General features: G+C 44.3%; 1 long non-coding RNA gene and 2 pseudogenes across 2 annotated transcripts; 1 reads left to right on the top strand and 2 right to left on the bottom strand.

Moving 5' to 3' along the window:
* Positions 1-38,702: 38,702 nt before the first annotated feature.
* On the bottom strand, positions 38,703-39,265 carry LOC136538984 (glycine-rich cell wall structural protein 2-like; annotated as a pseudogene).
* Positions 39,266-46,919: 7,654 nt separating this feature from the next.
* Positions 46,920-51,659, bottom strand: LOC136525467 (uncharacterized). Of its 2 annotated transcripts, XR_010776512.1 has the most exons (6): positions 51,177-51,659; positions 50,653-50,784; positions 49,303-49,388; positions 49,132-49,228; positions 47,466-47,573; positions 46,920-47,273 (listed from the first exon to the last, which is right to left on the bottom strand). It is a non-coding gene; the product is annotated as an uncharacterized lncRNA (long non-coding RNA). The 2 variants fall into 2 exon arrangements; XR_010776511.1 differs by having other exon boundaries at positions 49,132-49,388.
* A 14,656-nt stretch (positions 51,660-66,315) lies between these two features.
* LOC136538983 (NADPH-dependent aldehyde reductase-like protein, chloroplastic) lies at positions 66,316-67,102 on the top strand (annotated as a pseudogene).
* Positions 67,103-72,089: the final 4,987 nt, after the last annotated feature.

The raw sequence follows: 72,089 nt of genomic DNA, 5'->3' as shown, positions 1-72,089 counted from the left end.
ACAACAATAGATTCGATGACCCTAACTTGTTACTAATATCAGTGGGGCATGAGGCAGAATCATGCAGGTCGTAATACAATAATAAGATCATGGGGCTAACACATCTTTTAACCTATCTTTATTTTAACGGTCTCATGATGTGAATTGTTCCTGAAAGCACTTGATATCAGCTAAAACAGCTGATTCAGGCATAGCACACAGTTAAGGTTATGCCCTATCGGGAACAAATCTACCAAGTAACGATCCCCACTCCATGGTGCTAATAGTGGGGTGTGAGGCAGAATCACATAGGCTATGGTAACGGGCCATGAAATGGTTTTTGTTAGCCAATAGATCTATTCAAGACAAAACATGCCTTAACTGCACACTATGCACGATCAAGATTGACATAAAACAGCCGATAAAACATAACTCATTGTTTAAAGTGCAGATTAGATCAAATTTAGATTAACAAACGATGGGTTAAAAAGGATATAAGGCCGATCTAGGTCAATCCCAATCGGGCGAAGTGATATTGCTATAATCAAATAAATAATGGAAGCAATAAGCAATATCGGTAACTTAATGAATCTATCCGAAGGAATGCCACCCTTAGATGGAGCTGATAACTTGACCTTAATCTAGTTCTAGCAGTGGAGGTCGATCGGATCGATGTAGCCTTACTTGAACAAGACAAGAGTTGATAACTAGTTTATACCAGAGTCGTAGTGAAGGTTGACCGAATTGATGCAGCCGTACGAACAGAAGTATAAGCCATGATGGTACTTATAGGCAAGCAGTGGAGGTCAACCAAATTGATGTAGCCATACTTGCTGAAGAACTCACCGAGATCTACTCTACTCCTACTCCTAAGGGGTGGCTAGAGCCGAAAAAGTAAGTAACTTGTATTTGATTGATTGTGTGTCCTTTACAATAGCCGGGGTCCAATATTTATACCTAGAACCTACGCATGATTCCTACCTAAGCACGACTCATCACAATTTTTGGCCCTAGAGAAAACATTCCAAATTTAAGAAAACTTGGACTCTAATCTTTCCCTTTTTGTAGAGTCCAACATGCCTTGTCCTAGCGCCGATCATAGCCTTTGTCGTTATTTGCTGGCGCTATCTGAAGAAAGCCGATTCTAGTGTTGCATTCGAATCAGCTGATACTGACCTACACGTAGTTGATTCCTTAATGACATGATCTTGGAAGCTTTCGAGTCCTTACGATTCTTCTTCCAAATTTTGGTGTAAACACAAGCCCCCCAATTTTGGGATAAAAGTAATTTTATTCTAAAATTATCACGTCTGTATCCCTAATAGGTCCGTAGTCATGGGTAGAGAATCTTGATCTAGGGTCTACTATTTGTTGTCGTCTATGTCAGCTCATGAGCCCATGCTTCAAAACTTTTACGAGAGCATCATTGCTTTATAGGCACTTGGATTCATCTTTCCAAGCCGGTTATAAAATGTCTATCCGACCTTGGCAAGAGCAACTCAACAATTCAGCTATGTTTCTCTTCCATCTACCCCCTCAAGTGCTTCTAACTCCACCGGACCCTCCATGGTCTATCCTTTTGCTATGAAGATCTTGAGCGGTTAGAAGAATTCTTGTGCATAGGGTGATTGTGTTGCTCATTCTAGCGCCTTGTCGAGCCAGAGGAACAACTACCACGGTTAGAAGAATCCTTGTGATATCACTTGAGTCTTCTCTCCATGTTCGTAGAGCTGTTCTAGTGTTTGCAAGGGCTAAAATGTGTGGACACCTTCCCCTTTTTTGTTCCACCAAACACCCACTGGGAAAGCCACAGGCTTCTTTCTCATAGTTTCCTAGTCATCGAGAAATCAGTTAGGCATCTGTTAGGTGGGCGACCTTTCCCCTTCTCCTGGCATAATTTTATCAATGGGCCAATGTGACTCGGTTCACAATGACCATCGACCTTGTGGGGACCTAGACTCCCTTCAATTCAAAGAAGCCTTGGTGGGTTGAACTCTAGTCAATGTAAATTCTTCGTATCCATCCCATGATATTTTGTAATTTGGGGAAGCAATAAGTCTGAATCTGTTATCTCTTTATTTTCTGTCCCTTGAATTTCTAGAGTGTCAATCCATTTCCGTATCTGATTTCAATTTCATACCCCTAGCGAAATCTATCTTCTCGCCTTCTCGGGCTATATATATGGGCCATAGCTGTGGATCGAAAAACAACCCGCTTCATCTCAAACCTTCTGCGTCCTTAGTATAGTTCCTACATTTCTGTAGGTTTGAGATCATGGAGAATAGCAAGAGGTCTGCTAAGGAGGCCCTCAACAGATCTGCATCATCGCACCAACGCCTTCATCGCCAAGAGGGTGCAACTTGGGATGCTCCCATCGTTCTGGAGCAGAGGGCCAACTCTACTCAGCCTATGGGGTCATCTTCAGCACCAATTCACCCTAGCTCCCCCACTATCTGAGGAGGTAGATCGACAATGACGATCTGCTGGCCTCCATCAATCAGACTGACCATAATCTAGCTAGCTACCTGTAACACCCCAGGTGTTTGCCACCAGTTAAGCAATGGATTTGAGCTAAAACATGGTATATTAAGTGATGATGAAGATGTCAAGGTCGAACCTATAGAAACGAGCCCCAACCTAAACTTGGAGATTGCACCTTTGCTCGCCTATAGACCCCTTTTCAAGATATATGTTTGGGTGGTGTTATTGGAATATCTTCATGTGTCTCACATCAATAACCATCTATATTGATCCATGGAAAAGTTTCGTGAAGTTTGGAATCAAGAAGTCACATGAAATGACAAGTTATGTCCTTGTTTGGATCGTTTTATAAAGTGAATGGAATTCTAGATTGTTCACCAAACCTTGCAACCTTGCCCAAATGACTCTAGATGAACTCTACAACAAAAGTCATGAAGGGTTCATGTTGAGCAAATACCAAGAAAATGCTCCAATGGATCAAAAAGGATAATTTAAGTATCATCGTGATCCTACTTTGGTCAAAGTAGAACAGTAGGTTCTATACCATTTTTGAGGTTGGACCTTAAATAAAAGTTGTAGTACATATCATGTAGAACAAACTTTGTTTTTGGACCAAGAGCTAGATCAACTTGGAAATAAGTCAAACAGAGGCTCGAAGTTGGAACCTGCTGCTGATTTCAACACTTAGAATTATTCTAAGTCAGTTTCGCTAAGCAACGACGTTGGCATTCCGCGTTCTCCGAAATTCATTAAGCAACTTGAGTTGGTCCAAAAAGAGAAGTTGAAGGTTATACTATGGAGAAGAGCATGCAAAAAGTTGCACTGAGTTTGACCGAGTTTTGACCTCCGAAAGTGAATTTCCGTGACCGTTATCAATGCGCTGACACTAGCAGTTTGTGGCTTAATTACCCGCTGTTGAAGAGCTCTAATGACCTTGGTCTCTAAATGAAAAATGTAGAGCAGTTCGCGGGCTTCAAACTTCGTTTTGGGCCCAAGGTCTTAATCAGCCCAGAGATGGCCCAATAACAGCGCCCACCGTGCCCACGTTGCTGCCCGCCACCTGTTCGGGAATATGCCTCTGTGAACAACGCGTGGCCGTGCGTGGCAGCCATGCCCGAGCTGCGCCCCTGCTCTCCGCCGCGTGCCACGCGCCTCCTTGTGCTCTGCTCCTCCATAACGCGCGCCAGACGCTCCCCACTCCTCCCTGCTCTCACTTGCTCGCCCTCCCACTCGCCCTCACTTCCTCTGCTCTCGCCATGGCTGCGGTTGCCATGGACGCCGCCGCCGAGCTCCGCGGTCACTGCGTTCCCGCTACTCCGCGCCTCTCCACTCCTCCTGAGGACTACCAGCAGCTTCGCCTTCACCTCCTGCATCTCGTGCTCGTGCTCGCCGTCCAAAACCACGTTGGGAGCACCGCAGTTGCCGACCGCCGTCGCCTCCGATCGCCAGTGCACATGGCCGGTCCACCTCGGGCCACCTCTCGGCCATCCGTGACCACCAGCGGGCGTGCGCGGGACCCCTGGTGCTCCCCCGCCCCTCAGCCGCCGACGGCATGGCCTCCTACGGCCGGAGCAGCGAGCTCCGACGGCCTCCCCTGCTCAAAATCCCGTCAGGGACCTCCTACTAGAATTCGACGAAGTTCAGGGTCCTAACTGCGAAGTCAGTGACTCATGTGAATAGTACCGTAAGGACTGGTTTGTAATTATTTTGCAAGAACTTTGGAAATTCATAGTAATTCATAGGAAATTCGTAAAATAGTAAATGAGGACTTTTTGGAATCCTTGTGAAATTGTCTATGCAGTGGATCTATAATATGGCATGTTTTAGTTTAAATATTTTGCGGTAAAAATAGATTTGTGCAGTAAGGTTGTAATGCTAGTTGAATTTGTTATTTTTCATAACTGTAGATCTAGGGCTCCAAATGAAGTGAAATTTTTGTGGCATGCTACTCATGTGATAGTTGATGTGTGGTAAAAATTTCATGAGTATTGGATGAAGTATGAGTGAGTTATTGGTTTATCTTGCTCTCACATGAATTCTTGCTTTAGCAACTTGTCTTTTTCATAGAGGTTGCTGTACATATCCAAATGAAGTGAAATTTGTACAGTAGACTATTGAGAGGATATGTGAGCCACTGTAATTTTTGTAGAAGTTATTGTGCACTTTTGTTATATGTTCATTAAGTCACCTTGTTATCTAAAATAAATTAAGAAATGCATTAAAAGAATTTATTTGGTCATGGACACTAGGTTTCCTGGTGTTCTTTAGTCATGTGTGAAATGTTGGTAAAGTTGGTCTTGCCCAATTATGTGTTTGCAACGTGAGTTAATAATTATTTTCTTGCCGATGTGGTTTATGGACAGATCTGGGAACTTAGCAAAGTTCTTCATGATAATGTGCTTTGTTGTGAAACTTGTTTATACAAAAGTTGTAGATAATTCATGTATCTAGCTTCTATTAAAATTTGGTGTCATTTGGCCAAGTAGTTTAAGAGTTATAGCTGTTTAAAGTTGGGTTTCAGAAATGGCTGCTTTCTGTCAATTGTAGACCAGTTTCTGTAAATGAATATATTTGGCTTAGTTAAGTTGAGAATCATGCTAAGATGATTAAAGATGAATTGTAGAAAATTTCATAAGCTTTCCATAATGTCTTCTTGCAAGTCATTTGGATTTGTGTAACTCCAGTTATAGCTAAATCTTGTAGCTGCTGTTTGCATGTCCAGAAATTGGCAGATTCCAATTATAGTGTTTGCTTGTATATTGTTAAGTGTGACTTATGCCTTGAGTGATGACTGAGTTAGAGCACATGAGATCTTGAGAAAACTTGTGTCATGCTTGGTGTTGTCGTCTTCTTTGCCATCTTAGCATGATAGATTGTGTGATGGTTAAGTTAAGCATCGCAAAGTACTTAAGTGTGAGTGTAAACTATGCTTGTCCTTGCTTGCTATTTTGTGATGCATCTCATGGTACTATTCTTCATATTCATACACTTGCATATTGCATCTCATCTAGGTGCGCTAGATGAACCACGTGAAGAATATGATGTTGGAGCCAAACCCGAAGACGGTGTATGGAGGATCTATCCCGAAGATGGAAGGACTAAGCAAGTGTTAGGACCTGTGATGTCACTAGGACGGTGCAAGCTAACTGAACTGACTTGTGGCGGATCCCAGGCAAGCTCCGGAGCATTCTAAGTCTCCTACTTTATAAAAGCAATTCTTTCTATATACGAGTTATATATTGTTGCATTAAGTTGTAGGAGTTGATTGAAACCGTTGATGCATTTATTACCATCCTTGCCTACCTTATTACCTTTTTACCCTGTTAGGTCAGGATCGAATAACTGCTTAGCCTTGCTTAGACCGGTAGCGATCGGAGATATCCGGTCACCTACATTATAGGTGGTTACTGGAAGAATTTAGCTATGGAAAGAATGATATCCTGGAATTAACCATGTGTGATGGATAATTGGAGACCGGACGGAAAAAGTTGGAGGCAACCAGACAGGGTTCTGGGGTGCTGTTAGTTTCCGTCTGTGTCGATTAAGGACCGACCGTTGTTGGGCCTCGAGTCATGTTGAACGCATGCCTTACATTTAGCTGGCCGGATAAAGTACCTTCCGACCGCGAAGCTGGGAGATTTTTCGGGCCGAGTAGATTGCCCGCAACGCACTGTGCCGGAGCAGGTGTGGTAGGACACGGGGGCGGGATGATAAGGCCAAAGTGCAGTCGGTTGGCCCCCGGGTACATGTGGTTCCTGGCAAACTCGAGATTCCTGGAAAGTTGACTCGGTGATCAATATCTCACTTTAGCGGGTGAGTGAGGTTTGTGTAAGGAATAAATCACCAGCTGGTTAGGAATCGATTCGAATCGCCATCGCTCCTGGATAGTGAGCACTTGACTCGAGTTACTGCATCGTAGTAATTATTATGGAACAATGGTGGTTATCTGGATGGTACGGGATATGCTAAATATAAATTGGTAACTGGATGTTATTGGTTAATCAAGTGATTGCTATAGTACAGGTGCTTACCTAGATGGATAGGTCATAATAAAGATGATGCAAAGTACTTAAAATGGTTTCTTCATGATAGCTTATGCTTTTCGCAAACAAGTCAGCTAGCCCACTAAAGAAAGCCTTGCATAATCCTTGTTGTCGCTTTACTTTGGTTTAAGACGGGTAAGTCTGGCTGAGTACATTCGAGTACTCAGGGTTTATCCCACCTTGTTGCAGGTGATGTTCTCGACCTGTTGATGATGGTGGCTAACCACCGGTGGGCTCGGTGATTCTATACTTACTTCTCATCTATATACTTTTGTCGAATGATGTCACTATGCTAGCAATATATTTGGAACTTATATTAATGTAATCATTTGAAAGCTATGTTGTTTTCACTAATCGGTTTTGAAACCCCAAACTTGTACTACTATTTGTTAACTCCTTTGTAATATTATTTCCACTGCAACCCGATGTATGTGATGTGTATTTGCTTAATCACGTGATCTTGGTTGTGATGTTGATTTACCGAGGTCTTTCGGGACACTCGGCGGACTACCGGGTTTATATGAGTGAAAGTATGGGTGTGTCAACGTGTTAGCGGGGACAACCGTACTTGATCTTGTATAAATTGGGCGGTTCTGTCACACTACCTCTCCATTGCAGAATCGGCTTTGGCCATGATTCAAAGGCCGATCACCCCCCTGAGGCTAGCCCAGTGGGGGAAAGGTTGGCCAGGGCTGAAGCCAGAATCATAGGTGAGACGTCTACCACAATTTCTCTGTCTTCTTCTTAATTTTGCCTTTATGATTTTTGATCATCCTTTCCTTAAATCTTTTAGATCTAACTACTCATTTGGAAAGCCTTCAATCAGCTACGGATCACGCGGCGGGATTTGTCAATGCCAGGGGTGCCATTCTAGTAGTTCGCTTGCATGACATCCCGAACCGCGTCAGGGAGGTCGCTCTTCATGGCGTTCATCATGGTGCTGCCATAGCATTGGCTGCTGCACAAGCCCGCTCTGGCCATAATCTTTGGCTTCTTCCCCATGGTTTTCTGGATGTGGTGCACCCTAGGGATCATGAGCACTTGGTTGAGGATTTCTCTAGCGCCACCAACTCTATAGCCTTCAACACCCTGGCCAATGATATAGTAAGCAAAGTGTTTTCTGGCCCATAGCTTGTAATAGGTGATATTTAGCAAACAATTTCCTCATCTTGAGTGATTTTTCCTTTGTTTCGTACTTCATATTATACGCAGCACTTCGTTCATGTTTGCTTTGCTCCTATAGGCGATACACATCATACCGGCTTTTACCCCTTCGAGTTTATTTTTGCACTAGAGGTGACACCTTTCTGATATCGGCTATTAGAGCTGACGACCGAACAAATCGGTTATTAAGTATTAATCCAAATGCTAGGGTAATATTTCTTTAGATATTTCCCATTGATTGCTCGACCAAATTCTTCCTCTCCTCTTAGTATTTCCAAAATATAAGCATTACCAGACGCACAACATTTGATCCGATAAGCTCCTTCCCAGTTAGGCGACCATTTACTGAATTTACTGTCCTTTGACCCGATCGGCAATTTCACTTTCCAGACCAAGTCTCCTTCAGAAAATTGCTTAATCTTGACCTTTTTATTGTAATATTTTGCAATCCTTAGTTTATTGGCTTCAATATTTTCAAGAGCATGTAGCCGAAGGCAACTCAAGTCCTCTAAGTTATCTATCATAAGATTCTTGTAGACTTCGGCTGACAAATCATTTTGCAATGTAACACGCCTCGATCCAATCTGAACTTCCCAAGGAAGAACTGCATTATGGCCATACACAAGTTCATAAGGTGACATTTTAATTGATCCATGACAAGCCATCCTATATGCCCATAGTGCCTCATTAAGTGTTGAATGTCATTTCCTTGGCTATTCTTCAATCTTTTTCTTGATCAGCTTAATCATAATCTGATTGGACACCTCTGCCTGGCCATTAGCCTGAGCATAGTAAGGAGAAGAATTCAGTAGCTTGATTCCCATACTGGCAGCAAAATCTCTGAACTCCTCTGATGTGAACATTGTCCCCTGATCGGTAGTTATAGTTCAAGGAATCCCAAAACGATACACAATGTGCTCCTTGACAAAATCAACCATGTTCTTTGAGGTTACCATCTTCAAAGGAATTGAATCAACCCATTTAGTGAAGTAATCTATTGCTACCAATATGAACTTATGTCCTTTGCTTGAGGGCAAAAAAATCTAGCCAGTTAAATCAATTCCCCAACCTCAAAACGGCCATGGCTTGATTATTGGATTCATGGCCGACGCAGGCGATTTCTGGATATTACCAAAATGTTGACAATCCTAGCACCCCTTGTAATATTCAAAATAGTCTTCCAATATTGTTGGCCAGAAATATCTAGTTCTACGAATAATCCACTTCATCGTATAAGCCGATTGATGAGCTCCACATATCCCTTCATGCACCTCACCCATCAACACCTTAGCTTCTTCTCAATTTAGGCATTTGAGTAATACTCCACCGACTATTTTCTAATACAGCTGATCATTCAGTAAAACATATTTAGTCAATTTATACCTTAGCTTTCTGGTAACTTTCTATGTTGGATTTCTAAGGTACTCGGCTATTTCGACTCTCCAATCATCATTCGAGGCTTCACCACTCAAGACTTCTTGAAACACTTGATATCCTGATGCACTTTGAGCTAGATGATTAGCCTCTTGGTTTTGTGCTCTCGAAATATGTTGGAAAGAGACATGAAGAAATTCTTTGAGCAACTTTTGGCACTCATCACAGTATCTTTTCAAAGTATCTTCTTTGCACTCATATAGGCCGATCAACTAATTAATAATTAACTGTGAATCTCCAAATACTTGAATTGCTTCGGCCTTTACTTCATGAAGAAGTTAAAGTCCCTTAAGAATAGCTTCATACTCCGCTTGGTTGTTGGTAATCATTGGTTCGGTTGGAAGAGAAAACTCAAAACTTGACCCCTGAGGCAAAATAATAACAATACCAATGCCACCACCTTGCTTGCATGATGATCCATCAAAGAATAACATCCAAGGCATCGGCTCTACATAACCAATGCTTGGCTTATGATGCTGGGTGACAAAATCGGCCATTATTTGTCCTTTGACTGCTTTAGCCGATTCATACTTCAAGTCAAATTCCGATAATGCAAGAATCCACTTTCCCACTCTCCCATTCAGTATTGGCATTGATAACATGTGCTTGATCACATCAGCCTTGGAAACAACCATACATTCGACTAATAATAAGTAGTGTCCTAACTTAGTGCAAGAAAAATATAAGCACAAGCATAACTTTTTGGTGGGAGAATATCTTGTTTCTGGATCTAGGAGCCTTCTACTCAGATAGAAAACAACTCGCTCTTTTCCTTCAAATTCTTGCATCAAGGTCAATCCAATTGTCTTATCATCAACCGATATGTACAACTTAAAAGGCTTACCTTGCTAAGGAGGGACCAGCGCAGGTGGACACTTCATGTATTCTTTTATTTCTTCAAACGCCTTTTGTTGTATGTCACCCCACTTGAATTCTTGATTATTTTTTAACTTCAACAAGGGAGAAAATGGCAGGATCCTTTTCGACAAATTTGAAATGAATCTTCTAATGAAATTAATCTTACCAAGTAGAGATTGCAACTCTGTCTTAGTAGTCAGGGGAACTGCCTCATCAATTGCTTTTACACTTTTCTAACCAACTTTGATTCCTCTCTTGTGGACCATAAATCCCAAGAATTGTCCAGCTAACACTCCAAAAGCGCACTTATTAGGATTCATCTTTAGACCATGTTTTCTTGTGCATTCCAGAGTCTCTCGCAAATCAGCTAGGTGTTCTTTGTACCCTTTGGATTTTATCATCACATCATCGATGTAGATTTCAACAATCCTGTCGATCAACTTATGAAAAATATAATTCATCACCCTTTGATAAGTTGCATCGACATTCTTTAGACCAAAGGTCATCACAACCCACTCGAATAAACCGACTGTGCTGGGGTACCTAAAAGCGGTCTTTGCTATGTCTTCCTCAGCCATAAAAATTTGGTTGTACCCTACATTACCGTCCATGAAGCTAATAATCTTGTGCCCAGCTGCTGCATCTACTAACATATCAGTTATCCGCATCGAATAACCATCCATGGGTGTGGCTTTGTTCAGATCCCTAAAATCGATGCAAACTCTTAATTTTCCATTCTTCTTATACACAGGGACAACATTCGATATCCACTCTGCATATCAGCACGGTCGAATAAACTTTGACTCCAGTAACCTTTTAGTCTCCTTTTTGATATCATCAAGCATGTTAGGGTTGAATCTCCTTGGAGCTTGTTTAAATGGCCGATATCCAGGTTTGATTGGCAACCGATGTTTGACAATTGACCGGTTTAGACCAGGCATCTCATAGTACTCCCAAGCAAAATAGTCTTTAAATTCCTTTAACAAATCAACTAACTCTCATTTATACTCAGGGTCCAACTTGGCACTTACATCCATCGGCCTAGGTCTATCTCTAGAACCAATATCTACTTCTAATTCATCGGCCGACGTGAAACCATATCCTAGTTTGCTATCTGTACCATCTATTGGATTATCCATTAAGACAAATTTTCAAAGCTGACTGCTTGGATCGGCTGTTGGCTATCATCGTTGATTCTAATGAAGCCTCCTTCCCATAACTTGCTAGAAAAGCATTCGAAGTCTCCTAGTTCCCAAAAGACTGGATCGGCTGTTGCAATACTCAAAGACTCATCAGCGCGAACCAGCTCAACATCATCTCCATGCCACTAAATCAAACACTAATGCATGGTCGATGGTACACAATAGTTTGCATGAATCCAATCATGACCAAGGAGTAAACTGTATGACCCTTTTCCATCGATGATGAAGAACGTGGTGAGCAGAGTCTTACTCCCGATTGTCAGTTCGACGTTTATTGCCCCCGGGTCTTGGACGTATTACCCCCAAAGTCCTTAAGCATCATGTCAGTCTCAATCAGATCTCCTAGTACCTTGCCAAGTTTACAAAAAGTGGTGTAAGGCATGAGATTAATAGAAGCACCTCCGTCCACCAACATCTTATTCATCGGCTTCCCATCAACCAAACCTTTTACATATAAAGCCTTTAGGTGCCAATGCTTGACTGGTTTATCAAATATTGCTTGTTGTATAACCGTTAACTTGGCTACTATCTCCTCATACTCTGATTCATCAAAATCCGAATAAACTTCTTGATCTGCCAGAGCTCTAAACTCTGATGGCAACAGAAAAGCCATTTGAATATTAGCCAATGGTTGCTTTCTATCGGCAGTTTGCTTAGCACGCCATACTTGAGGTTTACCGGATGCCTAAGCCTGTTCCAACTCTTTATTTCTTAGGCATTGCACCATTCTCTTCTGGCTTCTTGTCAAACCTTCTGGACACCATTGGCCTTCCTGCCAAACATGTTCTCTCTCGTTACCTCCTTCTTCATAATCAGCCTAGTCTTGATCAACAACTCTTTTTCCCAACCGATTATGAACACTTCCATTTTTTAAGTGCTGATCCATGCTATTATGGTGATATCCATCTTGAGCATGGATAGACCGATGGTTGGCTTGAGATTGCCTAAACTCCCAATACTGATCGCTGCACTCTAGATAGTTACTCCTAGTAGGCAACTTCAAACCTTTGTTCCAGCAATGTCTGAAGAAAGGACAATTCCAATGCAATTTAGTTTGCTTTCTTTCATACCTCTCTTTTTCCTGTTGATGCTAGTATTCTTGCTTTTCCAACCAACGCAGATAATCCTTTTCCTTCTGCCACTACCATTTATTCAACAAAATTCAAGATGTAACTCGTGGCTCTTTTGCTTGTCCTGACGTCTTTTGATTCCCCTATATTCGTCGGCCGATATTTGCCTCTCGGGATCGACTGTTCCAACTTCTCTTGATTTGGTTGATGTTAGGACCTTAGTCTTTCCTTTGAGCAGCCTAGCATCGACCATGTTTTGATCTCCTGGGAAAGGATTATCATCAACTTTCATTTTCCGAGGCATATCAAATTTAAGCCTTCCTTGCTAAATAGCCCTCTGTATATGCTGCCGGAAAATTCTGCATTCATTAGTGGAATGAGAAGTAGCGTTATGGAACTTGCAGAATTTCTTATTCTCCAACTGATCAGGGGGCAACATAACATGATTATCGGGCAACTTGATCTGTCCCTTCTCAACCAAGAAATCGAAGAGCTTGTCTGATTTTATAACATCAAAGTTATAGCTCTCCTCAACTCCTCTTCCCCAAGGATTTAACACCATTACTATCTTTTTGCCCCAGTTCCATTCAGCTACAGCAACCTCTTCTTCATCTTCATAGCCATCATCGACTAAGTATGGATTATAAGCTTCGGCCACTGTGGTATTATTCTAGAATTGGGTATCTCTACGCATACTCTAGAATTGGCTATTGAGCGCTGCCACTCGTTGAGTCAATTGACCCAAATTGTCAAATTCTTGTCCCAGTAGTTTTTCTTTCCATATTGGCAGCATTCCTTGAATGGCTAAAGCAGCTAGCTGATCATTAGCCAAGTTTAATGAGAAGCATAAGTTCCTAGTCTCTCAGAACTTCTGAAGAAACTCAGTGCCTGATTCATTAGTCTTCTGCCTTATAGTTGTTAGATCGGTAATCTTCTTTTCTCTAGTCCCAGTATAAAAATATGTATGAAATTTCTTTTCTAGGCCAGCCCAGTTGGCGATGGAGTTGACTAGCAATGATGAAAACCAAGTGAAGGCTGGCCCTGACAGTGACAGGGAGAAGAAACAAACTCGATGGGCCTCCTCAACTGATGCCTTGCCCAATTGTGTAAGATACTGACCGACATGTTCTATCATGCTTGTACTGTCTTGGCCAGTGAACTTAGCAAACTCTGGAAGCTTGTAATTTACAAGAAGAGCGACCAAATCATACCATTCTGCATATGGGCATTTGTGTGAAAAGGTCAACCCTTTTGGCTTTAGATCGACCTAATTCTGCATCATCTCGGTCACCTTTAGCAACAACTCATCAGCATGTGAATTTGGATTTCTCTGCCCCTACTGACCCATCTGTGGATTGAAATCCCGTGTGCCATGATACCCTGGATTTAGAATCATGTGCAAGGTGTTATAATCTATGCCATAATGATACCCTTATGGAATCTCTATCTGTTAGGTCCTTTGCTAGTTTGCTACTTGAAGTCTCTGATTATAGACATGAGGATCTATATCTCTATGGATCCTTTGAACTGATGGTGCTATTTGTTGAGCCGATGGTGGTATGTGGCCCAATGTGCCAAAATTAATCACCTGGTTCTAACCTTGCTCCGTTGGCTGTTGCACATGCTACACTGACGATCTAGGATTATACTATATCTGATTCATAGTAATACCTTGAGCTTGTTTAGATGAACTCTAAACTGCCTAGACATCATCATTACTAGATGGTGCTACTTCTTGATGGCTGGTACCGACTTGATTAGTCCCTTAGGTCGACGGATATGGAATGTTGTAATAAGTAGGCCCAACCTGACCAACTAGAAACCCATGAAACACTCCTTTCATGGCATTGTGGAATGTGTCCAAGAAAGCTTTATTATGGCTTGATATGGCATCACGAACAGATTTGTTTATAGTTTCTGTAAAGAAATGCTTGTCTTCAGCTTCAACTGTATCTGTCTGTCTGTGCAATAGAACTCTTGGTAGTGGATATTTCTGAACAATTGTGTTGTCACGTGTTTTGGTGTAGGACAACAAACACTTGTTTTGAAATTCGTCTGTAGCTTTGCCGATGACATCATTATCTCCATCAGGTAGTTCTTCATAATGCACCATAAGGATGTCGTTGTTGTTGTGAACTGCCATAACGATTGTGGGGTCCCATCGGGCGTGCCAAGAACATGTGTCGGCACAAAATTTTGTCCCGTGCTGAGGGCACATGAGCAAGCCAGAAGGGTCCGCCTAATAGAGCTGGAGATCCACCTAGCTTCAGCGCAAGGATGGTCAATCCTGTGCACTCCCCCTGAGACGTGCCAGTCAATTTGACCCTGTAATTGACAAGGAGAGAAAGCTAATCAGTAATTTAAGGTGGAACATGTCGGTGTTGCTTGACAGTCCCGAATGTGCGGCTCTGAGAGCCAATATGGAAGGAAATCGACTAAATAGTCGATTCTAGCATATTCATAAGAATAAATCAATTAAAGCTCATGGAATTATAGAAGGTAAACTGGTTATCATTTAGGATAGATCTCATTATTTAGACAAACATTAGTCAATGGCAAAAGGATGTCAACAATGATTAATTTATGCTAAGCTAATGACTACAAGTAACCGAATCCCTTTTCATATAAAAGAAATAGCTCATCATCATTTAACCGTTTAATAAAGATAAATCTAATGAACATATTAGATCTCATCTATCGCTATGACCAGTGGGGCATGAGGCAGAATCATGCAGACCGTAGAAACAACAATAGATTTGATGACCCTAACTTATTACTAATATCAGTGGGGCAAGATGCACAATTATGCAAGCCGTAATAAAATAATAAGATCATGGGGCTAACACATCTTTCAACCTATCTTTACTTCAACAGTCTCATCACGTGAACTGTTCATGAAAGCACTCGATATCGGCTAAAACAACCGATTCAGGCATAGCGCACAGTTAAGGTCATGCCCAACAAATCTACCAAGTAACAATCCCCACTCCACGGTGCTAACAGTGGGGTGTGACGTAGAATCACACAGGCTATGATAACGGGGCATGAAATGGTTTTTGTTAGCCAACAGATCTATTCAAGACAAAACATGCCTTAACCGCACACTATGCACGATCAAGATTGATATAAAACAGTTGATAAAGTATAACTCATCATTTAAAGTACAGATTAGATCAAATTTAGATTAACAAACAATGGGTTAAAAAGGATATAAGGCTGATCTAGGTCAATCCCAATCGGGCGAAGTGATATTGCTGTAATCAAATAAATAATGGAAGCAATAAGCAATATTGGTAACTTAATGAATCTATCCGAAGGAACACCACCCTTAGACAGAGCCGATAACTTGACCTTAATCTAGTTCTAGCAGTGGGGATCGACCGAATCGATGTAGCCTTACTTGAACTAGACAATAGTCGATAACTAGCTTATACCAGAGTCGTAGTGGAGGTCGACTGGATCGATGCAGCTGTATGAAAAGAAGTATAAGCCATGATGGTACTTATAGGCAAGCAGTGGAGGTCGACCAGATTGATGCAGCCGTACTTGCTGAAGAACTCATCGAGATCTACTCTACTCCTACTCCTATGGGGTGGCCATAGCCAAAAAAGTAAGTAACTTGTATTTGATTGATTGTGTGTCCTTTACAATAGCCAAGGTCCAATATTTATACCCGGAATCTACGCATGATTCCTAGCTAAGCATGACTCATCACAATTTTTGGCCCTAGAGAAAACATTCTAAATTTAAGATAACTTGGACTCTAATCTTTTCCTTTTTGTAAAGTCCAACATGCCTTGTCCCGGCACCAATCGTAGCCTTTGTCGTTATCTGCTGGCGCTATCTAAAGAAAGCCGATTCTAGTGTTGCATTCGAATCAACTGATACCGACCTACACACAATTGATTCCTTGATGACATGATCTTGGGAGCTTTCGAGTCCCAACGATTCTTCTTCCAAATTTTGGTGTAAACAATGTCATATTTCACCAGTAAAACAAAACTGGAATTTCATTGAAGTTCAACCCATAGTGAAACAAAATGCAAATTGACAATATTATACCATAGTTAAATCATGAATACCAAACTTCAAGCTGCAAGTCCATTACATGAATAATAGGGATACATCTAGTGATTTAACTAGTCACTAGGTGACTCTAATCTTCAGTGTGTTCGCTGTTGAGGTCAGAGATAGCCTCGTCCTCATCCTCTTGCTCCACTTCTTCTTCCTCCCAACCGTCATCTTTGACCAACATCTCTGGATCTTCTTCTTCCTCATCAAGGATCAGATGCAGTTGGTTGTTTAGAAAATGCACCTCATGTTGAAGATCAACCACCACATTCTAGGTCTGTGCAAGCTGCTGGCGCAAGTCCCTCTTAACACAATCATGCTGCATGGTTAGGGCTTTGGCTCCATTTCATGCTGCTTCTGCTAGGGTTGTATGGTTGTTTGCTTGGATCCGCTGGCGCATAGCTGTGAGCGCCTCAGCATGGGTAGCCTCCAGCTGCTCCTGTAGTCCAGCTAGCACTGCCTGATCATCCGCTCTTGCCTCTAGGGTGGTAGCTCTCTACTAATCAACTTGCTCCGTCTGAGTGTGGAGATTTCCCAATCCTACATATGCCTGATCAGTTTCCCATCAAGCCTCACTTGTTGCCTTCTTGTGCTAGCGCACATCCTTCCCTAGCTTACGCTGTGCAGCTTTGGCCCTCATGAGCCTATCCATGCAAGTGGTATAGGACTGCTGCTATAAATCTCTAGTGTCCTGATGAGTATAGAACATCTTCATCGCTACAAATATTGCACTCATAGCGAGACTAGAACTATCTGCCCGCTCATCCTGGTCTCGGATCAATGCATTGTGTTGCGCTATGCCCATACTGCTGTGGATGGATCCACCCGAGGAAAGGTACTAGCGGCACTACCAGTAAGCTCATCCCTGTGTTGCTGACATATTTGGCTCACCACCTCAAAGGCCACTACTTGGGCAGCCTCCCAAGGAGTTTTTCCTTCAGATTCTGCCCTCCATTCCTACCAGAAGGGTGCTTGGTTACAAGCTAGTATGGTCAGTTGTACATCATACCATGGTTGTTCCTCCAGGTATACTTCATTCTAGTAATAGAGGGGCAGTTCGTAATACCCCGCATAATGCAAGACTCTCCAAGGTAGGGCAGAGGTACCAAACATCAATAGGAAATTCTCACTTCTAGCCGGTGCTGCCATCTGTACCAACAACATGGTGCAACTCTCATGAGACAATGTCATAATGGATAAGAGTTACATAACCGAGTAAGAGACTTATAAGGGGAGGAATAATGCAAGTATGTAATAATGATTTATCATGATGCATGCATGTTTCGTATGTCCTCACAAACTTAGGAAAATTAAAACTTCTAACAGCATACACGGTGGCATACATATGTTCTCTCATATATAATGTAGCTAGTGGGGCTACATGTTTCACTGTTAGTGTACCTGCACAAGAATTTCATTTTAGCCCAACCCCACAATTATATATGTAGAATGTAAATCTGGGCTCTAGGTTGCAAGCTAAATACTTCCATATAAATATACCCATATATATATACCTCCATATCAAAGCTACCTGAGAGTAAATACGTCCTATATTTACATATAATATTCATATACAGCCATATCAAAGCTAATCAGAGACTGGGTCTTCCCTATAGAAAACAGAAAAGACAAACGTGTGTTGCTTGGCGAGCTATGTTACGAAATTTGGAGTGCAAAAAATCATTGTCGTTTTTAGGAGGAAAAACTTATGTAATTCGGAGAAAACATAATAGGCGATTTTTGGAGAAATCGTGTTCGTCGATTTTTGGAGTTATCGTGTTCGGCGATTTTTGGAGTAATCGTGTTCGGCGATTTTTGGAGTAATCGTGTTTGACGTTTCGGGGGAATCGTGCTCGGCGATTTGGGCGTACTTGGCGAGCGTATTGGAGGTCGTCACGGAGTGGCGTATAGCCCGATAACGGTAAGTGAAGCTTATAATGGAGGAAAAATGGAGGAAAATTATGGAGACCAGAACTTTATTAATATGAAAGTAAAGAATACATATCTATGTTATTTCAAGGGTAGAAACGTATAAGGTGCTCTATGTGCCAGGAGTTGGGAACATCGAGTCCATCTAAGTCACATAAGTGATAAGACCCTGGTCGAGTAACACCTTTTATGACGTAAGGGCCCTCCCAGGGTGAAGACAGCTTGTGAAGCCCTTTGGTTTTTTGTTTCCGACGTAAGACAAGGTCGCCGATCGCGAACGAACGACCTTTGACGTTACGGTTGTAATACCTCCATAGACCTTCGAGGTACTTGGATGTGCGAACACAAGTAATCAAACGTTCTTCCTTAGCCCGATCAATGTCTTCTGTCCGAACAGCTGCGGCTTGCTCTTCATCATAATTTTCTACTCTGGGTGCTCAGAATGCAATATCCGCTGGGAGTATGGCCTCTGAGTCGTAGACCATAAAATATGGAGATACGCCGGTACTGCGACTAGCTTGAGTACATAGTCCCCAGACCACAGCTGGTAGTTCTTTGAGCCATCTGCCCGGATGCTTTTCTTCTTTCTGATAGAGCCTTTTTTTAGGGCATCGAGGATCATACCATTAGCCCATTCGACCTAGCCGTTAGCTCTAGGATGAGCAACGGAAATGTATTTAATAGAGATGCACCGGTCTTCGCAGAAGTCCCAAAAATGATGGCCGGTAAAAGTTGTTCCGAGGTCGGTGATGATGCTGTTTGGGAGACCGAATCTGTGTACGATGTCTTCAAAGAGCTCGACTGCTTTCTTAGCAGTAGCTGCGATGAGTGGTTTGTACTCAATCCACTTAGAGAACTTATCAATGGCGATGTACACATACCGGAAACCTCCTGGCGCTGGTTTGAAAGGTCCGATCATATCCAGTCCCCAGCATGAGAATGGCCAGGAAGCTGGAATGGTCTGTAGTTCCTATGTCGGTACATGTATTTGCTTGGCAAAAAACTGACAACCCTCACATCGTCGAATGAGATTTTCCACATCGGAGATGGCCGTGGGCCAGTAAAAACCAGCTTGGAAAGCTTTGCCGACCAGTGTTCTCGAAGCCGCATGATTGCCACAGGAACTAGAGTGAATTTTGGAGAGTAGCTTCACACCGTCATCTTGGATGATGCACTTCTGCAGTATCCCTACCTTGGCACTTTTCCTCATCAGGCTACCGTCTACCTACACGTAATGCTTACTTCAGCGAATTAGTCGTTCGATTTCGATTTTGTCGGCGGGTACTTCGCCGTTGGAGAGGTATGTGATGAACTGTTCCCTCCAATCGGCGACCGGCAAAGGTATCGTGAGTACCAACTGCTCGGCAGGGGGTACTTCTACAACTTCCTTATCTTCTTTAATGGATGGTGTCAAGAGGTCTTGAACGAAAACCCCTGGTGGAACCGCGGTGCGAGAAGATCCTATCTTTGATAGCTGGTCGGCTGGTTGGTTTTGATCCCGTACCACGTGGTGGTACTCGATGCCGTAGAATTTCCCTTCAAGCTTCCTGATTTCGGCGTAGTATGCATCCATTTTCTCACTGGAACAGGACCAATCTTTATTGAGCTGATTGATAACCAGCACGGAATCCCCATATACCATGAGGCGTTTGATGCCGAGCTCAATGGCTATACGGAGGCCATGGAGACATGCTTCGTATTCCGCGGCATTGTTGGAGACTAGAAAATGTATGCAAAGAACATATCGGAGTTTATCCTTTGTCGGTGTGATGAACAGAATGCCCGCACCAGCACCATTGATATTAAGGGCACCATCGAAGTACATCACCTAGTGCTCAGGGCAAGTGGCGGCGATGGGTTCTTGGATTTCGGTCCACTCAGCGATGAAATCAGCAAGCGCCTGTGACTTGACGGTCGGTTTGCTTCTGAAGTCAATGGAGTATGTGCCGAGCTCAACAGCCCACTTGATGATACGGCCATTGGCCTCTTTATTGTGGAGAATATCCCCCAGAGGGAACTCGGTGACCACGGCGATTTTGTAGTATTCGAAGTAATGTCGGAGCTTACGTGAGGTAATCAAAATTGCATATAATAGCTTTTGCACCTGAGGATAACAAGTTTTGGGCTCATTAAGTACCTCGCTGATGAAATAGACCGGACGCTGTACCTTGTAGGCGTGTCCAATTTCCTCGCGTTCGACGACAATAGCCGTGCTGACAACTCAAGAAGTGGCGGCGATGTAAACCAGCAGAGTTTCATCTGGTCATGGCGCTGTCATGATTGGAGGTTTTGTTAAAAACAACTTGAGCTGCTCGAAAGCTGTGTCTGCCTCTTCTGACCAAGAAAAAAGCTCGGAAGCCTTGAGGGGCTTGAAGAAAGGTAGCCCTTTTTCACCAAGGTGCGATATAAATCGGCTTAACGTAGCCATGCAGCCTGTAAGCTTCTGTATATCCTTGACACACATCGGCCGTTTCATGTTGGTGATGGCGGAGACCTTATCAGGGTTCGGTTCAATGCCCCGAGCGCTGACGATGTAGCCTAGCAGGATACCGGATGGAACTCCAAAGATGCACTTTGAAGGGTTCAGCTTCCATCGGTATTTGCTCAAGTTTGAGAAAGTTTCTTCAAGGTCGGCAATGAGATTGTCGGCGGTTTTAGCCTTGACGACCACATCGTTAATGTAGGCCTCGACGTTGCGGCTGATCTATTGGTCGAGGCACGTTTGGATAGCCCTTTGGTAGGTTGCTCCAGCGTTCTTTAGTCCGAAGGACATAGTGGTGTAGCAGTATGCACCAAAAGGCGTAATGAAAGACGTTTTGACCTGGTCTTCCTTCTTGAGGGAGATCTGATGGTAGCCGGAGTAACAGTCAAGAAAGGAGAGCAATTCGTAGCCAGCGGTGGAGTCTACAACCTTGTCTATCCGAGGCAGGCCGAAGGGGTCTTTAGGGCAGTGTTTGTTAAGATCAGTATAATCAACACACATTCTCCATTCTTTATTCTTTTTATTAACAAGAATAGGATTAGCTAACCACTCTGAATGATACACTTCTTTTATAAATCTGGCAGCTAAGAGCCATTTTATTTCTACCCTAATAGCCTCCTTTTTGTCCGGCGCGAATCGGCGAAGTTTTTGCTTGATCGGTTTGGCGGTCGGCGAGACATTCAAGGAGTGCTTGATCTTCTCCCATGGTACCCCCGGCATGTCTGCAGGTTTCCAAGCAAACACATCGGCGTTGGCACATAGGAAGGAGACAAGCGCGCTTTCCTATTTGGGGTCAAGGTGAGCCCCAATTTTCACCGTCTTGGAAGGGTCGTCGAGGCCGAGGCTGATCTCCTTGACTTCCTTGGACTTGGCGGAGGCATGAGGAGGTTCTGGGATCTCCATGTCATCAGCAGACGACATCTTGGCTTCGGCGACCACGCTAGCCATCTGGATGGAGAGGTCGGTGGCTTCGGCGAGGGCGAGACTATCTATCTCGCAGGCGTAGGCGACAGAGAGGTTGGCGCGCAAAGACAGGACCCCTGTGGGCGAAGGCATCTTTAACACCAAATACGCGTAGTGTGGAACGGCCATGAACTTGGCCAGAGCCGGTCGCCCCGGTATGGCATGATAGGTGGTGTCGAAGTCGGCGACGTAGAAGTTGATATGCTCCACTCGGTAGTTGGTTGCCGTGCTGAACTGTACTGGTAGGGTAATCTCCCCAAGTGTTCTGGATGCCCTACCAGGTACCACGCCCCAGAAGGAGGAGTCTAAAGGCGTGAGATCTGTTGGCCCGAGGCCAAGCTCCCTTAGGGCCTCGGCGAAGAGTAGATTCAAAGCGCTCCCACCGTCGATGAGGACTTTTTTGAAGAGCACCTTCTGGACAGTCGTGTCAAGGACGAGGGGAAAACGCCCTGTGTAGGGTATGTCCGCCCACTGGTCGGCCCTGCTGAAGGTGATGGAGACTTCGGACCACGGGCGATAGCTAGGGTTGGCGGTAGTTTCTTTTGAAACGACGGTGAGCACTCATTGGGCGGCGAGCTTCTGTTCCCTTCTGCTCTTGTTGGAGGCAAAACCCCCGAAGATGGTGGCGACCACCTTGTCATGGTCCTAGAAGGCATTATTATTATCCCCAGGTGGTCGGCGTCCTCCGTTTCTGCCATTGTCGTCGTTGTACTTTTTCTCCTAGAACTCCTTAGCCAAACCAAGGCAGTCCTTCATCTTGTGTTTGTCATTCTTGTGCAGGGGGCACGGTCAGTCAAGGATCTTCTTGTACTGCTCATCATAGTTACGCTTTGCGCGTGGCTCATTGATGTTGGCAACAAAGTGATCTGGTCAGCGGCGGTGATTCTGACCAGGTTTGAATCCATCTGGCCGATCTCGTCCGCTGTCCCGGTGGAAACTGCGGTCGTCGTAGCGATGACCGTTGTGCTGTTGGTCGTCGTGGCGGCGATCGTTATGCTATCAGTCGTCGTTGCGGTTGTCGTGGCGGCGAGATGGGTGATTAGTGCCCGTATCTTCATTAAAACGCACCTCCGCTTCCTCGGCGTCGGCATACTGGTTGGCAGTTGTGATCGTCTCGCCGATGCCGGTAGGTGGCTTCCTGTTGAACTTAGAACCGAGTTCTCGGTGATGAAGTCCTCGAACGAAGGTGGTGATGACTTCAGCTTCCATGATGTTGGGAATAGAGTTCCTCGTCTTGGAGAAGCGTCTGATGTAGCTGCGGAGTAGCTTGGACGGCTTTTGGGTGATGCGGTTGAGATTGTGATTGGTGCCCGGCCGCCTGCATGTGGCCATGTAGTTGTCGGTGAAGACTCTCTTAAGATCTTCCCAAGATCCGATGGAGTCCGGGGCAAGGCTTGTGAACCAGCTCATGGCGGCTGGCGTGAGCATGACGGGGAGATAATTTGCCATGACGTTGGTGTCTCCTCCGACGGCATGGACGGCGGTGGCATAAGCCTGCAGCCACTGGGTTGGGTTCATCCTCCCTTCATAGGGCTCGACTCCGGTGATTTTGAAGCCGCGGGGCCACTAGAGTGTTCGGAGCGCCCTGGTGAACGCTGGGGGCCCTTCCGGGCTGTCAGGGCCGATATTGGCAGTATTGCCGGCGACGATCGGCTCCAGAGCTAAGTCTGGGTTACCGTACTCAATGGCGATGTCGTACTTCATCTTCATGGCGCCCGAAACATCGTTGATCGATACGCCAGCGTGCATCCCGAAGGTTACTGAGGTGCACTTAGGTGTCCTGTTCGACCTCTTGGTCGTGCTGGCGATGATGCTCGGCGTGGTGGCCCCCAACTCCCCCCTGGGGAGGTAGTGATTGGTCAGTGAAACAGCTTTGACTGGGGCGGCGATTATATCTAGGATCGGCTGATCAGCGAATCACGCTTGTGGAGCATGAAGGTCTCTGAACTTCTCGAATCTCGTTAACTTGACAGTGTGCCGCTTTAAGCATAGCGGCGACCTTGGTGAGCTCGGGCGTCTGCAGGAGGTGTGCAAGTTCATTAGCGGCCACGGCTAGATTGGTGCTCAGAGTTTTGAAAACTTCATGGCTGTCAACGTGGAGGAATTCTTCGTTGAGGTTGCGATGGAGGGGTCTTCCTTGTGAAACGAACTGGTTATCATGAGCAGCCTCGGCCATCGCAATGGTGCATTCGTTATCATGGCGTTGCGCATGGTTGGTGTTCCTGTTTTCACAGGCGGCGTGTTCCTCATCTGTTTCGCCATTCCGAGGGGGGCTGTCGATACTGACGTTGAAGATTGTGCCACCCCGGAAAGGCAGGAGGGGAGGTTGCTTGGTGAAGGTCTCGGCGAGGGACTCTGTGGAGCCTTGAGACTCGGAGTCCGGATTTTCCTCAAGGATAGTTTGGAGGGATGTTCCGGGACCTCGACTGGTGTGCAGCATGTTGACGGTTGGTGGAAGCTGGTCAGCGAGCCGGTCGGCAAAATTGCCCCTCAGGGCGTCCTGATACGTAGCGGCGGTGTTGGCGAGCCCGAAGGGCAGGGCGGCAAGCCCTGAGGTTTGCCGAGCACTAGACATCGACAGATCGGGATCGGAAGGTGATCGGTGCTAAACAAGGGTGTCCAGAGCCGACTCAGCAATGGAGAGGCAATCGGCGAGTTTCAGGCCGACCCGATCGATAGACTCGATTAGATCATCATTGTTGATGTGCCTCCTCCGATAGCAAGGAAGCGAGCGGCGAGTGGCTGATGAAGTCGACCCTGGAAGTGGTTCTGAGATTGGATCTGCGGTCGTAGGTGCGAGGGTGGTCGGCGCAGAACGGATCTGCACCGGCTCGAGAAGCTCTCCGACTCTATTGGCGTTGATGACCCACGTGATGGATCCGACCATGAAGATTTGGCCGGGCCGCGGGAGGAACGAAGAGCCTGCGGAAAAAGCCATCTTGTTCGACAAGGAAACAGCACGCACACCCCTACCTGGGGCACCAACTATCGACATAATATCATCGGCAGTCCACCAAGGGGTATCCCACGATGGTAGATTGATCGGCAGAGGAGCGTGTAATCAAGAACAAGAAGGCAACAGAGACACACGAGTTATACAGGTTTAGGCCGTCAGTACGACATAATACCTTACTCCTGTGGTCTGTTGGTTTGTATTAGCTATCGTATGATTTTTTGTCATTTTGTAGGGGGTCCCTGCCCGCCTTATATAGTCCGGGGGGCAAGGTTACAAGTCGGTTAGATCTGAGAGATAACCAGAAAGTAATAATAGATTACAAGAAACACGGGATCGTACATATCCTATCAGATTACATGACATCTTCCGGATATCCTTCCCATGCCTTGCGGGAGGCGCCGAGCAGAATCGTGCCCCGCAAGGCTCCTTCTCGTGGGCTGGACCGCCCCTGGAGGCGTAGCCCATGTGGCCTGCCGTGGGTATCCAGGGTCATACCCCCCACAGCGAGGAAGGCAACCGTCCGCCTAGATCTCCACGCCTGCCATGATTTGCCACCACGTCACCATGCGGGACATGTGCCCCCAATCCATATCCTTTCCCACCAAAGTCGCGCTGGACGTTTCGCCTTCCTGAGTGGACCGGGACTCTTTTCCCGCAAAAGGGAATATGGGTCAAAAAGCATTTCTCTGGCCCACCTAGGCCCAGGAGTTCGAGGGCTGGCCCAATAGTTTCAACGGCCATCCCAACAAGAGATGGGCCCGTGAGCGGCCAAAACTCAGGTGCACGAACCTTAGGGGAGTCTCGAACCGCAATCAATTCTCAACCAGGTAGACCCTAGATGAATCCCCACGAATGGGATACTAGGGTTCCCTTTAAGCTATCTAGTTGTGAAAACACCAAATCTCATAGCCATACCCACAAAGGGTCTAAAATACCCCTTGAGCAATTCTATCTTAATCACCTAGGGGCTCAGGGGCTACACCCGATGGGGCACTCGCACGCACCCTCTGGCGAATCAAAATACCCCTCGGGCGATTCTATCTGAATCACCCAGGGGCTCGAGGGCTACACCCATCGGGTGCGCTCGTGCGCACCCTCTGGCAAGTCAAATCACCCCTTAGCGATTCTATCCAAATCACCCGAGGGCTCAGGGGCTACTGTCGAGGACTGAATACTGGGGTACCCAAAGAGGTGGAACTAATAACCACCAAACACTAATGCTTCTGAATAGACAAGAGTGTAACTACACTTCTTGCCCATACGACCGAAGGCTGGCTATGCCTTGCCTGGCACCTAAGGGTTGGCTCCGCTTTGCCCGACCCCTAAGGGTTGGCTCCGCCTCGCCTGACCCCCGAGGGCTGGCTCTGCCTCATCCGATGGCTGAGGGTTAGCTCCGCCTTGCCCGACCCCTGAGGGCTGGCTCTGCCTTGTCCAATGGCTGAAGGCTAGCTCCACCTCGCCCGATGTCTGAGGGTTGGCTCTGCCTCACCCGACGACCGAGGGCTGGCGCCACCTCGCTTGACATTTGAGGGGCGACTCTGCCTTACCCGATGTCCGAGGGCAGGCTCCACCTCGTCCGACATTTGAGAGCTAGTGCCACCTCACCTGACATCTAAGGGTTGGCTCCGCCTCGCTCGACGATCGAGGACTGGCTCTGCCTCACCCGACGCCCGAGGGCTGGCTCTGCCTCACCCAATGACTGCACCCTGCTCCTTTGTAATGATGAGCACAGGGTAGGACAGGACACTCGAGTCAACCATAGTACCGAGGACAATGCCCTACACGCCTGCAGGAAAGTACCATCAGAATACGACAGGACGGGCGCTTTAAGCCCTTCCCGGCATGATAGAGCCCGAATAGTGTTGTAGGCGTCGACTTTTGTCTTATAGTGTTGTGGGCGCTGCCATCGGCCCTCAGACGTGGATCTTGACACAAGCATACGACAACCACTATGATCCAGGAGGGAACTCACATCACCTATAGTGACGAACATATGGTCACTACTCCGTCTACTCCCCATAGGGTCATGGCTCGGCACCCTGGCACGCCGCACCGTCCATCGGGGTAGGATGGGACATGACCACTTGCTGAATGAAGCCAGAGCATGGCCCTATCAGGATCAGTGTGCGTGGTACCCCTGGCACCATCTGCCATATTAGCAGGGTAGGCTCAAGGGAAAAGGAAGACCCGGCACCTTCGAATGGCCTTCTCTACCTCTGGTTTTTTCTCTTTCTCCCATCTGTAATCCCTACTCCCCCTTGGTCTATAAAAGGGAGGGCAGGGCACCCCACTAAGGGGACAAATCAATTCAACACACAACGCATCACATAACACACATTTGATCAGCAACCGAGCTCTTGGCGTCCTTTCAACCTTTCCATCAGAGACTTGGGACATGTCCCTCTCTCGACCGTTTGTACCCCCTACTATGAATCTTTTCAGTGCTAATAATACAAGCAGCAGTAGCAAACTAGATGTAGGGACATTCTGCCCGAACTAGTATAAACCTTGTGTCCTTTAGCACACCATCCGGTCCTAATGCGCAACAAATATAAATTTACTAGTTGGTGTTTACTCGAAACACCGACAAGATGAATCTAACAAAATTTGGTTCACCACATTTGGATATTCCTTGCTCTAGATATGAATTTTTGAAGTTTGCATTCAAAACTGTAAAAATAAATAAGAAAAACATTTCAAATACCGACTTACAGCTGGGACCCGCGGGTGAACAGGACCCACCCATCAGCGACACATAGAGCAGGGGCATAGCTTGACCGGCAAAAAGCACACCGATGGCGAGGTCACTGGCAACGAGGTCAGCACCAATGTGTTCACCATCATATTCCACACCTATAGGTACCCTTGGCTGGCCTAGTGGATCACCGGAGCGACCTCACCGGTGAGCATGGCGGCTCGACGGCGGTGCGCGATGACAAACTTGCCGTCTCTGGTGAAGATGTGAGTTCTACGAACCCTAGCGGTGCTCTACGGTGCAGATCAAGGCATGGTGAAGCAGCGGTGAGCTCTGTCCACATGTATGGCTGCACAACGGTGCACAGAGCACGACGGTGGTGTCACCGTTACGATGACACGAAGGCTGAAGGTAGGTCTCCAACACTAGGGAAGGTGCTACACCTCTAGGCGACACGGTCATAAGTACCAAAGCGGGCTAAGGATGGCTAGTGAAGTTGGCGGCAGTGAGCGCGTGCTTGTAGCCATGGCAGATGCGCACGGCGGCATCGCACGTTCCTGCGTGACTGCGGCGGTAGCGGTTAAATAAACGACGATGTGATCATCTATGACCTAAGGCGATGACGAAACCAGGGAGAGAGAGGTAGGAGGAGCGGTGCATAAGGCTGGCCACGGTGAGCTCAGAGCTCAGCGGCGCTCTGTGACCATGGCGGCGACGGCAACGTAAAATGTCGCATTACTTGGGCTCTAATGGTGGCAATGGTGGCTTGGCGAGGTGGAGCAAGGCACGGTGGAGCTATGGGTGTGAGAGATTGAGCAGCGGGGCTACATGGATGGTGAGCGCTGCCGGCGGAGGCATGATGGTGACGCTGCTACTGTGTCGCTCCACTCTAGAGCGACGCATGGGCGAGAGAGGAAGAGAGAGCGAGAGTCAGCGCGTGGGTGCTTGGAGAGCCGGGTGCTCTCCCTTTTCACACGACAGGGCAGGCCGGCGACGGCGGACAGCCACCATGTGGCACGCGGCCTCCATCGGTCGGCCACGACACGCGGTGCTTCGAATCAGCCAGAGCCGATTCAGTTCGTCTGGCAGTCGATTTTCAAACCTCCAAATCTCCCAAACCGTGGCAAATTCTTGAAAACTTCCTTAATCAAATTTGTAGAGCTAAGTGATTACTACAAAAATGCTGAAAGGAGTTTGGCCTAATCCCCAACGGTTTGCAAACTAAAAATCACCAAAGATGGCTACACGAAAACTGTGAACCGTTTAAGACAGAATTTTTTTTATGTTCCTGAAACAACAACAAGTTGAATTTTGCAAGCTCTATTTGACTAACTTAGGCATTGAATTAGCTCATGACCCTTAAACAAAGTTTGTTCTACATGATATGAACTACAACTTTTATTTAGGTCATAAAGCCATGCAAATATTCTAAGCTACTGTTCAACTTTAGTCAAACTAGCATCATGAAAATGGCATTTTAAATGAAACCAACACTTAGAAGCCAAATTGGCTTTAAGTCATGAATATAAACATTGTTCAAATTATCATTCTAGATGTATCTAAGGTGTTTTCATGACCTCACAACTATCTCATATATTGGTCATACATGATTGCAAGCATAAGCATATATGTAAAATCAATATTTCATGTGATAAGGTATAAGAATGAGATGAAATTTCATGTGCTCATGTCCATGAATGCTTGGATGATGCTTGTGCTCATGAAATGCAAATGTTAAATGCAATGCTTAACACTAGGGTGTTATACATAAGAGGTGGCTAGCTAGTCAGCTGGTGACGTCTCCACTTACCACTACTGGAAACTCAAATTGCCTTGTGGGTGACAAATTTTTCTATGCGTTTTTTCGGTACGCACAGAAAAATTGCGATTATGCTGTCGATTACAAAATATCCTGACAGAAAAATGCAAAAACTGATAGAATAATTATATGATTTTTCCTGTGCATGACAATATACACACGAAAAAAATCAGCACTCACAGAAAAAATACAACTTATTCTATCAGTTCTTTAAAAACGCATAGAAAAAAATACATGCATGCACAGGAAAAATATTATTATTCTGTCGATTATTTTAAAACGCACAGAAAAAACATACACATGCACAGAAAAATTCAAATGACCACTAGGATTTGGCATTCGCGCTATCCATTTCGACGTTTGCGTGTTCTCATGAAAAGAAAATACTTTAATTAATAAAATAAATAAATAACAAAGAAGTCCTAACCCTAACCCACCGGCCGGCGCCCCCAAACACCCTCGCATGCACTCGACCCAACTGCACACACACACACTTGTCGACTCGTCTGCTCGGCTCCTCACGCACGCATGCACACGCTGCACCGTCGCCGTAGCTACACACGTAGGCCCACTCCACTGCCGCAGCAGCTCCGCACCCATGCCGTCCACCACAACCAGGTCGGCAGCCTCTAGATCCATGCCAATGTAAGCTCCCCACCGGTCGCTGCCACCGATTTGGCGCCCTCACTCTCCCTAGTCCGCCAGCCTCCCGTTGGGTCCCAGCCATTGGCCGCTGGGTGCCAGCCGCTAGCCGTCGGTGCTCTGGGGCACGTCCCTAGGCCCTCCGCTGGCTGTACAGGGTCGTGGGACCTTCCCCTCCACTACTCGTCTCGGTGCGACGACCCTCCTCTCCCTATCGATCACCCCCGCCCCTGCTTATGACTTTTTCAACTGGAATCATTTGCTATTTCAAAATCTTGTTTGAAGTTGTCATTTCTAGAAATTCAAAATTTGAATTGTTCAAATAAAGTCCAATGGAGAAATAACCAAAATAAAAGTTGTGGATCTTGATGAGTTTTACAAATTTGTGGTTTATGACTTTTTCATTTGAAGTCATTTGCTATACAAAAATTCTATCATTGTTCTCATATTTTGAAATTCAAATTTTGAATTGTTCAAACAAACTCATATGGAAAAAGGACCAAAACAAAAGTTGTGGATATTGATGAGTTCTACTACTTTGCTATTGACAGCATTTTCATTTGAAATCATTTTTTATATCTTAGAATTTAATACATTTCTACCAACAAAAGAAAAGAAAAAAAAAGAAAATAGTCTTGGGCAAAGACGACTCCATTCTAGCCCAAAATGAGAGATAGGCCCAATACCTCCCATAGGCCCAGCTGCAACTTCGGTTGATACCAGCCGTCCATCTCTCGATCCAATGGTTAAGAACATTGTTTCCCTCCCAAACCCTAGTTGCTCTTCACCACACGCACGGGAGCAACATGCCCCATGGTCTCTCTCGAAGTCTCGTTCTTCGCTCTCATGGGCTCCCTCTCTCTTGACCCCGACACCACTCCCTGCTACTCCTCCCATGGCGACCTCCCCTACTCCTAGCTTCTCCTCGTGCAGCACCGGCGCCCCCTCCTCTTCCTCCCCGCGCTGTGCGCCCTCGCACTAGGCAGGCTGCCATACCCTAGCCGGCTTCGCTGGCCATGCCGGCCGCCGTCATCGATGGCTGGGGATGGATGGACGCATCACTAGGCTGCTGGGTAGGCCGCAGCTACACGCCACATGGCTGCTGCTGCCCATTCTGCCGCAGAGGCCCTGGCCATGCTATGACGTTGCCCATGCTGCCCCCTTTCCCGCCACCAGATCCGGAGCACGGGCCTACCCACGGTGAGATCCAGAGGTTGCTCCCAGAGGAGATGGCGGAGGAGGCGGATCTCGAGCCCCCTACCCCCTGGCATCATGCACGACTCCCCCAGCCCCTAGTGGCATGCGCGGACCCTAGCTCCCGACAGTGCCTATCGCTGTTGCGTGACCCTGCTCCTCCCCTAGGGATTGTCGAGGTCGAGGTCGACGAGCCGTGGATGCCACTACCACAACATCCCCAACATCTAGCAAGGCAAGCTCCGATCCCCTTCCTCCCACTACCCCTCTCTCATGGCATCGTCTCTTCTCTGCATAGATCCATGGCATGGAGGCGACGAGTGAGGTACCAAATCAATGTATTCTATATTTTTTTGCTCAGGTATTGCTACTAGATCTGTGTGGCCTTCCACTCCTCCCTTCTGAATTAATTATTAGGCAAATTTGATCCTACAACTAAGCTAGGAGTTCATTGGGGAGGGAAAATATTGGCATCATAGCACATTCAGTAGTTCATTCGGGGAGGGAAAAAGGCTCCATGCCTCCTCAACACTGTGAGTCTATCCTAAAGACACTAGTAGTTTGATTGATTGGGAACTGCTGCTTAACAGAAGGAAACCTCATGAGTTTGTGCATCAATGTGGTCAACTCAACTATTTTTAGCACTTATTTTTTTATTGAATGTGTCGTCACTAAATAGATTCATGGATTCAGCATTGCCTACATATTTTCATGAATTCCATATTCCTTCTCCTTTGTGATCACTTCATGTCATATTTGGAGGAACATTCTATGGTTTATATGCAACACAGTAGTCTCATTCTCTGCATCTGTAGGGACAGTGAAGAGATAGTGAGATGGAAGATGATAAGAAAGACGGGCTGAAAACTGGATAATCAGGTCAACAATGACATAAAGCCGAATAGGTAAGCAGTTTGCAATCATTGGTATTTCTCTGCAATGGTACAAGGCTACAAGCAGTATGATATGGCTCAGGTTTACAGTTATCATGTTTTAAATTATGCATTTCTGGACATGGTTGATCAATGGATTAGTAGCATACTTAATAGTGAATTAGTTGATAAGTAGAGTTTTGAAATTTCCTTGGTGTTTATTTTTTCATTGAGATTGCCTTATTTGGAAATTAGTTGCTCAGGTTGTTCACATCTTATAACCTTGTATGTGCATCACAACGAGCTCTGGCTAGATCTGCGACATGGCAGCCCTTCTTCTCCACGCCGCCTCCTCCATTGGGCCCTTTGCCGGTGACGAGCTCCCATCAGGTATGTGCATCCCATTCTCCCCCATTCTTGTTGTGCGAAACAGAGTTGTATGCAGTTGTAAATAGCTGCCCAAATGCCAAGTTGTGCCTCTTTTTCTAGTAGTTGTTGAAGCAAACTAGATGTGCATACAAGCAAGGGAGATCCGTGAGATTTTATAATTGTAGTATGTATGTGCTTCTTGCTGTGATTAAAGAATCGGTGCAGAGAAAATCAGTGATTAAATAATTTATGCTTCTTGCTATAATTTTTCCCATTGCCTGAATGTCAGTTAGCTCTATCATTCAGCACCAGTCTGAACTCTGCATAGTGTGATGTTATTTAGAATAGCAGATGGGCCTTGGTGTCAGCACTTAGTATTTGTTGAAAATTAAATTGTGTTCAGTAGTATACGCAACACAAAGAAAATTAAATATGTTAAATCTGTGTTCAGTACCCTTTTATTTAGAATTTGTGGAACATATGCAGTAAGGAGCAATGATTTTGTAATTAGGTGAACGTTCTTAAGATTTTATGGAACATTCTATGCGTTTGTCTATGTAGTCAGGAGTCCAATTTTTTGCTTTCTACCTTGGGAATTTAGGAAGGTTTGCAGTTTGACATCTGGAATTTAGGAAGGTTTGCAGTTTGACATCTGGAAGTTAGCTGCTAAGTTACTACCTAAAACAAAGTTGTGCTTACTACCTGATATATGCCAAGTTGATATTATCTTGCTTACTGTGCTTTATTTGTAGGTCGATAGGAGCTGCAATGAAAGAGTTAAGAGCTGCTCATTTTCAATGGTAGCAACATCGATCTGGTTATCAGCATAGTAGTGGAGTAGTTATCAGTAGTGAAATTCATGAACTGCTGAGATGAGATGGTAATGTTTTTGAATGTATTGATGCTGGAACATTTGGACATCATCTACATGTAGCCTGGATGTTATGAATGAATGTGCTGAACATTTGGACTCCATCTTTATATGTTATGATGAAATTATTGTATGGACAGTCCATATTTTAATATGTTCTTGCTACTATTTCCAAATAATTATTGCATCCAATTTGTTGTATGGGTAAGTGTATATTATTCTGTCGGTGGTCTGTTAACACCTGACAGAAAAATACAATTTTTCTGTGCGTTCACCTAACCCGACAGAAAAATACAATTTTTTCCTGTGAGTGCAACCCTGACGGGATAACACTAACAAAAAAATGATTTTTCTGTCGGGTTTTTCTTTTTTTGTGAGGAATAATGCACAAAAATTTTATTTTTAATCTGATCGAACATAATTTTTCTGCACGTGTAAGACCGACAGAAAAATTGTTTCTGACGGTGAACCGACAGAAAAAATCGATTTTTCTATCATTCTATTTCTGTGAGTAATTTTCTGATGGTACACCATTAGAAAAATATTTTTCTATCGGTATTCGTATTTTTCTGTGGGTTTTTGCACATACAAAAGTATTTGAGTTTCCAGCAGTGTACGTGCATGGGGTTTAGACACTGGACATGAGTCTCAAGTTGCGTTTTGTGTACGTAGTTGTAGGTATTGGCACGGTTGCACGGATGAGTATCTCACGCCCCTGCCACTAAAATTGCTTATCTTTGCACACTTTCTCTAATCATTTTAATTTCTACTACCAAAATATCCATATAGATATATGATGTCAATTATAAGGCATGGTTGTGCACCATTTAAGTTATCAAAACAACCAGACGCTCTTGAGCAAGTATATCAATGTATCATCATAGTACCTCTAGTAAAATATTTAGCTGACGTTTTGGACAATGAAAATGACCTGCAATTAGTTTGTCTTGCTATCATACTGTGAGTATACTCCCTTGACTTTTTTTTTCAACTGATATAGGAGTAAGTGAGTAACTTACTAATTACACAGAAAAGTCCGACAATAGGATTTATATTGTAGAACATTGAGTGTACATTGAACTCTTCTCGATTTCTCAACTTGTAATGACAGGCAGAAAAATAGGAGATGAACTCACCGAAAGCAGCGAGGCCTCCTAATTACTTCTTGCAGTGACATAAATGATCCAAAGTCAACTCTCTTGGACATGTAAATCAATTGATCCATTATTGTATATTTATAATCAGAGAGTCAGTTGAGCTGCAGTGGCATAATTGATCATCTTAATTACTTGCATATATATGGTCAGAGAATCAATTGAGCTGCAGTGCACAGCTTGCTGATGGCTAATGGCTCGTCTGGAAGAGCTTCTTAGAGCAAGGGCCCTTAAACCCGGCTTTAATTCACTTATTTTTTTTATCCGAAACAGTATTTTTCTCTCACAAATTTCTTCAGCATTCATCCAAATCATCCAAATTCCTCCAGAATTCAGACAAGCGAACAGGCCCAATAAGGACACCTGACTATTCGTTATGCCAAGACACAGCTCAGCACATTCCGAAGGTTTTCATGTGCTAAACTTTAGTCCTTCACTTTTTGCCTACTTTTAGCCTTTGGGGAATCAAACAGGTAGGTTAAAAGGGAAGGACTAATTTTTAGCCCCCATTAGTCCATCCGACCCTAAGGTGGGCTAAAAGTGCTGCTATTCTTTTTTGCTCTCCTCTTCCTTTCACCTTTTAGTCACCTCTTCTCACCCGGATCCAAACAGTCATCTTAGGCTAAACTTTAGGGACTAAACTACAGTCCAAGGACTAAAGATCCAAACAGGTCATTAATAGTAGCCCTCAAAATAGGGCCCCTACTTTTCATTTGAGAGCTCTTTCTACTTTTGAGAGCCCTGTTTTCTAAGCTCCACTCTAGGAATAGCCCTCAAATAGTGCCCTCAAGCTAATTCCAATGGAATGGCACTTGGTATCTGCTTGTCATTACCTTCCTTGGCCAAATCAATGTGAATCGAGGGGAGAAGAACACCGGCCAGCGGACTCAAGGGGGAGGACTTGCCATCACTGGGAAGTCGTGGGGGCGGGGGAGTCTGGGTTGGTAGGGGATTCGCGGTGGACGGGGGTGTCACGGTCATCGAGGAGTCACGGGTCAGAGGATTCGGGTCACTGGGAAGTCATGGGGGCTGGGGGACGAGCTGTTGGGGAAGTCACACATTGAGGGAGTCATGCCACCGGGGGATTCACTGACATGTGCGTGGAGAAGTCGCGCGCGGGAGATGGGTACTGCAGTGCCACGCATGCGGGGGTAGCGGGTGTGGGCTGGCGGCGAACCCTAGCACACAATGGGGAAAAAAATGGCGCCGCGCGGTGCACGGGCGAGGAGGGTGCGAGCGAGTGACAGAAGGCGTGAAAAAATGCTCTGAAACCATCATTTGCGGTCTCGGCCTAGAGCTTCAAGGAATGAGGTCCAGAAGGAGGATTTGGGTGTCCACCCAAATTTGATGACTCTAGTAAGGGCCCTGCTGGAGTTGTGTTTTTGGGCTTGGCACCTATATTTAGCTATGTGGGCTCAAGTAAGAGTCGTGTTGGAGTTGCTATGAGAAAAGATGGTCTAGGATGTGGAGGGAAATAGCTGATGGACCCCATACAAATTAAAAACATACTTGGAATAGGAGAAGAGATCATATTGTTGTATGGCTTGTGTCATGTGCTAGCTAATCTTTTGATGGCTTGGAAACTTATTAAACTTGGTCTTACACTTGCTGTTACTAGGGTGCTATGACGATCAAAAGCTGGTGAAGCCTAAGAACATAGCTTCATCAACTCTGCATTTAGAGGAGAGAGAACCAATTTTGTTATAGTGACATGAATAGTACCTGCTTATAGCAAATTTGTAGGATGAGCTAGAGCCGAAGAGAGCTCTCATGAACCGGTCCTATATGTAGGGTTTTATAAATCTTCAACTATAGCTGCTGCTATCTTTATTTAAATATAACTATTTGAAAAGGTCTAGCTCTTTGCTGATACATACAATTTAGCTGCCGTGAGAGCCTTTATAGTCTAATTTAGCCAGCTATTAGCTGTTTGAAGAATCAGATCGTCCACATGGAACTGGTTCACACACTACTCCTAAAATCATTTTTGGATGCATTCGTTTTTTATTAAGGGAGGCAGGCACGGTGTCTGTCTCCAATAAAATGATAATCAAGCTTTTTTGAGGCAGGCGTCGCATCTGCCTCCGTTAATGCTATTTACGGAGGCGGACACCTTAAGATGTCCGCCCCCGATAATGCCATTTATGGAGGCGGGCACCTTAAGATGTATGGGAATTGAACCCGCCACCTAACACTTAGCACTACCTCGCCTCTAGCACTACACCGCACACTCATTCATGTCTATATCTATATAATATACTGTTTTATATCAATATTTTGTAATCTTATATTAGATATTTTGGTTACTAAATGAACTCAAACCAAAAAAAATTAACTACAAAGTTTTAAATCTTATCAAGTACGACAACTTTGGTATATGATGTATCTCCATGTGTGATTGTTTGAAAAATTCAAAAAACTTGTCAACAACACACATGTAGCTCTAGTAGACCACTGCAACTTTGGTGTTAACTATATGTGGACATTCGAGATTGTTTAGGAATTCTAAATTTTAAATTTTCAAATCTATAACCTTTGAACACATATTTGGGTCTCTAAACGACTTCAATTAAAAACTTTTGAACTACAAAGTTGTAGACTCTATTAAGAACTATATGTTTTGTATAGACTATGTCAACATCCGAGATTGTCTAATACTTTTAAATTTTAAATTTCAAAATATGTAAACTTTCAACAATATTTTGGGACCCTAAATAGTTTCGGTTCAAAACTTTTTAACTACAAAGTTGTAGATCATGTCGAGGGCTACAATTTCGATATAAAGTTTGTCTTTGTCCAAGTTGATACGAAAACGTTATGAATTATTTTTTAATGCAACTATTTACGAAAGCAGACATCTCAAGACGTCCGCCTCCGTATATCTATTTTAGGAGACGGACTCTGAGAACATCTGTCTCTGGAAATCATCGATCAACAGAGATGGTTGTCTTAAGATGCTTGACTCTGAAAATCAATTTACGGAGACGGATGTCCTAAGACGACCATCTCCATTAATCAATGATTTTTGGGACGTCTGCCTCCTTAAATGATTTTGAGAGAGGCAGGCATTTTCCCGGAGCTCTCCTAACTATTTAGGGAGGCGGACGCTAGGTGTGCTCACCTCTATTAATATTTTGGCCTATCTCCCAAAATTATTTTTGTTGTCTAGTGACATCCACACTCTTATTATATTAAAAAAAAGTCTTACTACGGTACTCTTAAATAATTGTATGACGTCCATCAGGATAGATATCCTATTGCCATCTAAAAGATAGGTCACACCATTTCATGTTTGGGAACTTTTCATATGGTAAATAAGGAACCGGCCATGGTATGACAGCCATGGCGTGACCATGACAACCATAGTTTGCATCGTAAGAACATATACATGTTGTATCTGTTTTTTTCATGAGGTGCTACATATAATTCAATGAAGATGTAAAAAAAATTCAAATTTCATACGACAAACATTGGTGTGCATCGGTCATTTAAGATATACAAACCTTGAACACATACGGAGACTATCCCCTCAAATCTAGCATTCTCTAATAGTGGTGGCATGCATGCATGCATGTAGTAGGCTTGGAAAGTTCATAATATAGGAAGCAATACTTGTGCATATTACCGGGAGAAGCCGGTTAAGAGATTTTTCTTAATTCTCTAATTGAATTTTTCTCTTTATAATCAATGGCTAAGATTTGATTCATATCTTACTTGTTTTGAGGTAAAAGGTGTACCAAAGCCTATATTAACAAGATTTTAGCATTAATATGTAACTAGAAACATAAGTATGATCTTACTTTTAGCCTAAAGATGGCCACTAACTCAACCAATTGTGGAACTTACACTAATACAGAACAAACAATCCATGTCCGCACATCACCACATTCAGCTGCTTTATTGTGTCATAAGCCAAAACATTCAAAAATGCTTATAGAAAAACATTCAAAAATGGGAACTTGGAAGACTAATAACATTATTAAGATCCTCAACATTATCTGTTGACTCCACCGTGCAAGAGCAAATATGGGCCTATGGTCACTAGAGCCACGACTCAGGCTTAAAAATTTTGGCCAGGACCTAGGCATGGCATGTGGCCCAACAACCCAATACTTCTCCTGTTCTCCACTCGATGAGCCTACCAATGCAAATCGGCCGCTTCTCTCATCTATCGTCTCCCATTCTCGACATTCTCTGGCTCTCCCTCCCTTGGTCGTCCTGCTTCGGAAGACATTCTGAGCCCAGTTGATTAGACACAGTCGCAGTTATACAGGTCTATGTATATATATTTATTTATGTATCTTACATGTACAAGGATGGAGGAGCCCTTTATTTTGTAAAAAAAAAAACCTAGCAGATACATAACGATTACAAAGAAAAGTAAGTAAACTCTAAGGCAACAATCCTAAAAAACATCACGCATGTTGGGCTCCATCTTCTCGAAAGTGAAACATCTATGGGTTTGCATTACCGAAGCCAGATCCGGCACCTTGACCACCGCCACTGCCACCATTCTGACTAGTGCCTTTTCCTCCACCATTGCCATTTGCATTAGCATTTGCATGACTTTGTCCATACCAGTTTGTACCAGTTTCGCTAGAGCCATAGCCGGTTCCACCGCCAGCACCGCGTCCACTGGACCCGTAGTAATAACCTGCCTCCTCCACCACCACCTCCATTACCACCGGCATTAGAATACTCGTTGTAGCTATAATATGGCCCTTGACTATACTGGCTCGAACCTGAACCCGAGCCAGACCCACCACCATACCCAAAGCCACCATTGTAACTACTACCGCCACCTCCACCACTAGCATGAACACCACTTGGGCCGCTCTCATTAGATCCCGCGCCACTGCCAGATCCAGAGCCACCACCATTCACATATCCAACACCGCCACCTTCTCCAGGTACCAGTTCCTTCCGAACTAGAGTACCTAGCCACCCTTGCAGCATTGGCTAATCCCATGCTCATGAGGGCAATGAGACCTAGGGCTACTAGTTTAGTGCCTGCCATTGTGTGCTCTTACTAGTGTGAGATGAGATGAGATGAGGTGGGTGCTGAGCTAAAGCTTGCATGGGCATTTATGTAAGCAGGATGCGTAGACAGCAGGATAGAATCAGAACAAGATAGCAAGCAAGCACGAAGTATAGATCGGAGGACTTCGATTGGAGCAGAAAAGTGCTTGGGAAATAGGTTGATTACAAATTGTTCTCAATGATACCCTCTCTGCTCTCGCTACGGTGAACATATACTACTCGACTACGGCACTTCTCTCTTACAGCTGTAGTGGGCTCACTCCCATTACGGGCCCTGGACACGGGTACTGGGCCGCCTCTCACGTGCGCTTCTTCTTAGCCCATCCTGCTGAACGATGCCGTGCTCGTCGTCACCAATGCCAGAGCCGGCATCCGTTGCTGGTGTGGACGATCTGCTGACAATTTATAGTGCTCCAAACATGCATTTGTTCATTATCTTAATAGCACGTTGTGGTGGTGTACAGTTGACAAGTTCATTACACACTCAAGTGGAGAGTACTATATAAGTAGAAAATGGTGCTGATTTTACGATATGTGATTAGCATACTTCAATTCAATCAAGAAGTAAACACAAGTCCTTAATTGGATCCCATATATAGATCGAAGCTTCAGGGGAAAGAGCTTGGTCCACGCACTTGATGGTTTGAACAACCATATATATATATGAGGCCAAAATAAATGCGAGATCGTTAGTAATGATACGAACATTTATTAAACAGTGTATCATTCCTTGGTAGCTAAATTGCCCAGCAAATAGTAGTAGCCCCAGTCAATAAGGGCATCTGAAAAGTCGAAATCGAAATCTACTCTACCCTATAACACATCAGTTAAAATAAATCTATAGCTACATAATAAATGTCTGCTTCACAGTCATGACCTATGCTATATCTACACCTATAAATATATTCAGAATATATAATATCATTAAAACGAATAAATCACATTATCTCTTAGTCATTCTTTTGTGGTTACTCGTCCAAATCCGCCTACTCTGTGCTCGATCGCGCTCCCGCCGACCTCCCATGCGCATGCGCCAGGTCAGGCTCGCGTTGATTTCGGTCTGTTCGCGTCTCTCTCTCTCTGCCCCGACGCGGATCTCCGCCTCCTGTTCGCCGCCGCCGCCTTACGCGCATCGCCGTCGCCCCTTCTCCTCCTCCTCCCCTAAAACCTCCTCCTCTCCTTGCGCCACGAGGCGCGGCTCAGCTCCTCTTTGAAGCGCGCGGAATCCAGAGCGCGCGGCAGCGGCGCGGACGAGTACGAGGAGCGGGGGGATCCCGCGGCTAGGGTTCCCCCGCCCCGCCGGTGTTGGCCAGCGGCCGGCCGAAGGCGCCGGAGGTGATGGACTCGTGCCCGCGGCGACGGAGGGCGCGCACGGCGGAGGAGAAGGCGGCAATGCTGCGGAAGGTATGGTGCCGGCTGCGGAAGGCATGGACGCCGTCGTGCTCACGGCCGCCAGCCCCCAGCAGGTCACGCTCTACAGCCGCCAGCTCGAGCGCGCCCGTGCCCTCGGCTGCTTCCCCGCCTCCGCCGCGGCCATCGCCATCCCCGACCGCGACGGCCCTCCGCTCTTGCTTCATGGGATCGACCTGGGTGACAACTTTTTTTTTTTTGGATCCGGGGAGAAGAGGAGAGGATTTTGTGTGGTCTTTCTTCTTGCGTAATCGAGCTCAATCTTGGTTGCATCCGGCAAGTGGCTTCTGTTAGATTTGGCGGCTCTTTGTTCTTCATCATTAAACACAATTGGAAAAGGTCCATTGTTTCTGATTTCGTTCCATTATCTAATTCCTTTAGAATTTCCTGTTTCTGTTTACCAACTTTGTTACGTTTTCTTGTGCTCAGGCATGGCGTCGTACAAGCAGAAGCTCATCTTCTCCGGGAAGCAGCCGTAGGACGAACGCACCCTGGCCGACTACAGCATCCGCAAGGAGTTTCAGGACCTGTGGTGTGGCTGTCTCTCTTCGCTGGCTCTGCTCATATTGCATTCTTGTGGTTGCTTCCCAACTAACTGGCTCAGCGTTCTGGCTCCCAGTCTCCCACGCAAGTTCTCAATGCAAAAGGTCTTTCAGTTTGAGCTGAATGCTGCAACTTTTTCACTCTTATAAAAATATCTCCCGCTTAATTTCTGAATGCTTTTGAGCTTCACTTTTTCTGATTGCTTTTGTATTCCTGTGATGATAGTGGGATCAGTTGTTAAAATATATTTTTTTTTCATATGAAACATTCAAGATCGCTAATTTTTTCAAAGGAATATATGGCCTGGATGACAAATCAGTAATTTTTAGCTTCGCTTGGTGATAGCCTATAAATATTTTCTCGATAGTTCGTTTTAACCATTCATACAATGGATATAGTCAATTATCAATGGAATTATCATTGCTCTCCTTTTTAAATCACAGAAAAATCGTAAAATAGAAAACCATGTTTTGCTGAGTTTCTCATGACTAGATATTGATGCCTTTTGTAAGTTTATCATTGTTTCTCATGAATAGAAAATTGTACAATAGATTTTTTTTAAGGAGGAGATGGAGACCCTGCTATTGCAACCGGAATGCAGGGTAAGTGAGGTTTTTAGAGTTTCAATTCCTTAGCATGGAATGTTTTCAAATATCTAGAGTTGTTGGATTTCATAGATCGGTATGGAGTTTAAATTGGTGTCGGACTTCAGAGATCAGTAGCTTAATTTCCTGTAGCCAGCTTTGATTTTGTCTATCTAGAGAGTTCATGTGAGTGTACCAGCACGTTCAGATCGATTGAATGAAGAACACCTACAAGACTGTTTCAATTATGGTCAGATTTATGTTGTTAAATTTCAGTGTTTAGGACTGGTTATTTTTTCAGATGGCTACAGTGAATCATGGAAATTGATTTCAGCCCACTCTTTTTTGCTGCTTTCAGAAGATGTAGATGTTCATACCGTAGGCAATGCTATGGATCATGGAGGAGAGGGTAAGTTAGCGACCTGTTCTATTAACAAAGGCTAATATCAAGTGTCTGATCTTGCCTGGAGTGTGTATATTCAGCAATGAATAAAATGGCTTCTGTTTTCAGTTGGTACCTCTGTTTTCAGTACACAGAGATTGAATTTCCAGAGCACATGAACAATAATCCAATTATCTCTGAATTGAAGAAATAGTCATCCCTTTTAGTTTTCCTGGTGATGCACTGCAAGTCTGCAACCGTAAAGGCCTTCAGCTTAAGCAAATGATTTTCGTTGCTTTCATATTTTAATCCTAGGTCAACTACCAAGTAAGTAAATTGTCAAATCCTTGAGCTTACATATACCACTGCACTATTTGTGAATACTTGATCTGTAGCAAATATATAATACTCTCTTGGTGCAGGATTGATATAGGACGTGTGCAAGCGGCTGAAACTGAATGGAAGACCAATTCATACAAGCTGGAATTTTTTTAGTGTTATTTTTTACCCTAACGACATCTTTTCATAGCTGAATTGTGTCATATGCAAGTGATATTTAGCATTTCTTTTGAATACTAATATTTAATATACAATTGGCTGCCTCGAATTTACATTGCTTCTGTTATCTACCAAACATGTGCAAGATGAGACGATGGATCTCATGAATGTGAGCAATAAAATTCAAGATGTTTTTACTTTTTATATGTTATTTGATTTTCTAGATGCCGTAGCGTTAGCACGGGTAATATACTTTTTAGTCAAAACTATTTCTGTACTGTCAACAGTCCACCCTTCAAACTATTTCTGAGCTATTTTTTTTAGAAGACCTAATAAGTGTGTTGTCGGTCTTGATGGCCACATTATTTTGGTCAGCACCACAGATACATTGTTTTGTACTCATACTGAATCAAATCAACTGGAGGCTGTTCTGCTGCTGACCAACTTGAGGTAGTCTTCACCGCAAGGTTCTCATCATCAAGTTTCATCGACAGTGGCAAGGCGCTCAGCGACAACTTCAATATCAGATTCGGAATCAGAGGAATCGTAGAGCTGTTCATTAACATAAGTAAGTGTTAAAGTAATTATGATGCTCTTTCAACGATCAAACTGCTCGATGTGGTCAAATGGCCGGTTACCTACTATGCCGATTTTGCGATTTTGCCGAGTTGATTAACTTGGTTCGTTCATGCTGCTTCTGCTACTGTTACTTCCGTGTTGAAAGTTTACGTAGCCAAAACTATAAAAAATATCGTTGTTTGGTTGTTTTCACGTGCATCCCTAAAATAAATCCGTGGCATTAGCATGGGCACTATGCTAGTTCAAATAATGTATGAGCATATGTGAGGTTCTGCCTGGTGTGCTGCCTACCATGATCATGTAACTCAAGTTTTACCCGTCTAGTTTTACACATGTACTATAATATATACAATAAGAAACTTGTTACCTTACCATAGAATTATTTTCAACCGTGTGATCTAAGAAGAATAAACTATTGGTAATCATTTTAGTGGGACGTCTCCTTTCTTCTCTTTCTGTCGCACTGACAGAACGCTGCATGCATCTGCGGGGAGGATCTCGACGTCACCTCCAGCCTGCAGGGTCTCACTAGAGTCTAGAGCTAGCTGCTTGTTCGGAGATCACCGCCGCCCACTACCAGAAAGTCTGCGAGAAGGGCCTCGCTACCGCCTCCCGCCTGCAGGGGACTCGTTGGCGCCGGTTGCCTATCCGGATTCCGGTGATCGCTGCCATCGCCTCCAAAAGCCACTGACCATTTGTAGGAGTAGGGGCCTAATGCTGGCATGCCAGTATGCCATCACTCGCCTGCATAGGGATCACCACCAGCTGCTTGCAGGAGCTCTCCACTGACCGTCTGCAGGGGCCTGCGGCTAAGGGCTTCACTAACGCTACAGCCTGAGGAAAGCTTTGGTTTCATCTGACAACCGGTGCAGGCAGCGATCGGAGCGTGCGTTGTGGCGACGGAGCGGCTCCATCCCACGAGACCACTTTGGATTCCCATGCTATCTCCCACCGTGGGGTCATTCCTAGCCTCTCACCCTCGCTAGAGACCATCGAGGGAAGAGGCCGACGGTTTCCAGAAACAAAAGCGAGTGTGTGAAGCAAAGGTATCCCGTAGGAAAAGCAAGAAATAAATGCGGATTAATTGCTCATTAAATTATAAAAATGGATCTGCTCTATACACGAGCACCCCCGGTATTTATAGTTCATATCCGGGGCCACGATGAAATTACAAAAGGGTCGACGTAAGATCGCCAACGGCAACACAATGGCTAAGGGTAATGAGGCAATCCTTCGTATCCTTAGCCAACCAGTCCTAACCCTAACTGGACGCACAGAGCGGCCGCCACCTCCTTGTGAAGGCGTGCCCGCGATCCTTGGCGGACCCTCGCTGTTCCGGCTTGGGGCTCTCCCCTTCACTAGCGGTCTTGGATCTTCCTCTACCTTTTTGGGCCTCGAGTCGAACCCTGCATATAGCATCTGAAAAGGGAGGGATCAGGAGAAAAAAAAACTCGCCACGGGGGTTACGGCCCGCTGCGAGGCTGGTCACAAGGTCCGGAACGAGGGCCGGGAGACAGGCAGGGGTCAAGCTGGAGTTGCCTTCCCCCAACACCCATGACTAGCACGAAACGCCGGTCCTTGTGCGCCCATTTCTCATCCACGGAAAGGAATAAAGTAGTGACGCGCCTTCTAAGGCAGCCCGCGTTGAGACTTTTAGGAGCCCAAACCATTTAATGCCTATGTGGCCTGTAGATTTAACATGCAGCCTACACCACTTATAGCCCGCGATGAAGAAGCCCTAAACCGCTTGGCCGGAAGGGGCTCGGCAGCCTGCCTTCTCTCATCACCGATCTTTTGTCAACTTGTCGTCTCCGACCTGTTGCCTGCCTGCACTTCTTCGGCCTCCACACTTCATACACCTATGGGCTATGGCCAGGTAGACAACATAGCCTATGTGTGACGCCCATCTGAAGTCTCACACATTCTTCAGATGTACTACCTTCCTCCCTAAATAACTGTTATTTTTTTGTTTCGTGCCATAAGTTTAACTAAATTTGTAGAAAATGCGTGCAACATTTATATCTCCAAATAAATTTATTATAAAAATAGATTCAACGATTTATCTAATGATATTAATTTTGTACCATAAATATAAATATTTTTTATATATTTAGTCAAAGTTGTTTATCGAAAAATGAAAACAACAGTTATTTAGGTACAGATGGAGTACTCATGGACGTCGAGGCTATCCAAGATGTCTCCGCCAACTGCATTAAAGATCTGGTGATCGCATTTTGCATAGTTTATGTTTGTACAATCACTATAACTTGAGGAGGGCATTGGCAGAGATATAATTTGTCCTAGGTTCACAATGATTAAGTTACTTTAGGTTCAGCATTTATTAAAGTAGCATATGCATTTGAACACCCCGTTGATTGCATCCAGAATCTCAAATGAAATGGTGCATATCCCTGTTGCTGGTGTGAGTATTTTATTTTATTCAGAAGTTATCAGTATAGAAGCATGAGAAATTTTTATCATGCAAGTTATTAGACATTATAGAACAAAGTACAAATTGCCAGTATGGTTTGAACAAGTATGCAATTTACGCGGGCGAGGGTAAGAATCTGTCCCATTAGGATCTATTATCTGTTCACAGTCATGTTGATCTGTCCCATCAAATAATATTACACTGCGAATAATATTGATGAATTAGTTATTGGATCTGGGAGAGTGTCAATTATAATTTAGTACTCTGGTACTATTAAATTGATCCAGTATGCATTTGTATATGCCAAAGAATCAGCTAATCCATTGGCCTGCAGAAGCGTTGTATGTGTGACTTGTTGCTAAGCCGGAAGCGGCACAGTAGTAGGTCGTTATGGTCATTGTGGTAAACAAAATGAAAAATGGGACAAGTAGGAAATTTATTAAATATTTGAATAGTGTATTAATCTTTCTAAGTGCTGGTCATTTATTATTTGTGTAGTAACTCTTATCATAACAACATGTAAGATGAAGGAAAAGATGGTTGATCTGAGTGAAGAGGCTATTGGATTATCATCAAGAAATTGTTAGCAAGACACATTTCATAGCTAGGAAGAAGGTCATGGGTTCTACAATAGCTACGGTTTGGAGAAAGTGTTTACAATGAGGAGATGCTAACGTGGAAAAAGACTTAACAACTAAGGAAATATGTCTATGGTTGTCCGGGTTTCATGAAACTAAGCACATGAACAAATCTATCAATAAGAAGACAAAGCCACGGAACTTTAGTTGTTGTCGGTGTCTAGCCAAAATGGTAATTGCACTCAACAAGAAAATAGGACATTGGTTATGAAGGATTTCATTGACGAACAAGACCATCGTCCATTGGCCTCAGCAGATTTAGCTTGTCTCTTGAAGTCTCACAGAGAAAGCTAGCATCATTAAGATAGAAATCATAGGGATTCATAAACACTTAGTCGCATACATGTTATATTATAATTATGTATTCATCGAAGAGATGAAAATAGACTTTTGATGAATATACTGTAGTCCCTCCATTCTAAATTATAAGTCACTAGTGATAGGTGCGCGCCCCTGCGCGCGGGTTGGCACCGCAGAGCTTTTCTAACAATGTAATTTGATTAGTAGATACCTAAAGATAGAGGAGGAAACGCGATAAGTATGGAGCATCAGTTTAACAGCAAACATGAAGAGGATGAAGTCATTTATACATCTAGCAAGGGGGTAGCCAAATTAGGATAACCAGCACAAAGGTCGAACGTAACAGACCAATAATTGAGAAGGTTAGCTGTACTGGCTAAGCTGCATAGTGCTAAGAACTTGGATCCTAACACAGCTCACACAAAGGCATAGTCATGAAAAGTCTGTAGATTATAACAGTAGAACATATTATATTACACATGCATAGTCTCATTAACTATCACATGAAGAGACGATCATGTTTCTGTTGGACAGGACGCTTTTCGATTGGTGGTGCTCCTTGCTTGGTAATCAGGCCAGCATAGCATCATCAGATTCACAACAGCAATTTTATCAAAAGCCTGCCAGGTCAACATAGCAGATGTTATTTTTGGATATACCACAGTCCAATTATAATATAGCAATCAAGGGAAAAAGTAAGTATTGTTATCTCACGTACAATGATATATGCATGTGTGGTAACAACAATAAAGATCGTAGCACTGGGACTGATATAAATATTTCTAGCACTTAGCTACGGAGTGGGAATTTACCTGGTGGCTGAGAGGGAGAGCCCCAACCTGTAACTTCGTCGTCAGAGTCTGAAGGCTGGTTGGTGAAGCCGCCGCCATAGCATCTTGGCAAGTTGAATCCCTGGTCGACTGTGTATTAGAGAGAATAGTTTTTGCGAGACGTTAGAAACGACTTGATGCTATAACCTAATAGTGTATAACATAAGGATGGTGAATCTGTAGCAGCCAAATCAACGCGTAGAAAATAAAACTATCTAACGGAGGGACAGAAAATAAAATAAAGCTAATCCATGAGCCCACTTGAGTAGTATCAGAGGCTAAAGAAGAGGCAATAAGGTTTCAGTGCTCTGCAAAATCTAACTTTTTCAGAACAGAACTGATTACATCCTGTTTACATTTCCAGCCTGATTATATCTATTGGCAAGATTAAAATATGTTTAGTAAGTTGCACGAATATTTTAAGGATCAATTATATTGGTACTTTTATGCTCTCAAGTTTATCAGCAGCCAAGCACTTTTTACAATAGATGACCACTATGCAAATATATGGTCTCATGAATTACTTTGGTAGAAGCCCTTTTATTCTCTCATGAATTTTGAAACACCAGAAAAAGAATACTCATAGAAAAAAACGTACAATAAATGCAATGCGTAACCTCAATATATCTAGCATGAACTCAACCTAAGATCATAATGCATTAAGATCTAAGAACTATAGTTAGGCTTAGGCCAATGAGCCATGAAGATGACATTATTCACAATGTAAAATATATGCAAAGCTCAGTTCCAACACAGTTCCCTTGACAGTCTAATTAAAACGGGGGCACATATACATATTAGAAGTTGTTCCATAATTGGTATTTGGCCATGCTCTACACTAAATTAGCTAGCTTATAACAAACAATAACCTCTAACTGCTTGCAATGTAGTAAAAGGATGAGGGGGTCGTACATTTTTACTAACTGATATTGTCTTTGGAACCAATAGATTATATGTATTCAGAGAAAAAATAGCAGCACCAGTAGAGAAATATAAGATACCTATAGAGAAATATTTACCATGCAAAGAGAACTTTACAATTGTTGTTTCCACTGAAATAATGTTCTTTTTAAATCTGAAGCAATCCAACAATTTGAAGTGACCATTTAGTAGTAAACAATATCTATAGGACACCAAGATTGATAGATCAGAAGTTTTTTATGAGAGTGGCATAGGCAGTACCTGTTATAAAAAGTTTCGTCCTCTAGAATGAAAAGATTAAATAGCAGCAATAAGCATTGTTTGCACTGATATATTCGTAGATTGATATGACACATCAGTATCATTAGTTTGGTAAAGGATTTTTATAAGCTGTGAAATAAAACAGGAAAGGGATACAAAATTGGGAAACTATGGCACTGAAGGTGAGGAGGTGCTAAAAAAGTGAAACTATGTATTCCTAAATCAATGTAGCTGGTGATGACAAGAAGGAAAACCAAGAAGAAAAAGGAGGAAGAAAGAAGGCGAAAAGAAGGGGGTAAGATAATGATAAACAAAATATCTAGTATAGCACGAGATACACATTTGAGCTGAGCAAAATATCTAGTCATGCAAACTCATTTATATCCAGGATTAAAAACAACACTACTGCTTTGACATAACACACAAGGCAGCAATGCTTAAGTAGGAAATGGATGAAGGAGCTTACCAAGTTAATACACCATAATCCAGTTAGTTTGATACCATATGTCTATTGAAATATGGTTCAGAAGTTCCTTGGCAGGGGCGATGCCATCATCAAATTTCTGGTGGTGCACCACTCAAGCAACATATGAAATGTTTCTCATGTTACATAGTGAGCATTAGTCAATTTACTAACATTTTTTTGGTGCAACCGTTGTACTGTTAGTGCTGAAAGTCCACAGATGGAGAATGAAAAACTTGTGAGAGACAGTCCCTACCTACCTGTCATCAAAGACATTGGAAATATTGCAAAACAATCACAAAACCCTTTTGTTAGGGCCAAATCATAAATGCATAATAAAACAAGGGTTATAGGAATTTGGTTATTTCTTATGGTAAAAATTAACAAAGGAGAAGCGGGACCACTGTAGATGCAGGTGAGGTCCTCCACGCTCCAACCCTTTTGTTTTAACATTAACAACAGGTATCATCATATATCAAATTTACAAAAATGTGAGTCATATATAGGAAATGTGGTGAGAACAAAATTCGATTGAAGAGAATAAAAGAAAAAAAGGTAAAAACACACAGAAATATCTCGCAACTGAAATGCTTCTATATTTTTCATCCATGTAAAGACGAAAAACATTACAAAACTAATATCATAGTTCACACTCTGTGGCAGATCAAGAACCTAAAAAGATATAAAAAAGACCATGTGACAGAAGCAGCAAGGCTTTTGCTTCCAAGAAAGAATAATTCAGGTGGCAATGTTAAGAACATAGTATACACCGTGAATATTTTTCAAGGACACACTAATATATGGAATCCTTCTTTCTCTTCTACTCGAGACACTAACATCTTAGGACCAAACTTTTGATTATGTAGAAAAATAAATTAGCCACTCATATATGATTAATAGTCCTCTGTGTGAGACGCACAAAGACTCCGTCTGGTAAACAGAGCAGAACTGTTGAACCAACATTGGTAACTGTAAATATGGTTGCCTACTAAGATGTCTGAGAAAATGATCTAGGCGACCTTTAGATGAAATGCGACTTTGTAAAGCTATGATAGCCACAGACCTCGATAGTACCTGTAGCCACAGAACCCCGCATTACACAAACAAAAATGGCCTCTCTCACAGTCATAGATGAGATGCCCGGAAACTTCTATAACCATAAAAAAATCTGGAATGCATTACTTTGATTCAAAAGATACCTATCAGTAGCATGGTTCTACACACATCAGCCTATCCACCTTGTAACCTACTCTTTCCATTCCAAATTGTAGGACATTTTGGCCTTTTTTTAGATACATAGCTTCGTGCTATCAAACATCCTTTCAATTGAATAAGACTATTAGCTATCTCTGAAGCTAATTTCACGTGTCATGAAACACTAAATGGCAATATGTGAAATAGTTAATTAGTTCCTATGACATGTGAATTTTCAGGCAATGCCTTTTCTTCAATAATATTATTTGCCAAAGATGAAAGGACAATCTTAAGAACAGATAATGTAGAGAATGATTGCTTTTAGTCTACCTCCCACTGCTTAACGACAACCAGTTTGAGCTTTGCAGCCATTTCCCACCATCATGAGTCCCGTATCGGTCCATTGTCCTGAGCATTCTGGATCAAGTCACGGACAAATAAAAGAGAGCATGCGCCATTTCTCTGCAAGAAAAAAAAATAAATTAGACCATTGGATTATTTATTACTAAAATTTACGAATCCAAAGTCAAGTTCAGGAAGGAATAGTAATCATCATATCTTTCAAGTTCACAGGAATCTCTATAGCATATAGCTAAAAGTCTAAAACAAACTATGAAATCAGGTATAGGACATGTAGTAGTGAAGCTATAGAGACGTTCTTCCTTTCCAGATGCACATTAATTAAGAAGATACAAAGTAATTTCATCACCATAGACCATATAGTTCACGAACTCCGCCATTTGTTCTGCAAAGCAATGCCAAAATTCAGGAAATAAAAACAACCACACCAGATATAATTACTATATACATGTGCAGAGGAAAAAATGGAACAATAGAGTGACGGCCCTACTCACCTCTCATGGAAGATGCGCCGTGTGACTGAGCCACGGCAGATCCGACATTAGCGTGGCTATCCCAACGGTCCGAGGAGGGGCGGCGTGCCCCTAAGCAGCTAAGCCGCAGCCTCCCTGGCAACAAGCAGAGCTGCTATGGAGGCAACGCAGCAGAGTGTAGGTAGGGGAAGCAGCAGATGCAGCGCGGGATGGGGACGACGCGCGGGACTACGCTAAGCCTGCCGCCGGGCCTGCACGAGCCGGCACTCAGGCCGCCGTCGGGACCGCGCGAGCCGGTGCTCCGGTCGCTGTCGGGGCTAGGCGTGCCGTAGCTCGGACCGCCGCTCGGGCCACCGCGGCAAGGAGCGGAGGGAGACAGCACTCAGGCCGCCGTCGGGGCTCAGGCCTCCTTTGCCGGGGAGCTGTGGCGCCCTCGCCCGGACGCGCGCGACTGGGCCCGCCCTAGCCGCCGCCGAGAGATAAGGGGGAGGGAAGAGAGGCGGATGTGGACGGGAGAGAGAGCTAGGGTTGGAGCCGGTTTCAGGCGGTATATATTTGGCATAGGAAGAGCAGCAGCACCGTTGGATTGAGGATCTGACGCTCCGGAAAATTTTGAACGACGTGGCCACCCTGAGGCTGCGCCGTGGCCACAACGAATTTAGACTTTAGATTTTGAGTTTTTGAGATACATAACTTTTGTTATGCATCAAGATATACACTATGTCAAAATATATATTAAAAAAGATATATATCTAGATAAGCCAAATGACTTACAATTTGAAATATAAGGAGTAGTGTGTAACATTTGGATATTTTTGGTGCTCTACTAACGAGGCAATTTTTTTGTATTTTTGAATCTATCTTTGAGCTAGATAGGTAGTTTTCCATATTGTGAATTCTGACACGGAGTACAAGTCCATAGGATAGGAATGTGTGCACACTCACAGAAAATCGTAGCTACTCTATATATTCTCACCATGTACGTCATCAACCTGCCGATTTCTCTGATTTTTTTGTTTTTTAGCTCTTTTTTTAAACTTTTTCACAAATGTGTCCTGGAGGTATGATTTCAAAATCTGGACCCTTAGCTTGGCGCCATCGTTGGTGGCGTCGAGCTTACACGTCTCGGCGTCATAGATTTTGGCGCCTAGGTCTTAGACTTGACACAGACATGGCGGTGACTTGGCAGGCAGCTTGACGCCGTAGATCTTGGCACCGAGCTTGGCGCTGTAGATCTTGGCACCGAGAACGACGCCAAGATCTATGACGCCGAGGTGGTGTTTTAACCCGGCGCCCAACCTTCCTACCCGAGCCTTCTCCCTCTTCTTTCTCCTCCCTCTCGGGTTTTTTCTCTCCTCACATCGCCCTACCTCACGAATCGGCATATTGGATCTTGAAAACTTTGATTTGATCCATAGATCTTCGAGAGCAAGGTATCCTCACTCCCTCCTAATTTTTTTTCACATCAATTTGGTATATATTAGTCGGATTTTTCAACTTAAGAATCGTCATTACTTAGGGTTTCATGCAATTTAAATATTTATATTATACAACCATAGGATGTCAAGGCGTGGAAAAGCTAGAACCAAGGTAACCTCAGTGCACGTTGTTATGTTATGGGTTCATTGTTGTGGATCAAATAGAAAACGCTAGGTGTAGGGTTTAATTTTAATTTATTTCGGTTCTTAGAACGAAAACGGCTAAATTGTAGTTATGGCCGGATGACCGAAAATGCCTTCGACCCATTGCCTCTGCCTAGTAGTGTTCCAATGCCCATGTGCTTTTACGGCGATCCTTGCAAGGTAGCCAAGTCCGATGAAGAGGACACGTATAGGCAGATGTATTGGATGTGTTCCAATTTTCCGTTTGAGCCTACACTTTGTCAACGCTGCATTAACAAGATGGTGAGGAATAGATCTTTGTGTCATATGACATCTTGCATGATTTCTTTGTTTTGTAACAATTGCATTTTTTGTAGACCCCTCCACCACTCTGTGATTTTGAGCAGTGGATCGACGCTGAGATCAAGCCTGAAGACAAGAAATAGATGCAGAAACTATTGCGATGGGAGGCAGAGGACAAGGAGATGATTGAGAAGAGACGCGGAGAGGAGGCTGCAAAAAAGGAGCACAAGGAAGAGGAGAAAGGATGCGTGTTGCTGCATACAGGGAGGAGAGGGAGAAGAAGCTTGAGCGTGCACGCCGAGTGAAAGCAGCGATGGAGGAGAATCCCGATGCCCTTAGGAAGCGATAGAGTAGTCTCCATTACTTGCTAGTTCTATGGTTTATTCATGAACTATGTTGTCTACTATTGGACTTTTCATTGTATTGTCATGTAATGCACTTTAAGTATGGGCATGCTTAGGTCATGTACTACGTTATTTAGTTTGTCGGCACGTACTTCTAGTATTATTATGTTGTTTAATGTGTCTAGTATTGGACTTTTCATTATGTAGTTGTTTTCATTATTTGTGGTCATAATATTCAGTTTAATATTACGGACATAGTGAAATGTGATCACATGCTGCAAACAAAACCTAACAAAGTAGGGCATTATATAATTCAACACACAAAACACATGAAATGGCATGTGAAAACATGTACCGAACTAAGGTACAGAGGTCCTGGACTAAACCTAACATGCCTTAGGTAATTGAAGCGAACAACAAGCACAAGAAATGGCATGTGAGAACATGTACCAAACAAAGGTACATAGTTCCTTCGACTAAACCTAACATGCCTTAGGTAATTAAACCAAACAACAAACACATGGATGTGCCATATGAATAAGATAGGGTCGTCCTAGTAGTGTGGCCATATAGCAAATTGTGTTGCACCTTCTCCACAGTAGCCTCCCATTGTTGGTGGTGGTGGTGGCGGGGGTGATGGCGGAGGCCTCTTGTTCTTGTGATTAGGGTAAGTGCAATATGGATCATTGCAGAGTGCCTCATGTGAACTTGCACCATTATTGTTGTCGTCGTCTTTGTCTTCCTTGTACCCACTGCTAACTTCCCTTTGTAGATCGAAGATTTGGTCCTGCAGGTAGTAGATGTACTGCTGATGCGGATAAATTGGTCAAGGATCGACCCACCTAGTGAACCCACAGTTTTCTTCGGACTCTGAAGACTACAATAAGTATGTCCTATGAGTTGTAAGGGTATTTGAGAAACATATTTAACAAAAGAAATATAATAGCAATTACCTATGCTCGCGAGCATTTGAAGAAGCAACGACCTCCATCGAGCCCCTTGGTGAACATCTGCACTAACCAGTCCTCACCATGCATGCATTTTGGTTAATCTTTCTTCCTGTTATCGTATCCTCTAAGAGGGCACTCTTTAGTGAAATCACTCTTGCTCTCGGGGGGAAACTGATACATTGGTTCCTTAAAGAAATCAGGCCTAAGAGACCCCTCCCACACAATGGGAGTTCCCTTCGTCCCCCCCCCCTTCCTCTCCCACTCCCGAAACCCTTTCCTCTAGATGACCTTCTAGACATTCCTACTCCAATGAAACTTAATACTAGTTTGGTTTTCCTTTTGGTTAGCAATGCATCCTAGAACACATATATATAGGCGGTGATAGGTTTGCTAGCCGTTGTATTGTGCTATAAATGCTCCTGTAAAGTCTACTCAGAATCACTGAAAAGCCTACATCGTAGGACACTGGAGAGCCTAGATTTCATGACTGAAAAGCCTATTCAATTTCAGACTCCAATCACTATTTTGAAGGACACTTAAAAGTCTATTCGATGGTGACATGAAAAATCACTGTAAAGGCTATCTCCCCTAGATTCCATGACTGAAAAGCCTATTTGATTTTAGACTTCAATCACTATTTTGAACCGGAAAAACTGATGCCGCTGATTAATAAGTACTTTAGGTAGAAAATTTTGCCATAATTTCCCCTATTTTTTGATGCCATCCATACACAAATATGAGATGAATATTTAACCTCAATACAACATGTACAAACATACAAATATATGTCACATTCATCTAAAACTATATACATAATAACAAGCATATTAATAGTCCACACAGTCCATAATTATAGTCCATATAGTCCACAATAGTTTATAATAAAAGTCCGCAAAGTCCATAATACTACATAATAACATCTATCAGAAACCCTCACTGCCTCCTAGTCTTACCCTTACCCTTATGACCAAGAGCGCTGGTGCCTAGAGTGTAAGGGTCAAGTGGACGACGTCGCCTAGTGCCTGAAGGTTGTGTAGGCTAAGTCGAGGGAGCGTCCTGGAGTTGAGACGGGCCAAGCTCCTCGTGCCTCTGGTCCACCTCGTCGCCATCCTCATCCTCATCCTCGTCCTCATACGCAATGCCTATATACCCTATAGGTGCTTGGCTAGACGAACCTAAGTCTCCTCTGCCTGTTGAAGGATCGTGCATGTCTTGCATCGTGGCTGTCTTGCAACCACAACGAGTAGCCACACGACGTAGCCGACGTGACAGCCTCTGTTGTATAAAATTATGTTAACTAAAAGAATTTAACGTATTAATAATATGTTTGAAAGAATATTTTGAATCTTACGTCTTGGAAGCTACGCGTGTGATCGTCCCTAACTCTCAGATGAAAGTGCTCAATGTCTTCAACGGAGCATTTGAGGGTATTGCCCTGCAACAAAGTTTTCAGTAAGATTGTTGTGGCGTGTTGCCTCCTCCATGGCCAAACATAAACATTAAGTAATGAACTAACCACAATCAGGAACTTTTTTTCTTCTAGAATTACAAACAATGCTTGTTTTTTATTATAAAATTCCAAACAAAGCTTGTTTTAATAAAAGCTAGCTTCTAATTAAAACTCCTACATTTACTTCTCAACAGATAGCAACAAGTTTTGTTTTCTTTTGTAGAAGAAAAATTCACTAAACAACTACTAGGACTAAACCCATCAGAATTTGTACCGTCACCTATAGGTCATCACAATATCTATTTGGTCATGCATCAAATTACATCTAGTCCTCTTCTGAGGGCATTATTATGTTGCATGATTATGTATTGGTATGCAACTTAACATAGAAAAATAAGGCAATTGACTTACCATTCTATCCAAGATTGGTCCTGCCTCCACCTGCCTTCCTACACGAGTACTTTGGTCGTATGCCATATCTTCATCGTCGGAGGACTCGATGTTAGCGTAGTCATCTTCTGTCCATTATAGCCTTAGCCTGCAACATGTCGCACGTTGGTACCAAGCTTGGTAGCGCCTGAACTCATGGTTCATATGTGGCTCGTTGTTCTCATCCACGTTGTCATGCAACAACTCCCATTGTTCAATGTAGTACTGGTGGTGCTTCTCCCAATCAAAAATCTTTCTGTTCTTCTGACGATCCAACCTGCACGTCACCATATTAAAAGTGCACGTATGCCATCATTACTTCAATCCATGTACATGTCACCATATTAATGGAAATGGACCATCACGAGACAATTGAAATAACAAAACACTTACTTATGTAAGTCAACGCCAGTCAAGAACGGAGCCATTGGCCAAAGCTGTCTCACTCCAAATTGGTGTGTAACTCTATCTGGCAGGTGGAACTCAGCAGTATAGAAATAGATTAGAGGGCACCTTATCCTATAGAAGTTGTTGTCGCACCCACACATGTTGCTCAACTGAAAAGGAAGTGCCCCCTCTCCATCGTACGGCTCCCACGACACTTGCAACATGTCCAAACAAGATGTTAGATGCTATACTAAACCATTTCAAACCAGCATGAGAAATAAATTTTACTTACACTAGACGTTGTCAACGTGTCTAGCTAGTTCGTGAACTCAATGTACGCCCGCTATAACCTCGCATGTGGAACCCTAACCTAGTCCCAAAGGTACGCCCACGTCGGCTGCCGATGTGGAGGCTGACCTGGGAACCACTCACGATGAGCTAGAACCTCAGGACGACCAACTAGTAGACGAACCCACATCCACAACTAGAGCAGGTACACGCATCCACCAAGTGACGCTAAGGACGAAGTCCAACGACACGCCTCGCAAAGTTGCGTGTAAAGAAAACCCAACACTACAGAGCGCCAGCTATACTGACCCACCTGGTCCCAGTCACTGAGGTAGTGAACCCACATCCACGACGTAGTGTCTCCCGTGGTGTCGAGGAAGAGAACATAGGCAAATAGGTGTAGGATCTACGCCCTACAATAGTACCCAACTGTCTCCTCATCTGCCTCCTTAGGGCACTATGCAAACTCTTGCCAGAGCTAGGAGATTAGAACTCCAGAAGTGCGAGCCCCTTGCTCGCCAACCTCACACCCAAAGAAGGCCTCTACTCGTGCTCTCCAACCTTTTGACCTGCACTGCCCAGTCACTGCATTGTCGTGAATCCTCATACCTAGCATCTTCTAACAGTCCTAGAGCATGACTGTCATCTCTCTGAAAGGCAAGTGAAAGTTGTGAGTCTCTGACCGCCACATACATTTTAGACAAAGCAAGATTACATGTCAAAAAAGGCAAGCGCATGAACTAATGGTCATGAATGGAGGCAATGATTGAAGATAATACCTATCAACCAACGTAGTTATGGTCGCTGAGTTGAACTTGGGCAACCCATGACGAACCTGAAAAGAGATGACATCCTAGCCAACTCTTTGCAGGAAAGGAGTGTACCTGTTGTCATACTACATGTTCAAGAACCCATTGTGGGTTCTAGGATGAAGGAGCAGAAGGTCCTGCATGGAATAAAGCATAGTCTCCCGTTACATCACAAACACATATACGCTCACAAAAATTTAAACAAAACATATAGATTATTACCTACCCCTCCGCTATGAGACGTCCTCAGTGGGTCTCCTCGTACGCCAGGTCGAGCAGGTGGAATTGCGCCATCCTACAAAAAAGTCAATGAAATAGAAATTCAATATACAATGAAACATAAACTTAGAAATGTACAAGTAATTGACACAATTACAAACATAAATTGAGACATGCATAATTAATTGAATGAATACGATAAATATGAAATAATGAAAACAACCAATAGTCGCACCTCACTAATCTGCCAATGGCAAGTGCGTGAATTGTGGCCCAGTCTACCACACTTGCCGCACTTGTATTGCTCGGGGTCAGTGACAAATGGGGTTCCTCTCCCACACCTCATTCTTCCGGGTATCTAATCCATAACCATCCTGTGCCTCGTCCTCTTCCTTGATGAACACTTGTTCCAATGGTAAGCTAGATCTGCAATGTACTTTGGCTCATCATGGAGGCCACTCTCTAGGGTCCTAGAAAGGCACGAAGTGGGGGCTCCATGTGTGCACAAGCGTGTCAACACTGAACTCATGAGGTATCTTTCTCTTGATATTATAGTTGCGATGCCTAGCTGCTGCCACCAAATGAGAACATAGAAAGTGGTACTGCCTTGGTTTACCACAAGTGCATGTGAAATCTTGGAGGATTACCACATACATCCTCGACTCTCGGACCTCATCATCGAACATTGTACTACCCCTATGCTCAACCTAATAAGTCCCTGTGGTGTGGTCAAAACATGTAACCTCATGTGTGCCAGCCCTTTCATATGCCTTCTTTAGGTATGCCTTTGGTTTCGGAACCCATATCTCTCAATCACTCCGTAACTTCAATGCATGGGCATGTCTATCATTGAACTAGGCAACAAGCTTGTAGAAGGTGAATTGAACGATTGCATTCATGGGCATACCATATATCCCCAATAGCAACTTATTGAATAACTCTACCATGTTGCTGCACTGAAACTCGTACCTCCATCCAATGATGTCATGAGCTCTTGTCCATTTCTCCAAATCCCTCATCAAACATGTGAGCCATTGTCTACCTTCTGTATTTGATGCAGTTCTGACCTACTCCAACTTTTTCTGAAAGTACTTGTCCTCAAGCTGTCGAGCAACCTCCTGGAACAGATCAAAGTTATCCTTCACACCATCCTTTCAGAGTAGATTCTCGGCAAGGTGCCAAGTACACCAACGATGGTGCAAAGGTGCATACCCCTCTATCTGCTCTTGCACGACATTAAGTATGCCCTGGTGCCTATGAGATATGATGCCAACCTCCCTATCAGGCCCAACCATATGTATCCGGACTAGCCTCAAGAACCATCCCCAACTGTCATTGTTCTCCTTCTCAACCAAAGCAAATGCCAAAGGAACCAACTTGTTGTTCGCGTCACAGGATATGGCTATAAAAAGTGTGCCCTGGTATTTGCCAATCAAGAATGTACCATCAATGGAGAAGATAGGACGACAGTGCCTAAAGTCCTCGACACACTGATGGAAGCACTAGAAAGTAGGGAAGAATATCTACCTCTCATCTTTCCATGCATTTGGTTTTGGGATGTACTCATAATGCATGCCTAGATTCACCGCTTTGATTGCAATGAAAAGTACTGGCAACTGCTCATACCCATCCTCCCAGTCCCCATATATCATCTTCCACGCTCGCTGCTTAGCCCTCCAAGCTTTACCATAAGTTATCACATAACCTCCATACAACGCCTCAACAGTCCTGATAATTGTCCTAAATTTCATGTTGGGTTCTCCCTACAATATTCCCATCAACCGCTTGGCAATGAGGATAGATATCAACTACCGATGCTTCAGTGTCAGCACATGGTCAGCACAATTGTGTGGTCCAACAACTTTTGTGATCTTCCACTTTTCGATGGCCTTTTGCTTCCTTGCACAAACCCTCCATGAGCAGCATTCCTTGTCACACACAACTGTGTAATGGTGCTCCGCATATGAATGCAAGACCGTGTAAGGTCTCTTTTGTATCATTGCAAACGCCTACAACCACCTCTTCAATGCAGGGAGGTCCTTTAATACCCTCCCATTCTCAATTACCATGTTAGAGCCAACCTCAGGAGCGTCTACGAGCTCATCATCATGTCCTTCTGCACACGCCTGATCAGAATGAGCAATATCGCTGAACTCGCGAACTCTTGGTTCACGGTGGCTGGGAAAGATACGCCTCAGCATCTCAATATCACTCTCTATCAGCTCTCCAATAGGATAATCATCATCAGAATCAAGAGCCCTTGCCATCTCATATAGCTCTGAATCATTTATAATTTCAACACTATTGGAGCCATAGAATCCATCTCCACAGAGCGCTTGCGCAACAATAGTGAGCACATCCACATTGTCAGGAATGTCTACTGTAACATAAGTAAAAAATGAGGAAAGAATGAAAAAATGGATGTAAGGAAGGGGTAAGCTTCCAATAACCATGCAGATAAGATACTTACTCGGATGATTCTGTATCAAAGGGATCTCATGCGGAGGATCTGCCACAACATCATGAGTCTGACAAGCATCTCCAACTAGCTCATTAGGGGCAGATTGAGCATCAGGAAACATAGGTGCAACCTCCACATCCATATCAGGTTTTGAGATGGGAGGGTCGAAGTGTGCCTGCCGACCCATTAGTGGGGAAAACCCATGAGGGATAGGATCAACTAACACCCGACGCACAACCATGTCCAAACTTTGGAACTGGCACTTCTTAGCCGATCTCACATAGTTCCCCTATTGGTCTGCACACCCAATTGGGATCATCTTCCTAAGGATGTTGGGAGGGGAACCTAGGTGAAGTACACCCTCCACTGTGGTGCCACCATCATCATCAGCTCCATGGCAATGTAGCTCCTTCTGAGCCCTTACAACCAACTCACTAAATGATGGCTTCTGTGGGGGTATGGCCCCCGGTATCCACAAGACAAGACATGGTCCGCACCATCAGAGGTGGCCTAACCCATAAGATCAAGGCGTGCACGGCGTTGCTCGGCGTGCACTGCACGTTATTGTATAGTACCAAATAGGATACTTCCTTGTAATCCTACCCCTCCAAAGTATATAAGGAGAGACAGGGGTCCCCTAGTGGGCAGATCGATACATCTCATACTCAATACAATACACCAAAGACACATGATGTAGGGTATTACGTCGATCAAATGGCCCAAACATGTCTAAATCGTTGTCTCTGCGCCTTGTGTCACCATCTGGTTTCTGATCATGCACACCTCCACCGATCCATCTACCATCGTGGGATACCCCTCGGTGGACTATCAAGCATCTTTTGTCAATAGTTGGCGCACCAGGTAGGGGTGTGCGTGCTGATCCATGGTGAACTAGATGGACTTCAAGATCAGCATCACGTTCTCGGTGGGATCGACTATCGATTTTGTACAAGAATCTTTCATCGTCGTCATCTACGGCGATTTGGCTCCTTGCATGCTTCAACCTGCAGAGCACCAAGCCCAGGTGCAACCGCCTTGTCTCACTCATGACGCACTTGTTGAATCCTCGACAGCATCATCGACAAGCAAGGCGTCCAGATCAAGCCCGATTTTGATACGAGGGCAATCTGTTCTAACCGACTCTCCTAATCCAAGACAAATCACGGCGTACACATGGTCCATTAGCGGCGGCATATGAAGCAACTCAACCCTTGCTGATTGGATCTGATCTCGTCGTGATGCTTAGCCTGTTTGCCACACGATCCATGATTCAGTCTGGCTCATGATTCATGGGCATGCAAGCAAACAAGAAGCCATTGTACTATGTTATAGAACCATGCAACCAAGGAAGCATATATGTCACCGTTTCTTGCATAGCATCGATACTTTGTACAAGACCAAGTTAGATCACCACACAAGCCAACGATGACGATGAGTACTCCAGCAGCGGCAAAGGCTGCTCCTACTGCTCCTACACCATCACCGATCGTGAGCTGCCTGAGTCGTCGACCACTAATATAAGGACGACATCGCCCGGACTACTTACTCCAACCACCCGCTGTAACAACCATGACCGCCGCCATGACGACAGTTCGGAAAGCTCGAGGGCCGGACGACGACATCGCCCGGACTACTTACTCCAACCACCCGCTGTAACAACCATGACCGCCGCCATGACGACAGTTCGGAAAGCTCGAGGGCCGGACAATTTCATCAACGCCGATCAGATAACGCCATACGCTGCCGACCAGATAACGCCATACGCTGCCGACCAGACATTCTGTTTAAAGCTAAGTCGCGCTTTAATATTTTTCTAAATATTCTCCAATCTCCATATATCGCCATAATGCTTCTTCGAGCTATTTTCTCCATGTTTGCTCTCTAAACAATTTTTCGAACCCTCGAATAGTCATGTTGATGCTCGGACGCCTCCAGAGATGGCCCTGTCTCTGGCTCCTCCCTACACATGCTACGGGCTCTGCGCTTTGCGTTGTGGGTGGTCGGCAGTGGTTCCTTGGTCACGCATGTTCCTCTAATACGTGCACAGGCTCTGCGCTCGACGTTATGGACTATGGGCTAGCTAGGGATGGAGACTCAGCTACACACTAACTGGTCGAGCGGTTTATATTAAATATAAATACATCTTCGCTCCAACTGATCGCCGAGCTACATACGCAATTTTTTCTCTAGAGTTCATATATCTTTACATCATGTACTACCCGTTCTACATGTATGTATTGCAGGATCATCGTCCAGGTGGGCGGACCACCTGGTGCTCAAACTTCTCCACCGATCGACTGGTCGGACCGCTTGGTTCATGGACTCTGTCACCGACCAGTTGATCGGACTGTTTGTCGGCCGCTTCTACTCAATGCTCACTTCGTCGTCGACCAATTGACCAAACTGTTTGTCGCTCATGCTTCATCGCCAGCTACGTCGGTTACTCCTCAGCGCTCGAATTCTTTGTGCTCGAGGACTAAGTGGGCACACTTCACCACACGGACGTCGCCAACTACGCCGGTGCTCGGACATCGCCAGCTATGCCGAAGACTCCTCAGTGCATGGACATTGCCAGCTACGTTGAGGACTCCTCGGTGCTTGGACCTCGCCAGCTACGTTGGGGACTCCTCGGTGCTCGGACCTTGCCAGCTACGCCGGGGACTCCTCAGACATCGCCAGCTACGTTGGGGACTCCTCGGTGCTCGAACATCGCTAGCTACGTCGGGGACTCCTCGGACATCGCCAGCTACGCCTAGGACTCCTTGGTGCTCGGACATCGCCAGCTACGCCGGGGACTCCTCGGTGCTCAGACATTGCCAGCTATGCCATGGACTCCTCGAACGTCGCCAGCTACACTGGGAACTCCTTGGTGCTCGCACATCGCCAGTTAAGCCGGGGACTCCTCGGTGCTCGGACATCGCCAGCTACACCGGGGACTCCTCGATGCTCGGACATCGCCAACTACGCGGGGAACTTCTCAGTGCTCGAACATCGCCAACTTCACCGGGAACTCCTCGATGCTCGGACATCGCCAGCTACGCCGGGGACTCCTCGGTACTCGAACGTTGCCAGCTGCGTTGAGGACTCCTCGGCGCTCAGACATCGCCAGCTACGCCGGGGACTCCTCGATGCTCGGACATCGCTAGCTACGCCAAGGACTCCTCGACGCTCGGACATCGCCCTTGGTGGTCGGATCTTGCTACGTCTCACCGGTGTGCTATCAAGTTGCTCCATGCTGTTCAGATTAGGGTGCTGATCTTGGACAGCACGTCTGGGGTCTTGATGCGCGCATGTCGGATGACGTCGGCAAAGCTTTCAGATTTCTTTTTCTTTGACCCTACTACAAGATTCATTCTGCATCTTCCAGCAGGCTTGGGGACTAAGTGGGCACACTTCACCTTGCGGTGAATGTGCTTGTTCTCATCTCGAGGCTACGCTCGGGGACTGGCTACCTACTTGGCTGGTCTTCTACTTTTTGACCCTGGCACCACGTGACTACGTCACCTACTGTCAGGCTCGGGGACTAGCTATGGGGGTATGCCCCTGGTATCCACAAGACAAGACATGGGCCGCACCATCAGATGTGGCCCAGCCCACAAGATCAAGGTATGCACGACGCTGCTCGACATGCACCGCAAGTTATTGTATAGTACCAAATAGGATACTTTCCTTGTAACCCTGCCCCTCCAAAGTATATAAGGAGAGGCAGGGGTCCCCTAGTGGATAGATTGATACATCTCATACTCAATACAATATACCAAAGACACAGGACGTAGGGTATTATGTCGATCAAACGGCCCGAACCTGTCTAAATCGTTGTCTCTGCGCCTTGTGTCACCATCCGGTTCCTGATCACGCGCACCTCCACCGATCAATCTACCATTGCGGGATACCCCTCGATGGACTGCCGAGCATCTTTTGTCGACAACTTCTCATTGAATAACACAGGCACACTTTGCATCTCAACAAACTTAACATTTCCATAGCGATCTCTTTCCACGGTGCCTCCATGATATATGCTCACTAGATTATCCATTCAGTAGTTCAAACAAAAACTGAAATATAGTTCGTTTAGTCCAAAGTAGCTGCTATATAGTACACCTCTAATAGATACTAACCAACTATACCCTAAATAACTATGTCACTAGCTATCTAACTATATTTATCTCACTAACTAAATCAACTAGCTATCTAATAACTATATCTATGTACCTATGTCACTAGCTATCTAACTATATTTATCTAACTATATCTATCTCACTAACTAAATCAACTACCTACATCATCAAATTTACTAGAAACCACCCAATAATCAAAGTAACACTACAATTCAAGCTAACTAAGTACCTATATTGCATATTCAAAAATTTTACCTGTCCAAGTCAATGCAATGATGCGACGCGGACGCGGAGGACGGGATCAACGGCGAGGTCGTGGTGCGCTGGGAGCAGGGGCCGTGTCGCGGCCGGGGTCGCCGGAGGGAGCGCCTATGCGCGCGGCGGACACGGCGAGCCGAGACAGACGAGGCGGCGCGGGCCGGGAGGGGCGGCGCGTGGAGGGCGCGGCACGGCCGGCGTTCCGCGCGGCGATGCGACGCGAGCGGGCTGGGGCCGTGAGCGGCCGGCATGTGCGGACTCGGGCGCGGTGGTGCGGCAGCGCTGGCCCGGGAGCGGTAGAGAGAGAGAGGAAGAGAGAAAGGAAGGGATGGCCCATACGTAAGACAGGGCTTGGCGCCAACAACCACGGCGCCAAGCTACCTGTCAAGTCACCGCCATGTCCGCGTCGAGCCCAAGACCTGGGCGCCAAAATCTATGGCGCCGAGACGTATAAGCTCGGCGCCACCAACGATGACGCCGAGCTAAGGGTCCAGATTTTAAAATCATAGCTCCAAAAACATATTTATGAAAAAAATTCAAAAAAAGAGTTAAACAACAACAACAAAAAAATAGGTCGATTTCTTGGCGTGGCCACCCCGGTGCTATATCAAGAAAAACTTTGGTGGTAGTGGTACGTGTTAGTGGTAACCTGGATGGAGCGAGAGAAATATTTAATACTGTCGCTTGTCATTCCCCATGTCACATTGCACATGAGAGATGATCGAACTTAGGGCAGTTTCAATGGTGTATTGACGATGGTTTCTATCCTCATTAAATGACTTGCCACGTAGACAAAACGCTGACATGTCAACGTAATTAATGAAAAAAGAGAGCAAAAATCATAGAAATTGTTTCCTCATGAAGAAATTATGTCTTCTCTTGACCCAATGCACCAAGAAACCATGAAATCGTCATTGGAGAGAAACCACCAGTTTCTAGCGGGCTCGTGTCGCACTCCCATTGGAGGAAAAAGATAGAGTTGGGAGAGAGAACGAGAAAATAATTATTGCTCATAGAAATCATAGGTTGGAAAGCAGTACTTTTTTTATGCGGTATCCTATGTTATATAAGCTACTAGTTTCTTTCATTGGGACTGCCCTTAGGGCAGTCCCAATACTAAAAACTACATATAGTTTCTATACTTATTAATTTCTATACACAATGCATATAGAAACCATAGTCCCAATAAATAGTTTCTACGGAACAATTTTTTTATCCAATCATATATATTCTCTCTCTATTATCTACCAATCACGTCTTTTCATGTCTTGGTTCTCGTGTAGACATAGTTTCTAACTTAAACCCAGTTTTTTATGATTTTTGCTCTCTCTCTTCAATAAATATCTTGTCATATCAGCAAAACGTTTACAATTAATGTCTATAAAAACTATGATAGGTTTTGCATTGGAAGTGCCCTTACCTTCTATAAATCCACAGCCATGGCGCGGTGTGGAGCATAGCAAAACTCCTGCTGAGAGCCTGAGACAACACACAAGCTAGCACAAGACTAAAGTTCGTGACACCGCGAGGGGTTAAGCCAGCCATGGCAGTCGCAAACGCCGAGAACACGTCGTCGCTGCTCCCGCTCGATGGCCGCGTCGCGGTCGTCGCTGGCGGCTCGCGCGGCATCGGCCGTGAGGTGTCCTCCCAACTCGCCGCGCTCGGCGCCAGCATCGTGATCAACTACGCGTCCAACTCCAGCAAGGCTGACGAGCTCGACGCGGAGCTGACCTCGCGCGGCCAGCGCGCCGTGGCCGTCTGCGCGGACGTGTCGGACCCGGACGCCGTGCGCGCGCTCTTTGACCGCGCCGAGGACGCGTTCCGGTCCCCGGCGCACGTCGTGGTCGCCAGCGCTGGCCTCCTGAACCCCAAGTACCCGGCGCTCGCGGACACGACACGGTGGAGGACTTCGACGCCATGTTTGCGGTGAACGTGCGTGGGACGTTCCTCGTGTGCCGCGAGGCGGCCAGGCGTGTCCCGCCAAACAGCGGAGGCCGCATCATGACGTTCTCGTCGTCCATCATGGGCACGCTCCTGCCCGGTACGCGGCGTACACGGCGACCAACGGCGCCGTAGAGGCGATGACGAGGATCCTGGACAAGGAGGTGGCGGCCAAGGGGGTGACGGCGAACGTGGTGGCGCCAGGGCCCGTGCGCACAGAGCTGTTCTTTGCCGGGAAAGACGAGGCGTTCGTGCGGAAGGTCGAGGAGCGGTCCATGGGCCGCATCGCCGAAACCACGGACGTGGCATCGGTCTTCAAGTTCCTGGTGAGCGACGCCGCGTCTTAGGTAAACGGCCAGGTCATTAGGGTCAATGGCGGCTTCGCCTAAGGGCGCTTCGTGTTCAGTAATCAGCACAGTTTCTTCAGTTGTAGATTTGTAGTCTTGTACATCTGAAAAGTCGAAATCGAAATTCAAATAACGTATGAGCGTATGCGAGGTTCTGCCTGCTGGTGTGGTGCCTACCACGATCATGCATCCGTCTAGTTTTACACATGTATAATATACGATAAATAAGAAACGTGTTACCTTCCCATAGAATTATTTTCAGCCGTGTGATCTAAGAAGAATAAACTAAGGGGCTCGGCAGCCTGCCTTCTCCCATCACCGATTTCTTGACTGTTGTCGACTTCGGCCCATCTGATGTGTCACACAACTATCTTGGGAGGTACCAATTTGTGAAACTTGGAATGTAAATGGAACACGGTAATGGCAAGTGAACCAGTAAATTCTTTTATTGATCTGTGATATATATTTATACACCTGTACGGACGCCATGGGGAGACGCATGCAGGCAACCACCCATGGCGCTGACGGTTCGAACGAGAGCGGGAACGAGAGCGGGAGCGGTTCCGTCATGGGAGCGTTCCCAGATGAGAGCAACTCCTTCGTAGTCATAACACCCCCCTTTGATCGAATTCATCTTGAGATCAATGAATAATATTAATCCTCTAAAAAGTCCTGTAGGATAAAAACGAGGAGAAATACTTGATAGATACGATGTTAAAAACTCCTTCAAACCCAATGAAAAAATAAGGAGAAAGTGATACAACATATAATGATTATTACCTCATTATAAACTCATATGAGAAAACCTCTACAGGAGAAAACTCATAGATAGTTTAGAGGACAATATATCATTGGTATCTCCTAAAAAACCCCGCCGGGGAAAACAGGAAATATGACATATGCTTATGCTAATATTGCCTCATTAAAAACTTCATATGAGAAAGCTTGAGAGTAAAACTCATACAAAGAAAAGAGCGCAATATAATGGTTTGGACAGGTCAACATCTAGGAGATTTCTCCCCCTGAACCTTGCAAATCTCAAAGTCATCGCATATCAATTCCTTGAACACATCTCTGGAACGACAAAGCTAGTAAGGACGTAGTGAACAAATCAGCGAGGTTATCACATGATTTGGTTTGCAAGATGTCTATTTCACCCATTTGTTTTAACTCATGGGGATAAAACAACTTGGGAGAAATATTCTTGGTTATGTTGCTCTTGATATGGCATGTATCCATCTGTGTAACACAAGCAGAATTATCTTCATAGATAATGGTTGGCGAATCAATTCCACCAATACCACATGACTGTTATATGTGGTTGATCACTCCGCGAAGCCAAACACATTCACGTGAGTCCTCATATAGTGCAATTATTTTAGAGTGATTAGTGGAGGTAGACATGAGAGTCTGTTTTGAAGACTTCCATGAAATGGTTGTCCCTCCGTGTAAGAACACAAAGCCTGTCTGGGATCGGCCATTATGGGGATCAGATAAGTAGCCGGCATCAATGTATCCAATCATATTGGAGTTTGGGTTCCTTTGGAAAAATAATACAAGATCTCTTGTACCATTTACATATCTGAGGATATGTTTTACTCCCGTCCAATGACGTTTGGTAGGAGCAGCGCTATGTCGAGCTAGCAAGCTCACTACAAATGCAACATCAGGCCTGGTGCAATTTGTAAGATACATGAGCACTCCAAGACACTGAGATATGGGTAATGAGGTCCTAGAATCTCCTCCTTCATCCTATGGTCTGAATTGATCAATCTTCAGCTCTAAAGACAGAACAACCATAGGAGTTTTGGAGGGATATGATTTGTCCATATTGAATTTCTCCAATACTTTCCGGATATAGATAGATTGATGCACTAAAATTCCAGTGGGAAGGTGCCCAAGTTGTAAACCTAAGCAAAATTTGGTTTGACCCAAATCCTTCATTTCGAACTCTGTCTTTAGATGATTGTGTGCTTCATCAATATCTTGTGGGTTGCCAATGATATTTAAATCATCAACATACAATGATATTATGCAAAATCCCGTTTGGGACTTTTTGATGAAGACACATGGACAATCATCATTGTTAGTGTATCCCTTCTGTAGAAGGAACTCACTAAGTCGGTTATACCACATTCTTCTCGACTGCTTTAATCCATAGAGTGACTTTTGAAGCTTTACACAGTACATGTTACAATTTGCGTTCTAATCCGGTATAGAGATTCCATCGGGAACCTTCATATATATATATATATATATATATATATATATATATATATATATATATATATATATATATGTATATATATATATATATATATATATCCGAATCAAGTGACCCATATAGATATGCGGTCACTACACCCATCAACTGCATAGATAGACAATTTTGAATAGCCAAAGATATAAGATATCGGAATGTTATTCCACTCATAAATGAAGAATATGTTTCATTGAAATCACATGTTACAATTTGCGTTCTAATCCGGTATAGAGATTCCATCGGGAACCTTCATATATATATATATATATATATATATATATATATATATATATATATATATATATATATATATATATATATATATATATATCCGAATCAAGTGACCCATATAGATATGCGGTCACTACACCCATCAACTGCATAGATAGACAATTTTGAATAGCCAAAGATATAAGATATCGGAATGTTATTCCACTCATAAATGAAGAATATGTTTCATTGAAATCAATGCTGGGTCTCTGCATGAACCCATGTCCTACAAGCCTCGCTTTATGTTTCACAACCTCATTGTTCTCATTCCGTTTCTAGACGAAAACCCATTTGAATCCCATAGGGAAGATTCCACGAGGTGTAGGTATTGCATGAGTGAATACCTTTCTTTTGGAGAGCGAGAACAATTCCGCTTGAATTGCATCTTTCCATTGATTCCAGTCCGAGCACTTTTTGCACTCTGCCATGGTCTTAGGATCTGGATGATTTTGGATGATTTCATCAATTGCTTCAGTGAAATAAATGTCGACAATTGTAGACTTTCTGTCATATGATTCTCCAGATTCAATATAGTTGATGAAAATTTCACGCACCCTTTGTGATGTATCATTATTCCCCAATATGATTGCATCAGGGTGTTCCGATGTCCCAACATCAGTAATTGAGTGCACTGTTGATATGGGATGTGAAGGTTGAACCTCCATAGGGTGTCTCTCAACATGAGGTTGAGTTGCATTTGCTGTGTTGGGAACTTTGTTCTTCCCTTTCCTTTGCTTGCTAGAAGCTACATCCGTGGAAATAGTCGTACTTCTCCCCCTCTTACTTGGGAGTTTAGTAGTTTTGTTTGGTACCTCTATTCTTTTCCGACACATTTTTCATAGGATTGTAGGATTTTGTAACACCCTTGTAATCAGCAAATGCATCTGGCATGTTATTTGCAATGTGTTGCAAATTGATGATCTTCTAAACTTGAAGTTCAGTTTCAGATGTATGTGGATCTAAATTGGAGATGTCCGTGGCATCCCAATTGATTTCCTAGCATTGTTTGTGGTTTTCAGTTCCTCCCCCTAATGCCAGGAAATGATCTTCATTGAAGATACAATTAGTGTATCGGGCAGTAAATACATCCCCTATAAGGGGTTCTAGGTATTTAATGATCGACGGAGATTGATATCCCACGTAGATCCCCAATTTCCTGTGTGGGCCCATAGATGTACATTACGGTGGTGAGATCAGTATGTATACAGCGCAACCAAACTTCCGCAGATGGTAAATATTTGGTGTATTTCCACGTACAAGCTGCAACGGGGAGGTTGCATGGTATGTAGTTGGATGCAATTGAATCAAGTCAGCAGCGTGTAAGACTGCGTGACCCCAACAAGATATTGGTAGATTACAATTATGTAGTAATGGTCTTGCAATAAGTTTCACTCTCTTGATGAGAGATTCTACCAACCCATTTTGAGTATGAACATATAGGACCCAGTGCTGAACTTGAATCCCTAAGGCCATGCAATAATTATTGAAGGCACGTGAGGAAAATTTAGCAGCATTATTCATTTCAGATAGATCAGATTTGATGTTCAGGGTATTGTGCTTTAAGTTTGATAACTTGTGCAACAATCTTAGCAAATGCATGGTTTCTCATGGAGAGGAGACTCACATGAGACCATCGTGTAGATGCATCTATGAGAACCATGAAATACCTGAATGGCCCAGACAATGGTTGAATGGGGCCACATATGTCACCTTGAATGCGTTCAAGGAACTTTAGAGGTTCGGCATGAATTTTGAGGTAAGAGGGCCACAAAATTAATTTCCCCGTGGCACATGTGGTGCACACAAAATCTAAGGATTGGGAAAATTTTGCATCACTTAATGTGTGACCAACAGAATTGCTTATAATTTTCCTCATCATCCTAATGCCAGGATGGCCAAGGCGATCATGCCAAGTTTGGAATACGTTAACATTCTTGGAGCATCCTCGTCCCATGGAATTCAAGTACAATACCACTAAGTGCTTAGGGGTGTGACATTTCTGAGTCGGGTGGCTATAGCAGCCACACTTGTCACAAGTGCTAGACTTGTTAGGCTTCTTATTGTCTGACTTAGAAACATCCTTTCCCTTGTTAGCACCATGAGACTTATGCTGTCTCTGTCTCTTGTGCTTGTTCTTCCCTTTGAAGTTTCTATGATTGCTAGAGTTAGTAGCATTCCTTTGCTTCTTGTTTTGAGTGTTAGCATGTACTTCTGGCAAAGGCTTAGTGCCCATGGGACGCAGGTTGGAGTTCCAAAGTAGGAGCTCATTATGCCTTTTTGCTTGAAGTAATGTCTTAATCAACTCAGAATAAATAGTGAAACCTCTTTCACGGTATTGTTGCAGAAGGATCATCTGAGCGGGAAGCATGGTAGACAATGTCTTCTCAATTTTCTCCACATCAGTTGGCTCCTTTTCACAAAACTTTAGTTTAGCATAGAGTTTATGAACAACATGGTTGAACTCTCCCACAGATTTAAAATCATGTAGACAGAGAT

This window comes from Miscanthus floridulus, chromosome 2 (genome assembly GCF_019320115.1).
Source record: "Miscanthus floridulus cultivar M001 chromosome 2, ASM1932011v1, whole genome shotgun sequence".
Lineage (NCBI taxonomy): Eukaryota > Viridiplantae > Streptophyta > Magnoliopsida > Poales > Poaceae > Miscanthus > Miscanthus floridulus.
Note: the sequence above shows the minus strand (reverse complement) of the source record. Positions and strands in the feature narration are given on the sequence as shown.